General features: G+C 39.0%; 1 non-coding gene and 1 pseudogene across 1 annotated transcript; both read right to left on the bottom strand.

Moving 5' to 3' along the window:
• Positions 1-28,795: 28,795 nt before the first annotated feature.
• Positions 28,796-33,878, bottom strand: LOC141587167 (alpha-L-arabinofuranosidase 1-like; annotated as a pseudogene).
• A 24,035-nt stretch (positions 33,879-57,913) lies between these two features.
• On the bottom strand, positions 57,914-58,020 carry LOC141589282 (small nucleolar RNA R71). The gene has a single exon (XR_012520228.1). It is a non-coding gene; the product is annotated as a small nucleolar RNA R71 (small nucleolar RNA).
• Between the last annotated feature and the right edge of the window lie 14,069 nt (positions 58,021-72,089).

Raw genomic sequence — 72,089 nt, 5'->3', positions numbered from 1 at the left:
GGTAATAATGACTAATTCATTACCTTCACCGATGATTTAAGTAGATATGGGTATATCTACTTAATGAAGTATAAGAGTGAAGCTTTTGAGAAATTTAATGAATTTCAGAATGAAGTAGGAAACCAATTGAACAATAAGATAAAGACACTGCGATCGGATCGTGGTGGAGAGTATCTTAGTAATGAATTTGATTCACACTTGAAAGATTGTGGCATTGTGTCACAACTCACTCCACCCGGTACACCACAACTTAATGGTGTTGCCGAGAGGAGAAATCGAACCCTACTAGATATGGTTCGATCTATGATGAGTCTAACCGAGTTACCCGACTCGTTTTGAGGTTTTGCAATCCAAACCGCAATAAAATCATTGAACAATAGTCCATCAAAAGCAACCGTGAAGACATCATATGAGATGTGGAAAGAAGGGTTCCTAATATATCCTATATGAAGATTTGGGGATGTGATGCTTACGTCAAGGTAAAGACCGACAACAAGCTAGCCCCACGATCCGAAAAATGCATCTTTGTAGGTTACCCTACTACCTCCCGAGGCTATTACTTCTACAAACCTCATGAAAACAAAGTATTTGTGTCTAGTGAGGCTGTCTTCTTAAAAAGTGATTTTATTTCTAAGAGACAGAGTGGGAGAAATTTTGAACTTAATGAAGTTCAAGAGACACACACCGAAATAGAGACACATGAAGAAGTACGTGAAGACATTCCTTCGTCGTCTAATTCGGTAGTTATTACTCAATTGAGGAGGTCGGGTCGAGAAACTCGCCATCCTGATAGATACGTGGGACTTATCTAAGAGGATGGGAGTCTTGATGTGTTACTTCTAGAAAGTGACGAACTCGCCACCTACAAAGCTGTAATCTCTAGTCCTAATTCAGCTTTATGGCTTGAAGCCATGGAATCCGAAATCAGTTCTATGCATCAAAATAAAGTTTGGAACTTGGTGGATTTGCCTGAAGGAGTGAGACCTCTTCAATGCAAATGGATCTTCAAAGTGAAGAATAGCATAGAAGGACATGATGATGTCTACAAAGCTAGGCTAGTAGCAAAGGGTTTTACCCAAGTTCAGGGTCTTCACTATGATAAAACCTTTGCCCCCATAGCCATGCTAAGATCCATTCTGATATTGTTAGCGATTGCCGCATTTCATGACTCTGAAATATGGCAAATGGATGTAAAGACCGCTTTTCTAAATGGGCATTTGGAAGAGGAGGTGTACATGATGCAACCTGAAGGTTTTCTAGATCCTATAAATCCTAACAAAGTGTGCAAGCTTAAGAGATCCATTTATGGTCTTAAGCAAGCATCTAGAAGCTGGAATCATCGATTCAATCATGTTATAAGAGAAAATGGTTTTACTCGAAGTGTTGAGGAACCATGTTTATACATGAATTTCAGTGGGAGCAATGTTGTGTTCCTAATATTGTATGTGGATGACATACTACTTATTGGAAATGACATTCCAATGTTATCCTCCGTCAAGGAGTATTTGGGAAATTATTTCAAAATGAAGGATTTAAGAGAAGCACAACGCATACTAGGTATCCGGATCTATAGAGATAGACCCAAAAGGATATTGGCATTGAGTCAAGAATCTTATATTAATAAGATTCTTCAACGCTTCGGCATGGATAAGTCTAGGAGAGGCTTAATTCCTATGGGTAGTGGAATCATTTTGAGCAAGTCTCAATCTCCCTCCAAACCCGAAGATGTTGAACGCATGAAGTTGATTCCTTATGCTTCCGCTGTTGGATCAATCATGTATGCCATGATATGCACTCGTCCAGATGTCTCATATGATTTAAGCATGACTACTAGATATCAAGAGAATCCAGGTGAGAGTCACTGGATAGCAGTTAAGAATATCCTTAAGTACTTGCGAAGGACTAAGGATTCTATCTTAGTGTTTGGAGGTGACTCCGAGCTATGTGTTAAGGGTTACACAGACTCGAGTTTTCAAACAGATAGAGATGATATGAAATCCCAAGCTGGATTTATATACATGCTCAATGGTGGTGCCGTAAGCTGCAGAAGTTTTAAGGAAGCTGTGATTGCGGATTCTACTACGAAGGCTGAGTACGTTGCAGCATCAGAAGCTGCCAAGGAAGCCGTGTGGATTAGGCAATTCTTGGAGGGGCTAAGGGTAGTTCCCACCGCCAAAGATCCTATCACGATCTTCTGTGACAATAGTGGGGCAATCTTTCAAGCTAAAGAGCCCAAGTCTAGCAACAAGTCTAGACACGTACTTAGAAAATTTCATGTAATTAGGGATTTCATTGAAAGAAAGGAAGTAGCGATTTGTAAGGTTGGAACGGATGACAACATAGCTGATCCTTTGACCAAACCTTTATCGCAGGCAAAGCATGACCATCATGTTGTATCCATGGGTCTAAGGCGTATGCCAAATTTGTATTAGATTATAAGATATGAAAAGAAAAACCTTTGTTTTTGGTTCATATATGATAATCGCATTTGTCGTTTGAGTTTATTCATACAAACCCGTTTATTAATTACCTTGTTGTATCCGAATGGGTTGTAGAGACAAATTGAACCCCATTAAAGTGAACTGGATTGACTTGGTATTCGCCCCTTGTTACTTATATGAGGTGACGTCTCGAAGTGACTAGAGTGTGGTGCGATTGATGGCAAGTTCAAGTGCCATAGAGTCATATGGGATGACTAGTCGATCACATAGGCAGACTGTATGGGACACTCTGTCGGGCAGTGACCGCTTATAGAGTTCTGGTAATTCATAAAGCCTGGTCATGGTAAGAGCTGCTATAGTATTCTTATAAGTCAATTCTTTTGACTAGAGACTATTCGCCCAAGTTGGAACAAATTTCTGATTAGCTTTGATTTATGCTCTACGACTGTCATAAATGAGGTCAAATGGGTATATTTTGGGTTATGATGAACTGTGGCTGAACAAAGGGAATAGTGCGATAGGAATTATCCACCCCTTGTCAGGGTTGTTTGAAATCTCAAGGCCACTCGAGGAGTAGTGAACTGGAAATGCGTGGCCACGGTCGGAATGTATCTATGGTAGATAATTCCGGTCAGACAGTTACACTCCAGATCGAGGAAACCACTCAAGATATGATCAAGTGCAGGTACGACCAGCAAGACACCTTGCATTGAGTGGGAGATTGTAATAGGACAAGAGAATTGGTGACGCACACTTGTCTCGGACAAGTGGGAGATTGTTGGAGTATGTGTCCTCAACAATAGTGCGATCACATGTTTAAATCTCATATTAAGAATACGTAAGGGATGATTCATTATATAGTCAACTGATCGTCATTAATCGGTAATGATTGGTTAACTAGAGTTTGAATTATAATTATATGACCCATTTTATTTATATGATCAAGTATCACTAGTCAATTTGTTGTATGTAATTTAATTAATTTATAAAATGATATTTATGTGATAAATATGCATTAAGTTAATTAATAACATGTAACATACTACATGTGACATATTGTGTGACAATTGACAAAATAAAATGGTAGTCCATTTTATGATAAATGGACCGAAATATTGGTAGTATAGGGTGTTAGGATGATGTTATTTTATTAGTAAAATTAGACATCATCATGACTAGTAAAGACTAGCTTACACACCTATAGTATTGTGAAGAGTAAAAGTGAAAAGCAAGATGCCAATTTTGGCTCCTTCCTCTTGCATCCACCGGTTCCTCTACACTCTTTTAAGAGTGTTTTTTTCTCTTATAATACACTACACTACCATCATTCATTTCATGCATGCAAAAATCTCTACTACTCTCACAACTCTCTAAAAGGTCTTAGAATCCTCATAATTTGTTCATCATAATTCTAAACACAATATTGGATTACTAGTGTAGTAATAAGTATATTATTAGAATTAATTTTAAGGATAATAGTGTATTAATCTAGTTAATTAGTATACTAGTTTAAGGGATAAGTCTTGGGAGCAATCAAAGGAGATTCTCTACTTTGGGATTTTGGAGGATCATCCAACATATTAAGCTCAAGAATAAGTGAAGGAAGGTGACCTTACTTGTGCCCATATTTTCGAACCAACCTACAATGTAAGGGACATTGTTTTTCTTATAAATCTCTTATTTTGTTATGCATGCACTAGATCTAAAGAACAAATAATTAAGAAGTTAATTAGTTCACTATTAGAGGAGTCTAATAAGAGGTAAATAAACCTAACAACTATTTCATTTTGGTAGCCATCGACTACTTTACCAAATGGGTCGAAGCGGCATCCTACACTAGTCTCACCGCCAAGAACGTGGCAAAGTTCATACAAACCAGTATCATCTGTCGATATGGTTGCCCTCATGAGATCATCAGTGACAATGGATCCCATTTCCAGGCTAAGACTGAGCAATTGCTAGCCAAATAAAAAATCAAACACCACCATTCCTCGCCATACAAACCTCAAACTAATGGCGCGGTAGAGGCAGCTAACAAAAATGTCGTCACAATCCTCAAGAAAATGATCGACAATTATCGCGATTGGCCCAGTAAGATACCATTCGCATTGTGGGGTTATCGCACATTAGTTAGGACGCCCACTGAGGCTATAACTTTCTATTTGACATACGGCATGGAAGCCGTACAACCAGTTGAACTAGAAATCCCGTCCTTATGCATTCTGCTTGAAAGTCAAATTCCAGAAGCTGATTGGAAGAGGGATAGATATGAAGAACTCATCCTCTTGGATGAACAAAGGCTGCGCGCATTGCATAATGTGCAAACATATCAGGCACATTTCAAACGAGTCTTCAATAAACGGGTTAAACCCAGAAACATCAAAGAAGGAGACTTGGTGCTCAAATCAGTCAGAGCTCTACTACCTCTCGATCCACGTGGAAAGTTTAAACCCAACTGGGCCGGACCTTTCTTAGACAAGTCCATACTCTCGGGGGGTGCGGTTAGGATTACAGACCTAGATGGGAATGAATTTGCTAACCCAACTAACCTCGACCAACTGAAACGATATTATGCCTAGTGTAGAACAAGAAACGCGCCTCGCATAACACCCACGTGCCGCTCTTGAGACACGAAATAAAATGGCCCTTGGCCCGCTGAAATAAAGCTCATGTCACTTTGCTCTTGCATTCTGACACTTCGACATCCTCATATCATCAAATAAATTGAGTTGTATTTTTGGAGTAAGTAAAGCTCATGCTTATTTTCTAGTTCGCACAAGCTCTTGCTTAGAACAATTATTTATTTAGATTTACTCGAACTACGCGCAAGGGTTTGATTTCATTTTTTTAATGAATACGTAGGAAATCCTTCACAGGATACAACCCATTATTTTAAATCTAAATAGAAGGACATTTGCATTTGCATTTGAAATTCGACAAGAATAATAAGAAAAAAATCACAATAGTTTCTTAACTAATAAACCTTTTATTCATTTGTTCCATAAATAATAATAATATGCTACATAATATAAAATGCTAGGCTAGGATTCTAAAAACCCCGTCGTTTATTACAAATAATAATAATAAATAGTACTACGACTAAGGCTACTCTTCCATCTTCCCTTTGCCTTTGTCATTTCTATCATACTTCTTGTCTCGACCACGAGACGGGCGCTCTTGCGCTATCTCCGACCTAATCACCAAAGGTCTCTCTCGCGGTCTAGCTTTAGCATTTCGATCCACCACCATCTCTGCGGCAGGAGCAATCTTCGGTGTAATACTACGGATTTTCATAAGCTAAGTACTCGACCGAGTAGAGCCTACTCGGCCGAGTAGTGCTAATTGTGTATTCTGTTTTGGTTCTGCCGAGGAATACTCGGCCGAGTATAGTGAATACTCGACCGAGTAGAGGATACTCGGCCGAGTATACTCTTTACTCGACCGAGTATCCGGTCTGGCGAGTAATATTTCAGCGGTTTGATGCGGGAGTGTTTAGGGTTATTTAATATTAAGAATCAGTTTCTAAACGCCATTTTAACCCTAATCATTTTACGATTACTCTACTCACTCTCTAATCACTCCCTAATCATTCCCTAATCCTCCATTGTGTGTGTGCAATCGTCGTAGTTCTTGCATTCAATCCTTCACTCTACTGTTGGTAAGTCCTTGTTCTCCATGTCATTTATGTTCTTGTAGGGTTTACTGTATATATATATGAAATTGGGGGAAAATGGGATTGTGCAATGTGTAATTGTATTATGTGATTATTGTTGTAGGTGACGATGTGGTATTTGTTATGCATTTGTATGGATGATTGCAGCGTAAGCGGATTGCGAAAAGGTAGGGTTTCCCTACTCAGTTCTTGTGTAATTGATTTGAGATATTTGTTGTATTGTGTATGATTGTTGTCTGCTGATCATCGGAGTGTTGGTGTTGTGGTGACGGTGGTGATGTGGTTGTGTTGTGACGGTTGTGGTGTTGTGACAGCTGTGATGCTGTGGTATGTGTGATTGTGGTGGAGTCACTTGCGGGAGTGGCTTCACACCCTAGTTCGCCCTCCGTGGAACCCGTCACGGGAGGGGATGTGCACATTAAGGGACAGGGATTGTTAGTCGCTCGTTGATGAGCTGGACTAGGTGGGGATGGGCTGCGGTCACCCACTGGTGGCGAGGATTACCTGTTGCAATGGGTAATCTGGCAGGGCTACCCACTTCGGTGTGTAGTCGGTTACTGTGTGAGATCAGGAGACTGGAGATGGAGGGTGATCAGCTGGTTACTTGATGCACTTGTTGTCTTACATTGGTTATGCAGTAACTAACTCCGGTTGTTGTTTTGTGAAACCTGCGGTGATCCATTCGGGGATGGTGAGCAGATTGTGACAGGTAATGCAGATGTTTAGCTATGGGACAGTCATGGGGAGTCACCACTCGAGTCTAGCTTCCGCCGTCAAAAGACTTTACTTACATTCTCTATAGTTGTTAGACCTTTCATAGTTAATGTTTGGTTGATTTTGAAAACATGTAATCACTAAGTCTTTATACATTAATAAAGGTTGTTTGGAATTGGTAACTTTGATATACTAACCTCGGGAAACCGAGATGGTAACAGCCTTTCATGCTAGGGTAGTCCTTGGTAAGGTACCTTGGTATGAGGGGGTGTTACATTCGGTTTCTTCGACGGATGAACAACTCAGAACCCGGCCTCTTCCTCCTCCTCAGTCAAGTATTTGTGGTTCTCCTTTGCTACTTCACGAATCTTGAAGTCAACAGGCTCGTGCTTCCTCAATTTCTCACGCTCTTCAGAAGTAGCTGCCTTCCTCCATTGCAAGTATGAATCAGATACCCATAAGGAGCCAATGGGAGAGGGTATGAACCATATGTTCCTCTGAGCCCACTTGAGGGCCCACTCTCGACGAGACTCTGTAGTGTGTGCCAATGCAGCTTGAGGAACGGTGTCAAGCTTCGGGATCTTCCGCTTAAGGCCCACTTGCCGCATCAATCTCTCCGGGAAGATACAAATCATGAATTCCAAGCCCGGGATGCGAACTGACCGAGTCGGGTCTAAAGATGAAACTCCAGTGACTGATCTGAGATGCCACCATGGCACAATCCACCGGATCAAGGGACCTCCTTCACTCTTTAGTTTATTTTCCCAATAGTTGCAAACCCGAGTAAAGTCCACCATGTAGAGCCTAGTTCTCATTGCGATTGACCGAGCATGGTATCCTGACACATTAACTAGGGGCTCGATCAATCGCAGACGCTCCATAAGCCAAACCTGCAACGAAGATGGGAATTAATGCCCACATGGTCAAACAACCCAAAAAAAAAATACAAAAAAAGAAATAAAAAAACGGTTGGCACGTGGAAAGTGGGTTCTTACCTGCAAAATAATAGGACTTCCCAAATAACGAAGCTCACGGTTGGCTTTTCTGTTGTCCAACCCCATAATGATCTCTCCTAAACAAAGGCATGTTGGGCTCTTGCGCAGCTCCATTTGTTCCACTAAGCTCAAGAAACGAGGGTCCCCTCTCATCTCCTTGTCAACATGCCCTTGAAGGACATAACAGTGCAGTAGACAAAACCCGAACGCCCTGCGTCTCGCAATATAAGAAATAGAAGGGTCTTCCCTGTTTATGAATCGGTCGATAAAGTCAAACATACGGACTCCTTTTGAGGTCACAAGACGGTCAACCTCAGCCTTAGTCAGTCCAAGCAAGTCTCTAAATTTACTCTTATACCCTTGAGAGCTAAAAGGTATAGCGGGCGCATTTTCTGGATCCCATCCTCCAATAGCAGCTATTTCCTCCGGGAAAGGGCAAACATCAACCAAGTGGTGTTAGTCCAGTGGTAGCCGGGTTAAACCTTGAAGTTTGCAGAAGTGCAGGAGTTGAGAGGTCCCGGGTTCGACTACCAGCTGGGGCGATGATCACTTGGCCACTGCAGTCCCCGAAGGGGATGGCTTACATGGTCCATGTGGTGGTACGGGAATGCATGGGCCCGAGGGAATTCAACCCCCTCGTCATAAAAAAAGGGCAAATATCGCCTCTAGGAAAGGCGAATACGTGGAAATTAGGATCCCAATATTCAAGACAAGCATTCAAGAAAGGTTTCACAATTTTCACCAATTTGAGACTCAAGATTGATCCCAAATTAAAAGCACCCATGTCATGTTTCTCGACATTTGTGAACTCGTTCGTCCACTCCTTGAGACGGTTTTCAAAGGCTTTAATAATTTTGAAATTTTTTATGAAGATAGGAGAGTTTTTATGAGATAGACGGAAGAAAGACGGAGGAATTATGTGAATAAAAGCTTCCCCGACGTCTTTATTTATACTAAAAGCCATTTCCTAATTTCCGTCAAGGTCTGACCAAATGGGGAAAGGGCGCAGCTCTTGCTGCGCCTCTTCCCCAGGCTGATTTCCGTGATTTTCAGCTTTGGATCTTCCCTAATTTATTTTGGCTATAATTTCCTATTTCTATAGGTTATTATTTTGGTAATTCCGTTAAATTACCAAATTTTATATTTCCCAAATATTTTCGGGTTCGCTTCTCGAGACGAAATCGACATTTTCGCCAAACGAGCACACTTACCCATTTTTTTTTAGGGGAATCATTTCACTCCTCATTTCACACTTATACATTTCTTTTTTAAGTTTTTTTAGGGGGTATCCCTCCCTACCGTCCGGTCATTTTCGCTCATTTCTGGGCAATTTTTCGCATTTTCGGTCATTTTTCTCACTTTGCGCTAATTTAAGTCACGTGTATATTATGTGTTTTATGTGCAAATTCTATGTAAAGTTTTGGCAGCGTGACGGCATAAACCGTCATCTACCAAACCTGTTTTCTAAGCTAACCTGCAGGAACAACAAACAACCAGGAGCGAAGGCACTCAGGCCATCATATATAGAACCAAAATGCAATATGTACATCAAACTGGGGGCTCTCGCCCAAAACAGGTCCGAAAAGTACAAAACAAAGTCCAAAATGTACAAGTATATACAAGACAACAACAAAAAGGAAAAACAGCTACTCCTGCTCGCCACTCAGCTCGGCTACGGTCGCCTCGAGAGTAGCGATCTCAGCGTCCCTGACCTCCAACTCCCTTAGCAGGCGAGCTGTCTCCTTCTGGGACTGCGCCAACTCGCGCTCCAGGTCACGCTCCCTCTCGAAATGCCTCATGTCAATCATTTCATTCAACTATTTCAAACAAAACGCGAGAAATTACAAGAAAAATTCAAAATAAAGAGAATGAGAGGTTCATACCTGTCGTCCTCGGCCACTTGCAAGTGCCTCAATGGTCGTGGCCCGCAGCCGGTTGGCCACCCTCTACAACGCCACGTGCTGAGACGGCGCCACCTACATTTCAATAAACAAAAGGTTTTCAATAAAGAATGAATGCATTCTTATGCAATAAAGACAACAAAAGACAGCCGAAGTTGGGGGCTTACCCTCCTCACTAAGTGATGCCACTCCTCCAGGCCAGCATCTGTCACCTTCTCGCTAAAGTCACAGATCTCGGAGATCGTCGTCATCCCCGCCGCGTCAGTGTACTCAAGGGTCTCTGGGTACGCTGGGGGCTCGGCGCGTGCCACCTCGATCTCCTGCAAAGTTCAAATGAATTCTTTATTCGACGATCATTCGTCAGTTTTTCAACGCTATTCAAAAAGGGAAAGTAAAATACTTACCACAATCGGCCAGTAAGCCAGCCTCTGGCGAAAACAGGGAGTACTCCTCACCAGGAAGGAGAAGAGCATCACCACCAATGTCCGCCAAGTCAGACTCTCTCTCAGCGTCTGAAGGCTCCCTAAACATCGTCCGCGGAGGATCGACGGGAACCGTGAAAGTGTCACGAGAGCACTGACGAAACGCTCACCCAGGTACCACACTGGTCCCATGGACGTCCTCAGCAGCAACAGACTCGAGCTCATGGGTCGAAGGACCTCAGCCACGAAGGCCAGAGCGTCAGGGTAGTCCACCCAAGGTCTGGGCAGCCACTAAAACAAGCAAACGAAAGGTCATTCCTATGATCAGCTCTAAACGGGAAAGGGGGTCATTCCTATGATTGCTCCTAAATGAAGATAACAATGAAAAAAGTAATCAAAGGTACTTACGTCGCTCAACTTCAGGGCATTCACGCCCTGTCTATAAACGTCGTAAGAAGAGAGCTGGCTCTTCCTACGACACACCACCCAGTCCCTCACGACCGGTTAAGCCCTCGGCTCAGGCTCCGTCCTCTTGGGCGCGAAGCCCGGAAAGTAGGAGTACACCCACACCTGCAAAACAAGATAATCGATAATTATCTTTCGCAATTCGATAGAAATGGAAATAAAAGAAGAAATAATGATCTTTCATGATAAGTAATAAAGGTTCATACCTCCAACAACAGTCCAGGACCGACAGTAGCAGGAGAAGTCCCCTTCTCCATCAGCTCAGGACGAACCATGGCCCTCATATAGCGAGTGAGGACCGCAAAGCTAGGAGTAACCCAGTCCCACTCACCTAGGTCACTCAACTCATAAAGGAACGGAAAAAGCTTCGTCGACAGCCTCTCCCCCTTTTCTCCGAGGTAAAGCGAAGACAAGAACCACCAGAGCCACAAACGAGCCCTCTGCTCCGCAGTACAAGCAGGAGGAGCCACCTTCCTCCCATCCATCATCACCGTAGCCGAGGTCCTACCCGCAAAGTAGTCCCTGACGTAAGTACTCGGCACTAACCCAGGAACGGTAGCAGCACCCGCTGCCAGGTTCCAGCCGATCAACCTCCTCGCCTCGGCCGAGTCCACTCTCATGGCCGTCAACGGCCACACCACAGCCTCATCTCCACACGGCAGACCAGAAATCATGTTGTAATCCTCAAAAGTGACCTTGACCTCCCCAAAAGGCATGTGAAAGGTCGAGGTCGTGTCCCAGTACCGATCGAGGAAAGCTCGAATCAGGCAAAGGTTAGCCCAAATCTTCCTCTCCTTGATCGCCCTCCACGCTCCCACCAAAGTTCTGAAGGCTCCCAGCTCGATGATGGCCTTCTCCTCCTCCGTCAGTCTCTCGTAGGCCTCCATCATCGTCGTGTAGCCGGAAAAGGACCTCATGTTCCCGGCCTCCTGTATCGATTCGACGCAAAGCTATCTTTAGCACAAGACTAACGCGAAATGAAACGGCAAGTGAATAAGGAAGGAGATGACAAGTTCAAGACTTACCAAATTCCTCGCCGTCCTGTAAGACAGGTGGCTCTCTTCTGCCCAAATGAGATGTCGACCATCCCATTTCTCAGCCCACTCAGGTGCCCCCGCTAGCTGGCGACCACCTCGTCCAACGTTGGCCCGCCTCGGGACCTTCTCGACAACCTCCTCAAAAACCTCCTCAAGAACGAGAGAAGGGTCGAAGTCTACGTCCATAAGAGCCCTCCCCGACGTAGAAGCAACGTCACCTATAAAATCAAAGCAAATTAGGCTGCACCAAGTGACGACAACCCTCGGTGAGGGTTGTTTCAAGCCTTTTAAGCCCCGAAAACGGCCTTTTCTCGCCATCTTTGGCTATTTATTCAAAACCCGACCACTCATGTGGTAAATTGGGTCAAGTCAAGTCTAAGTCCAAGCCTAGTCACGGGTTTGAGTTGAAATTTCGACAGCATTTCGCTATAATGGCGATTATGCCCTAGAAAAGTGTCCTGAAAAAGCTGTCACAAATCAAAAATCCGACATGGTAGGAAGTTTACCCATTATACAAGGGTTCCAAAAACCAAATTTCATCAAAAATGGGCAATCCTAAGGCCATTTTCGAAGTGATTTTCGAAACAGCTGATAAACTGTCTCAATTTCACTCAAATGCTCAATACTTGACGAAAATTTAAAAAGAATATATGGTTATGTTCCTAACATTGCCAATTATCCATTTCTAATGTTAATTTTACAAGGCAAATCCATTTGGGGGAAAAGCCCCAAATTTTCGACATTTTGGGTTAAAAACCCTAATTTTTTCAATCGAAATCAAGCAAATACAAGAATTAAATCGAGGATGTGACACATACCTCGATTAGTCATAATTAATGGCACGATCTGATCAAATTTTGACGAGTTTTGGTTGGAATTTGAGAGAAATTTAATAAGAATTGTGTTTTATTATGAATAAACACGGTTTTCTGTCGAGTTTTACTCAGACAGCGACGAGCTTGGGAAAGGATGCAGCACTTGCTGCGCCTCTTTCAAGAGTCGCAGCTCTTATTGCGCCTCTTCCCCAGCTTCCCTCCAGCTCAATTTTCAAAAGATCGTTATAAGTTGGTTATTTGTGGGCCCATCTTTGGTGCGCCTTTTCTCCAACACCATATATCATATATTTGGTCTATTGAGCATTTATTTTTGTCCGGACCAGTATTTTATCTTCAAGCAGACTATGAACTGTCGCAGTATTTTATCTTCGAGCAGACTGCGAACCGTTGCAGTATTTTATCTTCAAGTAGACTGTGAGCCGTCGCAGTATTTTATCTCCTAGCAAGGATCTTTCATCAGGACTTCGCTTGCAGCAACGAGCGGATTTCGCCTTTAACAATACCTTATTATTTTCCCAGCGAGAGTTCATGACAGCCGATTGTACTTCTCGAGAGAAAGAGTTCGCTTGAGACCGACGCAAGCAGATTCCCCCAGCAGTTTCTACCGACGCTCTGCTGTCCTCAATTTTATTCATTCCAAGAAAGAAATCCCAGGTATGATTTCTTCTTATGGCTGGCAAGCTTCCTTACGTAGTCTAATGGACTTTAAACGACCCTTCCCGATAGTCGATAGTCTCTAAAATGTTCCCGACGACAGGTCCTTGGCTCAGACCCCTTGAGCTGCCTCGCGTCGCCATATTCGTCAGGTTGTAATCTTCGATTGACTTGATGGCTATACTTTGACTTTCGCCTTGTACAAGCCTTAGTCAAAGTGGGGGCTCTGTAGATACCTCATTTCTGCGCCTCCCGCAAACCACCCGGTGATGATTGGGCCGCATGTTTGGTACGGGGAACGATTTATGATAGTTCGTAAGTTTATCGTCAAGTGATAGCTCAAATACTTGTGTCTACCCGTTGGTCGTCATCTATGCGCCGATACGGTCGTTTTAACAGTAACTAGAGTTCATTTGGAGTTCGGGTCAAAAAACCGCTTCATTTTTCTAATAAACCATTTTAAATGCGGAGTCAGAATGTCCTAGAATATTCCGGATATGTTCATTCCATGAAATAATTTTATATCCTTTTGGTAAAATATATCCCGCAAAATCTTAATTTAAGGAATAAGGAAGTTGAGATCCACCGCAATTCCATAAAAGAAACGCGAAATTCTTTCTTCCGCAGGAGGAAACCTCTGGGGAAACGACGCAGCACCTGCTGCGCCTCTTCCCCAGCTCTTTTCTGCGTATTTTCTTGATTTTTCCGTGATTTGTTTCCAAAGTTTGAGTCATTCCATAATTCTTCGTATTTTCTAATATAAATAGGGACCTTCGTTCCACATATTTTTGACGTGAGTATCCGCCCTTCTCTTCTCCCTTTGTATCTAAGACCGTGCTCTAAGATTTTGATGTCTATGTGGTTGATCAATCGACCACGTAAGCTCAGATCATTCTGAGTACCAGTCACGTTGCATGACCGACCAATTTGACCAACTACACCTTAATTAATCAATCAATTTAATCTAAATCCTCTAACGAGGGCACTTTCGTCATACATTCGAGTCGAGCAATCACTAAAACGTTAACTTAGTTAATCTCATTTCGTCAAACATGTAAGTCTGAGGGTGTAAATCCCATCTTTTATTATTGTATTTGATTTTTGTACCAATTAATGTAAGATTTATGTCAAAAGTATGCTTAAAACCGATTTCTAAAACCCTTTTTTTAAATTGTTTTTACGGATTAATGATGGGCAGACGTCGAAAAGAAACGCAGCAACTGTTGCGCCTCTTCGAAGAGTCGTAGCATCTGCTGCGCCTCTTCGAAGAGTCGTAGCATCTGCTGCTCCTCTTCCAGAGGCTGCCGCAGTTCCTGCTTTTCTTCTTCTTCCTCGCTTCTCTGGGAATCCATTCCCTTTTCCTTTGTTTTCTTATTTTCTTCTCCTTCATTCGTACCCATAATAACCTTAATACATATTCATAATATATACCACGCTTCAAATTCGACTTAAATCCCTTATAATTGATATTTGCGGGTTTTCGTCATTAAATCAAACCCGGATTTTTAGAGACTCGATTTGTTCATATCAAGTTTCTGAGGTTCGCCTTTGTATATATTTTTACCGTTTATTTCCAGTTTGTTTTAACTCGTTTTCGTTTTCGTAAATGACCTAATTAATTAGTTTTAATCCGTCTAATTCGTTCTAATTAGTTTTAATTCGTTTTTATCGCTTTCATGACAATTTCATATGTAAATAATATGCTAAATCACTTTCATCCGAGTCAAATATCCATAATCAAGCATTAAATACACTAACGAGCATTAACGAATAGCGATTCGACTTCACAAATGAACTCTCCTCGAGAATGCAGACGCAGTGACCACTGCGCCTCTTCCAAGAGACGCAGCATTGTTGCGCCTGTTCCGGGTTGATTTCTGTCTCTGAACTTCAGTTCTTGCTTTGACCTAGCTAATTCATTAATTACATATTAATCGACTATTAATCCTAATATCACCCTTAATCTGTCCGTATTTTCTAACCTAATTTATTTTCCCTTGTTTTTCTCAAATTATCCGTCTTAAATATATTTTTGACGTAAATCATTAAGTCATTGTAATTATTGTAATTTTAATTATCGCAATTTATTTATATTATTTTGTATGATTTATTTACTTGTTTTCATATGTAATTAATTCCAAAACCCTACTTCGACATTAATGAGTGCTAAATTATTTGTCAACCGACTTACTTAATTTTCACATGCTAGGATGAAAATGGTGGATATTGTATTGCATGCATATCACTGACAGCATATCGAGTACAAACGATTTCCCTAATCATTAGTAGAGGCCGCTATCGAGGCGGGCAGGATTAGGTGTTCATTAAAAGGACTTCCTAATACCTACCCGCACCCCTTACTCCAAATCTCTGTGAACATCCGTGTTCATTGGCATCCACGAGAGTCATTCTAGACATAGAATGTTAAGGGTAACGAGTTCTTAGTCTTCGTGTCACTACTTTGTGTCTTGACATGACGCGAAATATTCGAACGGTTCCAATTTCGCATAAAAATTGGTGGCGACTCCACAAATGCAAACGCTTGTTTCCCAAGCGCCCCCATGGGCCCCCGTGTCCACACATTTATATTTCTTTAAATTTACACTCGTATTTCTTTAGAGTTACACTCGTATTTCCTTACAGTTACACTCGTCAAATATCTCATTTTTTTTGTATTTTTTTAAGTTCTACTATAGATCTTTTTGTGGGTATGAGTTGGTGGTGGAGGACGACGGTGGTGGTGTTTGTTGGTGGTCGGACTAAAGTTTTACTCGTAAAAGACCAAAGTTACACTTGTAAAGGACCAAAGTTACACTCAAAGGACCAAAGTTACACTTGTAAAGCATTAAAGTTACACTCGTAAACCTTCAAATTTACACTTGCAGACCTTCAAATTTACACTTAAAATACTACATTTACACTCGTAAAGCATCAAATTTACACTCGTGACATTTTAAGACCATATAAAATCAAATTTTTATATAGAAAATTACCTAAAAAAATCAAATTTACACTCTTAAAGTATTACATTTACACTCGTAAAACATCAAAGTTACACTCGTAAAATGTTAAAATTATATAAATTTAAAATTCTCGTCATAAAAAAATCAAAATTACACTCATAAAATATTACATTTACACTCGTAAAACATCAAAGTTACACTCGTAAAATGTTAAAATTATATAAATTCAAAATTTCCGCCACAAAAAAAATCAAAATTACACTCTTAAAATATTACATTTACACTCGTAAAATGTTGAAAATATATAAATTCAATTTTTTGTATACAAAATCGCCATAAAATCTGTCTCCAAAAAAATCAAAATTTCCGTCACAAAAACAATCAAAGTTACACTCATAAAACTCATACAACATTACATTTACACTCATAAAATCTGAAACTCAAAACTTATTAATTAGAGGCTAGAGAGAGAGAAAATTTAATTAGTGTATAGAAAATTGATTAGTGGTAATTTATATATATATATATATATATATATATATATATATATATATATATATATATATATATATATATATATATATATATATATATATATATTCGTTACACCTACATTATTTTTCAATGTGTAACAAATTTATTAACTAAGAAGTACACAATTTTTAATATGTGTAAATTATATGAAATCTCTACTCTAGTGATAACATTTTTTTCCACAAATCTAATTATATTATTTTCATAGTTTTTTTAAATAAACATATTATAATATCAATAATATATAATCGCCTCTATAAATATTTACGTGCTTAATATTTGTATGTTATTGTTGCATTATGACAATACTTGAGAGACTTAAATTTTTTTGTGTCGATACCTAAGTTTCAATTCTGACTCTTATTTTTAATCATGGGATCACTCCACCTTAGGATAATCTTATGATGTGGGACAATTCAACTATTATTCGCAGTATATTCATCACACCTACAATAATTTTCAATGAGAGTCAAATAATACTTATTACACCATATTTTTCGCACCTAATTTGACATCCAACCCGATTTGATAATGAACAAATATTATAAATGATAAGAAGAGCTAGAGTACATCATGGTGGAGGGTCGGGGTTAAGGGGCGTGCAAGCCCCTAAAAAGTCTACCATACAAAGTTCAGTTACAAAATTAGGGGCACGTTTGATGCGTGTCCTAAATATGATGTTTTACACCCCATTTTACACGCATTTCAGAGCTTAATCAAGTAGTTTATGCTACTATTTTCCCTATTTTCGTCTACTTTCGTGTTTTTGTATTATATTGCAGAAATGTGAAGAATCCAGCGGGAATCGAGCCGAATCAGCCCCTAAGTACCTTGCATTGCATTTGACGTGAAATATTTACTCAAGAAACGAACTTGGTGCGCATTTCAAGGCCTCAAAGACAACTTTATGAAGAATTTAGAAGCGGACTACCAGCTACAGTGGTCGATCGACTGATGCCTATGGTCGATCGACCAGAGCGCGATTTCCAGAAGCCACTGTTCAGCGGATCTCAGTCGATCGACCGTTACCAATGGTCAATCGACCAAACCGTGAATCTGACGCAAATTTCGAGAATTCTAAAGCCCAATGTAATTAGGTTTTAGGAATAAAAGTTACGTATAGCTATCTATATAATGTAACCTGATGTTTCAGAATAGGCATCAAGTCTTTTATCATCAGTTTTAGGGAAATAATTAGGGTTGATTATCAAGTTTAGCATTTGTTTTCATAATCATTCAATACAATTAGTTTATTCTTCTTTAATAAATTTCGTGCTTTGGGATTCTTCATATATTAGAATTGCTAGAGTAGTTTCCCTAAAGCCAAATTATTGATTCATGTTAGGTATTTGTTTAGTTATTTCGATTATGAATTCTATTGTTTTATTTGTTAATTTTATTGCTGTAGTTATTTTCATCATGAGTAGCTAAATTCTATGTGCTAGGATGTAGGGGATCTGTAGTGTAGGCGGCGTAGAATTTCGTATGCCTGAGTCGCGCCATGGTCGATCGACCGGCTCACGTGAGAATACCTTCGGCTTAATTAATCTAATTGTTATATTTGACGAATCGAGTGCACGCGACTAGTTGAATGCTTAGGAATTGACCGACCCGATAAGATCGAAAGATAGGGGAGGGAAATAGACTACTTAATTAAGACGACTAAATTAATAAGATCGAGAGATAAGTTAATTTAGGCTTTTAAATCACTTTTCAGGACGAGAGTCAGTACTAGTGATATTAGGGACCCGTAGCTAGATCGAAAGATGCTACCTGTTAAGAATGGACCGAGAGGACTTCTTATTTTCCCGTCTTACGTGATTATCTCAGACTTACCTAGGATACTGCCGCCGAAACTACAGTGAACCGACCATCTTAACATCCTTTTAATATTTGATTTTACCTTTTTTCATCTATTGCTTATTTATTGGTTTTAGTTCCGTTTTTATTATTGCCTTTAGTTATAGAACAATTCAAAACAAACCCCCACACATTTGTTACTTAAGACTAAAATTAGACAACTAATAATTGCTTGCCTCTCTGTGGTTCGACCCTGACTGCCACTAGCTATAGTAGTAGTTTGGATTTATAAATTTATCTTTGGTACTCTACGACGGTATCAAATTTTGGCGCCGTTTCCGGGGAGGCAATTGTTTAATTTTTTAGTTGTTTTTATTTTAGTCTCTCTTAGTTTAAGGGACATCTGTTCCTTAAACTATTCTCATATTCTACTTGTAGTTTCCTCTTATGCGCAGGTCACAGGGCGGTGAATTGCGACCGTTAGATCCTGAGATCGAAAGGACTTTGCGTGAGTTGAGACGATCATCTAGAGTATTGCCGACGGAGGAAGAGCTGAGTACTCTGTCCAGTTACTACAAGAACGAGCTGTTTGAGGAGGATCCACCTTCATCTCCTATTTCTACTTCTTCAGCTGAGACCGTCACATCTCCAGACATGGCTGAAGAAGCAAGTATAGCTAGTCACTCCGAGCCAACAACTGAGAATCTCTATAAGGGATTCGCAATGCTAGCCGGGACGGAAAGGAAATTCGAACCAAAACCGTCTTATATTAACTTGTTGAGAGAAACCAATTTGGGGGAGCTGCAAATGAAGATGCGGCAAAACATATGGAGACATTCATTGACTATCATGTTCCATACCCCCACCAAAAGTGTGACCCAGGACCAGGTGAAGGAGACTATGTTCATATTCTCACTTCGTGATGCTGCAAGGGAATGGTACCGAGATCTGGATCGAGCTTCTAACGGGATTACTGACTGGAATTCGCTGGCCCAAGCATTCTACTAGAAATATTTCTCTGCCTCGAAGACCAATGCGATTAGAGCTCAGATCACGAGCTTTAAACAGGGTCCTGATGAAGATTTTCATGAGGCATGGGTCCGTTTCAAGAGACTGGTGCGAACTATTCCGCACCATGGGTTCGCGCAATGGAGCCTATGCAATCAGTTTTATAATGGGATTTATGACGATCAGAGGGCTATCCTGGATGCTGCAGCTAATGGCAGATTCCAGGAGAATGTTGGAGAAACTAAGGGGTGGAAAATCATTGATGATATGGCCACCCATAAACGAGCATGGAAATTCCGGGGAAATCAAAGGAGAGCTGCCGAATCCCCTTCTGTAGCTGCATTAGAGGCTCTTACGGCGAGATTTGATAAGTATGAGCTTGGAAGAGGATCTCAAAAGGGAGGTATTTACCAAGTTAATGCTGTTTCAGACGGTCCCTTTACATGCATAAGATGTGGAGCTGGGGGACATGTTTCGGAATTTTGTACTAGTTCGAATGAAGTATGTGCTGCCTTTCAACATTATAGGCAGACTGGTACATATCCTGATCCCTCTAATGTCCACCCCAATTTGAGGTGGACCAACCAGAATGTCCTTAATCCGGTTCCACAGCAGCAGGAGCAGCAGAATTATGTGCCCCCTCATAAGCAGCAACAGCCATACCAAAAGCCTCCGTATGTCCCTCAGCAGCAGCAGCAGTTCCATAGTTCCGATTTTACTGAGTTGAAAAATTTGTTTCTAAAGGAGTCTCAAGCTAGAGAGGCCGGGATGAAAATGTTGGAGAGCCAAATTGCCCAATTAGCAAGTAAAAGTGCAACTAGAGCTCCAGGGCAATTACCGTCACAGCCGGATCAAAAAGAGACCCTTAATGCGATTACTTTGAGGAGTGGGTCTACCCTTGATGGGCCCGCTATGGTCGAGGATGCTACTGGAAAAGATGAGGCGGAACCGAGTAGGAAGAAGGCTGGAATGAACTGTTGGAGCTTGTGTCCTCCACAAATGAGTGTGATAACATTTGTAAATCTCTTACAGGTTCACAAGGTTATACTTCGTATTTAATCAGTTGATTAACGATTACCTAATAACGGTTGGCTTGCTAGAAAGTTTGACGTTATTATCATACAGATGGCGGTGATCAACTGGTCCCTAAAGGTCACACCTATAGGATGTGTTTGAGAGATGTGGTTATAGAAATATGATCACATTGATGCCTTATATGACTAAACAGTTAGTCAATGTGTTGATGAGACAGTTATTTAATGAAGATTAAATAATATTAGTTGAGACGAATTAACTGTCAATTCGTAAAATTGAATATAATAAGTTATATTTAATTAAATGTATATAATGTTAGCTTGGACGAATTAATATGTTAATTCGTACTTAAATGTAATCGGTTATATTTAAGCAACAAGTTAAATGTGTCATAGTGGTAATAGTAAGGGTACTCAAACCAAGAGGTTATGGGTTCGAATGTTCGATCCTCACTAGAAACACATTTTATACATTTTTGGAATATCCGAAAATAAGGATTTTAATCCTTATTATTTCGGTTCCCATGGGCCGAAAATTTGGAAGAGAAAATCAACCCATCTACTCCATATACTCGGTTATAAGGAGAGTAGGTGATTTCTCTTTAACCTAATTTTTTTCTGAAGTCATTCTTGCCTCCTCTCATCAAAAGAAAAACACAAAAACCTAAAATTAATCAGTTAATTTTTGGATCGATTCTAGCAAAATCAAAGGGCATTTCTCGGAGCATCTTGGATGCAACTAATAGGCGAATATCATTGCGATATTGTTCTTAGGCCGAATTTTCTAGGACCGAAGGTTGATTCTTCATCTCTTTACCCTTTTGTTTATGTAATTTAATTTTATGACTAGTATTCATCATCTTATAATTCGTTATAATCCTTAAAGTTAAGGGATGCATACAGATAAATCCCACATGAAAAGTAGCAAGAAAAAGACGATCGGCGGTATATCGATCGATCGATCGACATACCGATCGATCGACCCGTCAAAATAGCACAAATTCCTGGTCATGTAGAAGCTCGATCGATCGACCTACATGGTCGATCGATCAAAACGCTGCGATGTTGAATCTTTTCGTCCTCCAATGCCAAATAACTTGAGGGACCACTTATTTCGGGGTACGACGACTCCGAAATTATTGAGGCAAGACCCAAATGCTGATGGGTCAGTTCCGGTTCCAAAGTATGACCCAATGACGATTAATGGTTCATTCTTGAGACGGTCTGAAGAAGGTTCGAGCTACAACAAGGACAAGGTAGTGGATTTTCAGCCTAAATCCACTGACGCCGGTATGAGAGACTTAGAGGAGAGGGCTAAGTTACTTCTTGCAGCCCCTTATCCAGAGAGATTGGTGCCGACAAAGGAACAGGTATCGTTTAACAAATTTGAAAATGTTATTCGTAGTTTAAATGTGCAAGTTCCTTTCTTAGAATTTGTTAACCAAGTTCCTGCTTACATGAAATTTATGAAGCAACTTTTGTCCAAAAAGAAGTCACTTGGTACTGTGCAATCTGTCGCACTAACTGAGGAGTCATGTTCCTATTTGACTCACACTGCGCCCCATAAGCTAGAAGACCCAGGTAGTTTTTCAGTCCCATGTAATATTGGCACCCTCTCAATTGAGAAGGCATTGTGTGACCTAGGAGCCAGTATTAGTGTTATGCCTTTAAGTCTAGCTAGGAAGTTGGGTTTAACCAGGTTTGCAGTTACTAATATGACAGTACAGATGGCTGATCGTTCTGCGGTCCAGCCTATAGGAGTCTTAGAGGACATTCCTGTGCAAATAGGAAAGTTTTTTTTCCCAGTTGACTTCGTTGTGCTAGATATGCCTGAGGATGCTCACATTCCTATCATTTTGGGTAGACCATTTCTGCACACTGCTGGTGCAGTTATAGATGTTGGCTCAGGGACATTGACCTTTAAGGTAGGGAAACATTCCATCGTCTTTGCCCAGACAGCTAAGAAGAAAGATCCTATGTGGCCAGTCACTTGTAATACGATTTCTGAGAAGAAATCTTATTTTGTGCTTTCTGATATGCCTACCTCTATGCCTATTTCTGCTGTAACACCTCCGCCCCAGATTGGGAGCAAATTGGAGGAAGATCCTTCTGTTTTGACTGTTGCAGGAGCTGGTTTGGGGAAGGAAGAGTCGCATGTTGCTCCAGCTGAGAAGGAGCCAATCGTTCAAAGAGGCGGATGAGGAGCCAGTCAAAGTGACGGAGTCCGATTTGGATTTTGACGAGCCATATGAGGTCATTGATTGGGAAGATGATGGAGCTGCTGATCCGTTGAGTTCTGCGGATATTGGGATTGCTAGGAGCCCCGCTGAGAAGATGAGCACTGTAGAGGTTACCTCTTGTAGCCAGAAGCCGAGCAAGTGGGCTATTCCGTGGCCGTTCTTGATCAACTATTAGTTGATTAAGACTTTTCTAAAAAGACATTTTATTGCTTTTGTTAGACTTTTTATCGCTTTTGTGTGCGCGAGACTTCGCTTCTATAAGTTTTCTTAGGATTTATTTAGGCCTTTAGACTGTTACTTTGGGTTTTGCGCAATTTTGGGCGCGTTATTATGTGTATTTGCAGGTTAAAAGACCATATGAGCTCGATTTATTGAGCTAATTCGAAGAAATCAGAACTTACAACAGGTTTTTCAGTCGATCGACTGGCCTTCATGGTCGATCGACTGACTGCTACAGTTACAGGAGTTTCTGTTCATGTCAACTTGGTCGATCGACTGGGTGCTATGGTCGATCGACCATGTTCGCTGCTTTACCTGTTTTCGATCATTCCTCTGCTGTGTTTGGTCGATTTGCGGAGTTGAGAGAGTATTTTCTCCACTTTATTCTCCGACTCATTTATGTTTTCTTCTGTTCTCTTATTTTGCACATAATTTTGCGCTTCATAAATTGCTTTCTCGGATTACGCGCGGTACTTTTGTTTCTTTTCAGGTACCTATGGTAGCACTACTGGCTACTGAAACCTCCTAGCTCACGCTGGTTTGGGGAGGTTTCCTTTTGCTGCGCTTAAAGTCTTTTGAGTTTCCGAGTTCCTTTTCATGTTTTATGTAGTATTTTATCGCAAATTCCTATTTCCTTTGCTATTTTCATTCTATGATTTTGCACAATGGGGACATTGTGTGATTTGGTTTGGGGAAGGGTTTTGCATTGCATTCGCATGTTTTATTGCATTTCTGTTTCACGGTTATTGCATTTCAGTTTGCATTTGTTATTTCATTTCCCTTATATATATAAAAAATTTGAAAATTTGAAAAAATTTCAAAAAATATCACGTTTATTTTAGCATATAGGTCGAGTCGGAACGGTAGTATTTCAATGATGACATTGCATTTTCATCTGTTTATGCCTAAGCCTTGCTAATTGACATGTTATTAGTAGAATCATTTGCATAGTCTACGAGTTTTCATTAAATATCATGCTGAATCTTTAAACTTGTCTTAGATTTATGGCAAACTACATCATTTTCTGAGTTTTAGAGCCTATAACTGGTGTCATTTATGACCAGTTCATTTAGGATGTGAGTAGTTACTCCTTATGAGACATGTTACATAAATTTGCATTAATATGAACTTAATCTGCTTAATACCCGTATGCATTCGGTCCGTGGTTTGTTGACACATGTGGTAGAGGTCCCCTTTTCTCATTTTACCCATAAACCTCACATGGCCAAATTGCCCTTTTTGTCCCATAAGCTACAAACCATTATTTAGCCTACCCTTGTCGAGCTAGTAATATTAGTTTTTGGGAATGTGTTTATTGCGGTTTGGTTATATTACTCTTTATTGAGATGTTGGTGAAATGTTGAAGGGAAAGAAAAAGAAAAAAAAAAGAAAAAAAAAGAAAAAGAGAAAAAAACAGAATACGAAAAAAAGAGAGTCGAAGAAATTGAAGTTGGTCGATCGACTAGTTCCATTGGTCGATCGACCGTTGACTGCAGCAGAAAAAGAAAATTCGAAAAAAAAAATCACATGTTGCAATTGTTATGAGTTGGTGATTTTGTACTCCCATGTATTATTTCTAATTGCTGGGGAATTTACTTGTTGTTGGGTTGTGAGTTTAGTGTTAGTTATAACACCGTTTCATCGATTTAATTTTGAGTATGAAGTTGGGATATTCCTATAATTTGGTATTAGTAGTTGCTAGTTTGGCTTATTAACTCCTTTATCAAAATTCTTCTTAGCCCCTTCTTACCCATTACCTCACATATCCATATTTACCTCGGCATGTGTCATGGTCATTTGTTTGGTTGGAATGCATATGTACGGTTGTGGAGATTATTTTCATATTAGATTGCAGGCATGTTCTTATAGGTCGTAGTTAGGTGAGAATCATTACAAATTACTTCTTTCTATCTTTACAAATATTCACCTGTGCTTATGTGTGATATGAACGACCCGTGAGAGTACATAATGATAAGTCTCTATAGTTGATGGTTCAGCAATTTTTAACGACTACATAGCTTGTTTGCATGATTCATATTGCTAATTGATTGTTGATTAGTTGCATTAAATTGGTTTAGGCTTTACATGTTGCATTTCGCTCTGAGATTGAACTCGTTCCATTAGGTTTTAGGATCGAGTCTAGTTCTTGCGTGGGGACAAGCAAGGGTTTGGTTTGGGGAAGTTTGATACGTGTCCTAAATATGATGTTTTACACTCCATTTTACACGCATTTCAGAGCTTAATCAAGTAGTTTATGCTACTATTTTCCCTATTTCCGTCTACTTTCGTGTTTTTGTATTATATTGCAGAAATGTGAAGAATCCAGCGGGAATCGAGCCGAATCCGTCCTTAAGTACCTTGCATTGCATTTGACGTGAAGTATTTACTCAAGAAAAGAACTAGGTGCGCATTTCGAGGCCTGAAAGACAACTTTATGAAGAATTTAGAAGCGGACTACCAGCTACAGTGGTCGATCGACTGATACCTATGGTCGATCGACCAGTGCGCGATTTCCAGAAGCCACTGTTCAGCGGATCTCAGTCGATCGACCGTTACCAGTGGTCGATCGACCAAACCGTGAATCTGACGCAAATTTCGAGAATTCCAAAGCCCAATGTAATTAGGTTTTAGGAATAAAAGTTACGTATAGCTATCTATATAACGTAACCTGATGTTTCAGAATAGGCATCAAGTCTTTTATCATCAGTTTTAGGGAAATAATTAGGGTTGATTATCAAGTTTAGCATTTGTTTTCATAATCATTCAATACAATTAGTTTATTCTTCTTTAATGAAGTTCGTGCTTTGGGATTCTTCCTCCTGTTTTCATTCGGTAACTTCGACTCCTTAATTTCAGTTTATATTTGTTCATAGATTAGAATTGCTAGAGTAGTTTCCCTAAAGCCAAATTATTGATTCATGTTAGTTATTTGTTTAGTTATTTCGATTATGAATTATATTGTTTTATTTGTTAATTTTATTGCTGTAGTTATTTTCATCATGAGTAGCTAAATTCTATGTGCTAGAATGTAAGGGATCTGTAGTGTAGGCGGCGTAGAATTTCGTATGCCTGAATCGCGCCATGGTCGATCGACCGCCCACCCTGGTCGATCGACCGGCTCACGTGAGAATACCTTCGGCTTAATTAATCTAATTGTTATATTTGACGAATCGAGTGCACGCGACTAGTTGAATGCTTAGGAATTGACCGACCCGATAAGATCAAAAGATAGGGGAGGGAAATAGACTACTTAATTAAGACGACTAAATTAATAAGATCGAGAGATAAGTTAATTTAGGCTTTTAAATCACTTTTCAGGACGAGAGTCAGTACTAGTGATATTAGGGATCCGTAGCTAGATCGAAAGATGCTACCTGCTAAGAATGGACTGAGAGGACTTCTTATTTTCCCGTCTTACATGATTATCTCAGACTTACCTAGGATACTGCCGCCGAAACTACAGTGAACCGACCATCTTAGCATCCTTTTAATATTTCATTTTACCTTTTTTCATCTATTGCTTATTTATTGGTTTTAGTTCCGTTTTTATTATTGCCTTTAGTTATAGAACAATTCAAAACAAACCCCCACACATTTGTTACTTAAGACTAAAATTAGACAACTAATAATTGCTTGCCTCTCTGTGGTTCGACCCTGACTGCCACTAGCTATAGTAGTAGTTTGGATTTATAAATTTATCTTTGGTACTCTACGACGGTATCAATGTTCCCATAAAAAACAGCCATTACAAGAACTGATCTTGTCATTGATGGAGAACTTGGCAATTGCGTCTGCTACTTTGTTGGCCGATCACCTCTCAAACACGAGCTCCAAATGAGGCGAGGCTCGTACTAGTTCCTTGCACTCAACAATGATATTAGTAAAGGGACCACAAGGAGGGTCATTTCGCAAAATGGCAGTAACGACATTGATACAATCCGAGGCGATCACAAATTTGTTTGTGGAGTGAGTAGCAAAACATATCCCTTGTCCAATTGCAAGGACCTCACTAATAAATGGGTTAGCGGCAACCAAACGGTTGGACGAACCCCGTACCCAAGAGCCAACACAATCCCTAACAATACATCCATTGCTAGTAACCAAAGAGGAGAGGGAGAAGGCCGCGGCTACATTGATTTTTGACCAAAGCTGCGGGGGAGGGCCCAGCTACAAGGGAAGCGAAAGGCAGAAGTGTGAGAAACAAGTTGAGTAGGCAATTGGGGGTGAAGGTGCGCAGGTGGCTGTGTCCACATGTTATTGTTATTGAATGACAATGGGAAATTATAATGGATATGGTAGATCAAATTATCCATTGGAAGCAATTCTAACATAGAGAGGTGTTTGGTAAACAGTGGATTGGTAAATATTCATCATATTCAAGGCCTTTAGCATGTTTGACTCACCAATCTACTAATTTGAGTGTTTGGTAATAGCATATTAAAATAGTAGATTGGAGCTCAATCTACCGTTTTTCAATATACTGCTCCTCCCAGCCATAGGCGGACGGAGGGGGTGGGTTGTATGGGCTATAGCCCAACATCATTTATGACAAATAATTTTTACTATCTAGTAAAAGCATTGTAATACAGTGGCATAGTTGGTTGTTTCTAAGCATATAAATGTGAATGCATCAAAGGCTGTGAGTTCAATCCTCTTTCCTTTCTTTTTGGTACATTTCTAAAAGATCTCTTAAACCTACATATATAAGGAAATATATTTTCGATTGTTCATTAAACTTAATATCTAGTACTCCCTTCCTTTTTTAAAAAATGTTCTACATTGTTTTGAGGGGTCAAGTAAATAATTATAAAAATACACTATGATGTAATCTTAAGATATTTGACTTTGTTGTAAATTTGTTATAAAAAAAATTTTCATAAAAAAATTTTTTAAGCGAATTTTATGTATAAATGCCGACAATCAAGGCCAAATTATCGCACATTAGAGGCTGCATAAAAGCAATGTGAAGATCATTGTGAATGAGAGGGAATATCATCTTTGCCCCATAAAATACAAATATTCGCTACATCATTATTTGAGCTTTAACTTTTTTTACTATGTAATCAGCTTTCGTAAATTTTATGATATAGCCCTACATGTATTTATATCCTGATGGCTCTGCCCCTACTCCCAGCATATTCACATTAGTAGATTGTGAAAAATGAATATGGAAACCATTTACACATAAATACAATAATCTATTAACCTAAATCCGCTAATTACCAAACACTTCTATTAAATCTGCTAATTGAAATATGCTAGTCAAATCTGTCAATCCAATATGTCATTTATAATTACTTTACCATTCTGATTCTGCTAATATTAATTTGCTGAGTACCACACAGAGCCAGAAAAGTAAACAAATGAATAATAGACCAAATATGTAATAGATAAACAAATCACCGAGACAGGGGGAGTACCATATTTGTCGTTTGCGCTTTTATGTATGAATGCAAATTCGTAAAAGGATCATATTAAGGTCATTTGTTGTTATATTCCATTTTGGGGTGTCTCAGTTAATTATTGTCCTAACTATTTTAGGATTGCATTTGATGAGCAATTTGATCTTTCATACTAAATTTGGTCTAATTGTCATCTTGTAATTGACCCTCTTTTCTTTTCTTGATCTTTGTGCCAAAATCAAATGATAATAATTAAGTGGATCGTAGAGAGTAATTGGTAAACAAATGACCGGAACAGAGGGAGGACTACATTGGTCGTGTGCGCTTATATGTCTGAATGCAAATTCGTAAAAGGATGACGATATTGAGAGTGAAGTCGTGATTAGTGAAGTCGTGGTTAATCGTGGTAATTGACAATCAAATGGTCGCATATTACTTGTACTTAACTATGTGCGAATTGAAACAAATCGATCGTTTAATGATTTATACAAGTCAAATTTAAATTATTGTCATGTGACTTTGATGGTCAAAATAAATTCCATTTTTGACCATTAATTTGTGGAATACAGCATGTAGTTTATTAATTTAGCCAGGCCAATGAATCCGTTAGGGATATTATCCATCTACTTATAGACGGCTAATTAATAGAGCAAATCAAAAGCTGTAAAAGAGTATGGCTCCACCTTCAGCTCATCAATGGCCTTCTCTCCAGCTTTGAATCTACTTGTTTGTGGTACCACCTAACACATAAACATACATAAACTAAGTGTAAAGGGTGGTATTAATATTGACGGATTTAAGGTTTATAACTAAGTACCTTGGTAGGATTATCAAATGAATTATCTCCTTGTAAATCATCAGAATGAAGTACTGTTTGCCTCACTACTCGTATCAAGTTTCGATCAATTCCATCCAAGGAAACGTTAACTTTTGCTGAAACCTTATTGAAGTTGACAACCTGTAAATTAAGTTGAGATTTCAAATTAGTGGCTCGCTTCAATACTGCTAAACTGTATGTAAATCAATCAAGCTTACGTATGAGAAACATATATGGATTTTACGACCCTGAACAACCTTAATAAAATTAATTAATAAAGCATGGTTAGAATTTTATAAACCTTGATGGTTATGTAATTTTTCTTCTCCTTGTTGTCCGTCCATTTAATTGCAGTGGCATATATGTTTTCAGCATTTGAATGAGTATCTGTATGAAGATGACTATCCAAAAGCAAAGCTCCACTTGATTCTTTGAACAACGTTTGAACCCAATAACTAGCAATTCCGTACACTTTGTTTGTATTAAAGAAAATAGCATCCGGGTTCCACCTTTTCATATTAACATCATCCTTAATTAACATCAATTATTTAGTCTTTATTAAATAACAATGCAAACAGATGAGGGTTAAGAGTTTAATTACAATCTGTCGTTCTGGTTTGCAAAAAGTGGTGCATAACTCACCATCTCCACGACATCACTGCGTTATTTTGCACATCAATTTCATTTAATTATATGTTCCGAAACTATATAATTGACAGATCAAATGTGGTACAAACAGTTCAAAACCTGCCTGTTTTTTTCAAGTGAAAGTAAAAATGCAGCCTCAGCTAACGCCCCCTTAAACGTCCCATTGATGACTTTGTCTTTAGGATCAGTCACAGCATATTCGCTCACAAAAGCCTGTATTATGTAATAAGATTGTTGTTCGTTGAAATATGATCTTAGAATAACTTGGTTGAGTATTAAGGGATGGATACCTTTGGTGAATGAGGGTTGTTCCTCGATATCTTGTCAAAAAGATGAGTGTTTTGAAGCATGCCCTCTGCACTTGTGTAGTTCTGAAAGTAAAAAAGTTTCAATTTAATTTAATATATAAATGTTTAATTAGTCTAAATGCTCAAGCATTCGGGAAACGAAATAATGTAGAAAGTTATGGTTAATTACGTGATAATCGTATAAATCAGCAGGATGATCCAATTCCTTTTTAGACCCGTCACAATTTGTGATGGCTTTGATGTCGGGGTAGGTTTGTTTTAATGCTTTATAGAACTTCATGTAACTTTCTGTCCAAATTGTGACACAATAACAATTAATAGTGATTACCTGATAAATCATAGACGTATGAGGTCCACGATATGGTAAGCAAATAATGTGTACCTCTATAGGTGGCCTTATAACACTCCTCGTTACCAATGGCGATATATTTGAGGTTAAAAGGAGTCGGATGTCCTAATCTTGCACGAAGTGATCCCCATGTAGAATTAGGACTACCCCTTGCAAACTCGATGCTATCTAGCATTTCCTGCATTTCACATAAATGTACTTCTGGCTTAATATACTAGCTAGAGTGTATGCTGCCTGCATTTGTCTTGTAAGAGGATTCAAGGATTCTTACTTGTACAAAAGGCTTTAGTAGCCGGGGATCGACTGCATCTTGGAGACTGAATCCTGTGACATAACAACAAAGGACGAATTCATGAGAAACAGATTAAGAATGCCTAATCACATTTAACTTTACTAATTACCAGAAGAGATGATTTCATCAAACTAACCATTGTTTATGACCCAAACTGGCTCTGCCCCAAGGTCCTCTGCCAGCTACAATTCAACAAACTAGAATTAAGGTATGCGACATGGGTGCGTATACAAATATCCTACTCGACTATGTTACGAAAAGTCCAAGTTCTTTTGTGTTGGATCGGAATGACGTGTCTACTTGTTGTTGTAGTCGGGCAAAGGGTACGCAAGGTAGTATGAAAAGGTGGAGCAGAATTATTACATACTTGAAGATATTCAAGGTAACCAAGTCCATCATCACTCCAGTAATTCCAAACGTCACCACGGTGTCCCGGCCTCTCTTGCCATGGGCCCACTGTCTCCTTCCATCGAAACGCATTGGCTAATGTGTTTCCTTCCACATAACATCCACCTACATTTAGACATTTAGTTATGCATTTTATTTATTATATAACTATATTATTCTTTGATATTAATGTTGGATGAATAAAAGTACGGTTTTTCCATAGGATAAGAAATCAAAAAAGGAAAGAATTAAATGTGTTTCTTGTAAATAGAAGTAAAAATGATGACATATTGCAATTTCCCATAAAAATAGCATTTAATTATTTCCTATTTTAGTTTCTTATCCTATGCCTAGTGGGCATAGGTTAGAAAAACCCATAAAAGTATGGGGAGTGCTAGGGCGACACCGGGTGTTACCGAGTTTCAGTAACACCCTGATAAAAAAATAAAAAAAAATAAAAATTAAAAAGTAATTTTTCGTTTTTGCGCCAATATCAAAGGGATAAAACCGTAATTCACAATCTATTTTATTAATAAAATCAAAACATTAAAGATAATTATTAAAACTAAACTATATCTAATATTATTATTATACAGCAATACAAATTATAACAATTGTTTATTTTCATCAAATCATATCATATACTGTACTCATCAATTTAACAAAAACAAAAGAGAATTTATTTGTCCAACGACAATTACCGTACGAAAATTTTCTCCAAATATATTATGCAGCTATATTCATAGTTATTGAGGTATATATGTTTAATTGTATGATTAAAAGATGAAATATAATTTGTTCATTAAATTTGTTGAAGTTTGATTCACATAGAAGTAATAAAAGTACTCTTTAATTTTCATTGGTTGTTCAACATGAGTGTTCAAGTTATGTTGTTATCATTATAGGCGATGAGCTTGATCGAACGTGATACCATAGTGATTATGTGCTGCTTTGGAATCACTAATTAATAATTTAATACATAAGTAATTGCCCCTTGGTCAAACACTACGCATAAGATGATTAATGTACCAGAAATGTTGAACAAAAATTGCACAAATCTTTCAAAATCTTTTTTTTATTTGTTATTGTCATTTTTGTTAAATTCATTAATTAATGTTATGTACCTAAACTACCCTTTAACACTAATTAGTTTAAAATTTGAATTTCAATGGAGGGAAAGCAAAATAGCTAAGGAATTTACAATAATACCCCGGGTGTCGCTCACTTGAGTAACACCCGGTGTCGCCATCTCATTTTCCTAAAAGTATTATGCTAATCATTTTCTTGAAATTTAATGGGTAACAAGAGCATACCAGGGAATCTGAGGAAGCGAGGTTTTAAATTAACTAGCATTTCAGCGAGATCCATGGCCCTGTCCAAAATTAGGGTCGCATTGTCAAAGACTGATCATTAATTAAATTAGCTGCCAAGTTAGTAGACAAGTACAGGTAGACCATAAAGTGATTTAATTAAATGATTAACCTTGAAAGTGTCGGTAGGCATAACGGAGACTTGATCAAGCCAAAGGGTGCCATTTTGAGTTGTGGTGAGCTGAAACCTTGCTTGAGGGTCTGACCCGGTAGCTGTCAAACTGGTTCGAATCCTTGTCCATTTCCTCACTTTCTCTGCATCAGCCCTGCAATTCACAATTTCTACATAAATATAAACATGAATTTACTAGCAATAGCAAGAAATTAGTCTTGGATATAACATTAATTATAGCTTACATTTTGTGAGTGAAAGCCAGCACTTGAGTTCCATCTGAATTTACTAGCGACAGAACAACTTGAAGAGGTCCGGACGATTTAACAAAGAATATTATTTCATACGTCTTTCCTTCTTCAATATTCTGCCAATTCAATGTTTTAAGGATATGAAATGTATGTATGTAACTAATAAACACGTGTATCATGATAATGTATTAATTAGTTTGTCATTGTTTTATTAATTTGTTATACATGTAAATAGTAAATATGATTAGTTTGTTAATTACGTACCATGCCCCAATAGCCCGGGTTATAGATTCCAACTCCTCCGGGAGGGCAAGTTGTTACATCACAATGTATGTCCATTCGAAGTGCCATCGGATTGTTTTGAAAGCAAGACGACATCTCCGTTATTATAGATACCACTTTTTCGTCCCCAATCATACCCCAAGGACTAATCATCGAGGGTACATGCCGTCCTCCAGCTTCAAATCCTGAATATTTCAAGTTGCTTAATAATAATAATATACTTGAATATTCATTCCTACAACTCACTCTTGGTCTAAGCAAGAAATTATAAGCTAACTATGCGAATTTGATTCATATAAGTTAGTTAAAAGACCTCTGTTGCTTACGAGCTCGCCCCATAAACCACCCGCTCCTGCATGATTAATCTCCTACAAAGACGATATTAAAAGGTAATTAGAAACTAAAATGAAGTGTATTGTCAATAAATAAAGTGAACAAGACAAAAACAAGAAAAAGAATAAAACACCTCAAAAAAGATACCGAAAAAATGTTGAGGTATGGAACGTTCAGATAATACATCGACCTTGAAGGACACACTATGAGTATGATGGTGTTGATGGGCAAAGCAAGGTTGGAATATGAACATTGTCCCCAATAACATCAACCAAACACTTATAAACTCATTCTTGCTTATTGCCATCTTCATTTGATTTCCTTAATTCCTGCAATTACATAACATAATTTGTTTGATTTATACAAGTAGTTGTTCACGAAACGAAAAATAAATAAATAAACATAATAGATATACGAAAAAAACACTAATTTGGTCACTATCATTTTGAGCAAATGTTTAACCCACAAGATGAGACATAAAAGTGGGACAGATCGTAGATGGAAACTCAAACATAAGACATGATAACGTGCATGTTAACAAAAACGACTTTTCGTGCCAAACGTATATCCTGTAAAATATAAATGTGTTTATTGTATTGATGATTATGAGCAGCATACAACAGTGATATATATACTACTATACATGGCCGTTAAGCAAGCTAGAAGGCAAGAATATAGTAGTAAAATAGGTAACAAATAAACTATATTATACACATGTTAAATATAAACAAATCATATTCATGATACTCCTTGATTTGTGGGATTGGTTAACTGATTGGTTATGACGATATCTTTGACATTCCCGCTTAAGATGGACAGTCTTCGACGAAGTCCATATTGGAGTATGTGTCCTCGACAATAATGCGATCACATGTTTAAATCTCATGATAAGAATACATGAGGGAAAGTTATACTTTATTGTCAACTGATCCACATTTATCGGTAATGGTTGGCTGACTAGAGTTTGACATTACTGTCGTGTGACGGTGGTGATCAGTTGATCCCTTAAGGTCATACCTATAGGGTAACACTCTTAATTGATAAATTAATTAATTGTATGATGATACAAGTTAATGAATCCTTTAAATTAGATGATGTTTTTGTTATTGTTTATGAAAAAAATATAATTAGAATAAATAATGTATTATAATCACAAGGTGTTGTGAATTATAATAATATGGTCCATTTTAAGTATAAGTAATCATGTATTGCTATTTGTATTATTTATTTTATGTAAAGAATTTTAATAAGTTAAAATTGCATTACATTGTCACATATTACAATTGACAAATATTACAAACTTAAAATGGATCCATTTTATTTATATGGAAACCGGTTTTCCATAATAAGAGGGAACAATTATGAGACAATGTGTGTGCATGCTTATTTGTGATAGGCTCTTTGTTTTTTCTTGTGAAGAGAAATTGAGGGAAAATATGAGCACCCATAGGTAGGGCAGAGCAAAAAATCCGATTATCCAAACTGATCCGATATCCGATCCGAATCTGATCCGAATGTTTGGATATCTGATCCGAAAGTTAAGTTTGGTTTGGATATCTGATCCGAAATCTTTGGTTTTGGTTTGGATATGGATATTAGAATTAAAACATTTGGATATCCGATCCGATCCGAAACTATAGTTTTCTAGTATAATTTCGAGAAAATAAAATTTTATTTGATACAATAACTTAATTAATGTTTAAAATATTAGAGAAATATCTAGGTGGTACTTAAATTTTATGTCGAGAACATTGGAATAAGAATACTAAAGAAAATCATCATGTAAGACTATGAATAAAATCGTGTTTCAAACTTAATTTTAAAGTAAATTCTAAAGTATGGATATCCGATGGATATCCGCATCCGATCCGATTATTTTGGATACCCGAACATTGGATATCCGAAACATTTGGTTTGGATATTGGATATCTAACTTCAGGATTTTTAATATGGATATCCGATCCGAACTAGCACTTTGGATCAAATACCTGATCCGTACTCTGCCCTACCCATAGGGCACTCTTCCCCTCAACCATGACACCCCTTTCTCTCCTCTAAACAAAATGAGAATTGTTTTCTCATTGATCATTCATTCTAATGCTCTAATTATTTTTAGTTCTCAAATATTATTTTGAGAGAGAAAGAAAAATATAAAAATATCATTCTAAAATACTAATATTAAGATCTAATTACTAGTAGTAGTAATAATAATTCATATTAGTAAAATTTAAAGGAACATTTACTAATTTCTAGTAATAAAATTGGTAAATGTATTGAGAGCGATTACCTTGGTACAATCCTTAAGGAGTAGATCTTGCAATTGGATCTAAGGGTTTTTGGGGCATTCGGTTTTTCTTAAAGAAGACTAATTTGGTAGGAGGCCAATTAGTATAAACCCAATCGGCCACCATTGTAAGAATGATTAATTCTTCTCTTTTATTAAATTTGTTTTGCATGCATAAGATCTTATATTAGTTTTATGACTAAACTATATCACTTAGCTACTATAGATATCTAATAAGAGCTAAATGTATCCTTCAATTGGTATCAGAGCAAGAGTTGTTGCATGCATAATTGGTTTTGTTTTTCCGAGTTAATATGTTAACATATAAAACTTAAAATTTGTGATTTATGAAGATAAATGCCACAAAAATTTTGCATGTTAAACCTTCTGGTCCTAAATTGATTTTAGGTCATTTTGATGATTTATGGTAATTTATTTCTCTTTAAAATGATTATTAGTATTTTTATTACATTTTATTGAGTAAAATGACAATTAAAATGCTAAAAATAGTTAGACAATGATTCTGACCTTGAAATTTTTACACGACCTCACATGCATATTTTACAAGTTGTATGTAAAATTTCATATAAAATGGTTTTATATAGCATGATTTATGATTTTTATATGTTAAAAGTCGATTAAATAGAGGTATTTATGTTAAAAATGGTTAGACTTTGTTCCTGCCCATGAAAATTTAGTATGTTGTCACATGCAATATATATACACTGTATGTAAATTTTTAGATCAAATGATTTAATGTTGCATGATTTATGATTTTTAGATGTAAAAATCGAATAAATAGTGACTATTTTGACAAAAATCGCTAAATTAAATTTTATGGCATGAAATTTTTTCCCAATGTTGTATATATGATATGAACTTCAGATCTAAAGTTGCATGTTAATTTTCATATGATTTTAATGGTTATTAATTTTTATGGGATATAAATTGATAAATAGCAACTTTAATAGTCATTAAAATAAAAATTCGACTTTTGGGCTTAAAATTGGTCATTTCCAGGTTCTATAAACTTGTTAAAAAATATTCAAAATTTTAATTTTGATTTATTGCATAATTTTATGTTTAATTTGGAATTAAAGGGTTAAAATTATGTTGTATACGATTTATTTGTGAAATAAATTAAAATAATTTAAAGGGCAAATTTTATTAAAATTTTGGGATGTTGGGAATTTTCCAGAATATACATAATTATGATTTTGATTTTTACGAATTTTTATGACTTTTTGGGAATTATTTCCTTATTATTATGAATAATAGTGATTAAAGAGCAATTGTATAATATCAAGTTGAATTATTGTCAAATGTTTAGTGAAGACTAAATTTTGAGTCCTAAGAGGTTAAGGTAGTTAACTTGGACATAGATGTGATTTATGTAATATTTTGTGATTTTAATAAGTTAATTGTCACAATAATCCATAAAACCGGACTATATATACAATATTAGCTTAAATAGGGCGATTTGGCACATAACATGGCATATTTTATACATATATTAATGCTGCATTTTTTTAGTATGATTGTCATATTTTATTTTATGTAATTTTGAATTATGTAATTTGTACTTAGTATGGCCTTAGTTTTCAATTAGTATTTCCCGAAATGAGTGGGGATATCGATTCGGTTGTAATTAATGTGATCTCGTATCACTTTTATTTTATTTAGTTTTATTTTATTTTATATTGTATAAAGTAAAATAGCTATGTAATTTATTTATTCCGGAGTTCCTTGAAGACGGTGCTATTCGAGAAGGTGGTCCGACAAAGACGGTGTTACCTTGAAGTGCATGCCATATGAAGTTCAAGGGACCAAAGGAGTTGGTTTCCGAATTTGTAAATAGTTTATTTGATTTACTTTCTTAGGAAGGCCATACTAGGATTTTATCATTATGCTTTGCATTTGTGATACTGTCGTTATGTACCAAAAATAAATACCTAGCTACTACTAACAGAAGTCAGCGGTAAGTAGGGTCGATCTCCACAGGGAGGCGGTTTACTATCTACTTGTCTATTCTATCTGTCTAATGTCACAAGTTGGGGGTTTGAAAGGTTTTGACTTGACTAATGAGGCTAAGGCAAGAGAGAAAGAAATAAGGGAAATTAACAGAAGAAAAGGGAAACTAGGATTTTGGGTCATCAATGTCAGTTAATTGCAAGTAAGGTCACAGATTAGTCGATGTGTTGGTCTAAGGGGCAACGAATATCTCCTTTCGGTCTCAATTCGCCCTCACTAAAGCATCCTATTGTTCACTGCGGGTCTCACCCCTTCCAACCTTTCAGTCTAGGTCAAGGCTTACCTAAATTAAAAGGCTAATTGCTTCGAATCAACTAGCAGGATACAGTTAAGGCAGCGATTAACAATATAGACTAAAGCACAACGACAGATCTATAAACCTAATCAGCAATTAACATTAATCCGCTGACTACCCTAATCCTAGCAGAGAGATTAGCTAGACATACTAAATAAAACAAAGGAAAAAGGAGAGGAAATAAATAACATTAAATTAAAGAGGAAGAGAAGGGAAAATTTACTGAAATAAATCCGGAAAGAAAGTAACAGGAGGAAAGTAGTAAAGTAACAGTGTATGTCGTCCGAAGAGAAAAAGAGAGAAAGAGACCCTACAAATGACGTCCTAACTTCCTATTTATTAGAAAATAGGATTTATTTGACCTAATGACGAATTAAAACTAAAAAGTCCAAGCCCATAAGCAAATCCACTCGATCGAGTGGTTTAAAACTACTCGATCGAGCAAATCAGAGCTCAAACCGTTCGATCGAGTGAAATAACCACTCGATCGAGTAAACACTAAATAGCAACTATTCGATCGACTATATATTCTATTCGATCGACTTATTATTTGACCGAAAACCACTTGATCGACTAGTAAAGTGCTCGATCGAGTGAATCTTGACTTCAGCAGCTACTAAATCTCGTTAATTCAGCTTTGACTTGTCCCTTTTAGCTCCCGAAACAGCTTCACGGATCCCAAGACAGCTATATTTCCGCTCCAAATTCACTCTTCCTCCAAATGCATGCAAAACGGACGGTAAATGGCTTGATTTCACTACTTTTAGTTCCATTCCTGCAAATAAGACAAAATAAACCAAAGTAGCATATTCGGGGCATTTCGTAGCATAAAACTACGATATTAGCATAGAAATACGTGCATAAAAAGGCCTAAAAAGACTATATAAAATGCACGTATCAATTTGTTTTATATGTTTGCATGCATAGCCAAATCGCCATAACTACACATGCATATCTTTTTATCGAGTCATCGACCGTGTGAATTAAAATTATCGTAGTTCATCGCTTTAGTTCACTTAAAACGTGATAGATAATAAATTGACAAGACCTCTCACTAAATAATAATTGAGAATTAGCCTTACCAAATAGTAGAAACCATGAATCCTAGTTTAATAAGGAAGTAGGCTCGGCTCACCGGGGTGCTAAACTTGTTACGTTGGGTAAGTGGGTAGTAAAATGTTATTACATCGAAATTTGGATTGAGCTCAACGGAAGTATTCGTGACCGTAGTCGCATGTGTTCCGGGCTAAAGATAAATATTAGAGTAATTTTATCGACCGAGAGTTCTAGAAGTAGAATCGATTAAAGAGTTAATCCACCGAGTTATATTGATAACGGATGAATCGGCTCACCGTGCCCGAGTTAATATGAATTTGGATCTCGGGATCATTTATAATAGTTGGGTGAAGGTCACTATATAAATGTTTAAAACTTGTTTAAAAATGTTTGCAAGTATGATTAAATGACAAATGTTAATATTTCCTTTACCTCCATGTTTGTAGTTTATATATCGCAATGGATCCTACTAATGCAACAACACCCATTACCATTGAGTCTTGTCATAACTTATTTGACGATATTTGCTCCAACAACAATCTCAATACTACTAGAGAGCTTCATTTTGGGATCGGTTCCGATGGAAACCTTAATTTTATTACTTCCTCCATACCTCCTACTATGACTAGATCTTTTGTGAATGTGTCTCGGGAAGACCATTTCGCTAAATCTATGAGATCCTTATCTTTGGAAGAAAGGGATGCCGAAACTAGTGGGAGTCCTATCAAGCAAGCTCTTGCAACTAAAGGAAAGTGGTTCAAAAGGAAGGGAAAGAAAGGTAGAAAATTCAACAATGGAAACAAGATGGCTAGTGGGACTACCAAAGGAGCCAAAGTTGATGATGAATGCCATTATTGTCATGGCATGGGACATTGGATGGGGAATTTCCCCATATATTTGGGAAATATTAGGGATGGACTTGTTATTCCACTCGGTAAAATTCCTTCTGAAATTTATGTTATTGATGTAAATTTTACTTCCACCACAACGTGGGTATTAGATACCGATTGCGGTTCTCACCTTTGTAATCATTTACAGGGGCTAAGAAACGTGGAAAAGCTTAGCAAGGGCGATGTTAATCTCCGTCTTGGGAATGGAGCTAGGGTAGCGGCCACATCCAAGGGAACTTATGTGCTTGTTTTAGCAAATGGATTTGAGTTGTATTTGCATAATTGTTTTTATGTACCTTCACTTTCTAAGAACATTATTTCAATTGCTATGTTAGATATAGAGGGTTTTAATTTTGCCATTAAAAACAATTGTTGTATTATTTCAAGAAATGACTTGGTCATAGGCCGAGGCTCTTCTATTAATGGCATTTATGTTCTAGAAACTTCTAATCCAAGTAAAGACATCTATAATATACAATCGAAGAAACTCAAATCAAGTGATCCAAATGAATCGTACATTTGGCATTGTCGATTGGGTCATATCAACGAGAATCGCATCAAAAGATTAGTTTCCACTAATGTCATTAAACCATTTGATTTTCAATCATATGGTATATGCGAATCTTGCCTCCTAGGCAAAATGACTCGTAATCCTTTTAGTGGTAAAGGGACTCGAGCTATTGAACTATTGGGACTTATACATACCGATGTATGTGGACCGATGACCATCACCGCTAGGGGAAATTATGACTACTTCATAACATTCACCGATGATTTAAGTAGATATGGGTATATCTACTTAATGAAGTATAAGAGTGAAGCTTTTGAGAAATTTAAAGAATTTCAAAATGAAGTAGAAAACCAATTGAACAAGAAGATAAAGGCACTACGATCCGATCGTGGTGGAGAGTATCTTAGTAATGAATTTTATTCACACTTGAAAGGTTGTGGCATCGTGTCACAACTCACTCCACCCGGTACACCACAACTTAATGGTGTTGCCGAAAGGAGAAATCGAACCCTACTAGATATGGTTCAATCCATGATGAGTCAAACCGAGTTACCCGAGTCGTTTTGGGGATTTCCAATCCAAACCGAAATCAAATCATTGAATAATAGTCCGACAAAGGCAACCGAAAAGACTCCATATGAGATGTGGAAAGGAAGGGTTCCTAATATATCCTATATGAAGATTTGGGGATGTAATGCTTACGTCAAGGCAAAGACCGACAACAAGCTAGCCCCACGATTCGAAAAATGCATCTTTGTAGGTTACCCCATTACCTCCCGAGGATATTACTTCTACAAACCTCATGAAAACAAAGTGTTTGTGTCTAGTGAGGCTGTCTTCTTAGAAAGTGAGTTTATCTCTAAGAGACAGAGTGGGAGAAATTTTGAACTTGACGAAGTTCAAGAGCCACAAACCGAAGTAGAGACGCAAGAAGACGTTCCTTCGTCGTCTAATTCTGTTGTTATTCCTCAACCAAGGAGGTCGGGTCGAGTTTCTCACCATCCTGATAGATATGTTGGACTTATCCAAGAGGATGGGAGTCTTGATGTGTTGCTTCTAGAAAGTGACGAACCTGCCACCTACAAAGCTGCAATCTCTAGTCCCAATTCAGCTTTATGGCTTGAAGCCATGAAATACGAAATGAGTTCTATGCATGAAAATCAAGTCTGGAACATGGTGGATTTGCCTGAAGGGGCAAGACCTCTTCAGTGCAAATGGATATTCAAAGTAAAGAATGGCATAGAAGGACATGATGATGTCTACAAGGCTAGGCTAGTAGCAAAAGGTTTTACTCAAGTTCATGGTCTTCACTATGACGAAACCTTTGCCCCCGTGGCTATGCTAAGATCAATTCAGATACTGTTATCGATCGCCGCATTTCATGACTATGAAATATGTCAAATGTATGTCAAGACCGCTTTTCTAAATGGGCATTTAGAAGAGGAGGTGTACATGATACAACCCGAAGGTTTTGTGGATCCTAAAAATCCTAACAAAGTATGCAAGCTTAAGAGATCCATTTATGGTCTTAAGCAAGCATCAAGAAGTTGGAACCATCGATTTAATCATGTCATAAAAGAAAATGGTTTTACTCGAAGTGTTGAGGAACCATGTTTATACATGAAGTTCACTGGGAGCAATGTTGTGTTCCTAATTTTGTATGTGGATGACATACTACTTATTGGAAATGACATTCCTATGTTGTTTTCCGTCAAGGAGTGGCTAGGAAATAATTTCCAAATGAAGGATAGGAGAAGCACAATGCATATTAGGTATCCGGATCTATAGAGATAGACCCAAAAGGATATTGACATTAAGTCAAGAATCTTATATTGATAAGATTCTTCGACGCTTCAACATGGACCAGTCTAAGAGAGGCTTAATTCCTATGGGTAGTGGGATATTTTTGAGCAATTCTCAATCACCCTCCGAACCCGAAGATGTTGAACGCATGAAGTTGATTCCCTATGCTTCCGCTGTTGGATCAATCATGTATGCCATGATATGCAGTCGTCCAGATGTCTCATATGCCTTAAGCATGACAAGTAGATATCAAGAGAATTCAGGTGAGAGTCACTGGATAGCTGTTAAAAACATCCTCAAGTACTTGCGAAGGACTAAGGATTCTATCTTAGTGTTTGGAGGAGATTTCGAGCTATGTGTTAAGGGTTACACAGACTCGAGCTTTCAAACAGATAGAGATGACATGAAATCACAAGGTGGATTTGTGTACATGCTTAATGGTGGTGCCGTCAGTTGGAGAAGCTTCAAGGAAGCTGTAATTGCGGATTCTACTACGGAGGCTGAGTACGTTGCAGCATCAGAAGCTGCCAAGGAAGCTGTGTGGATTAGGCAATTCGTGGAAGGACTAAAAGTAGTTCCTACCGCAAAAGATCCCATTACTCTCTATTGTGACAACAATGGAACCATCTTCCAAGATAGAGAGCCAAAGTCCAGTAATAGATCTAGACATGTACTCAAAAAATTTCATATTATTAGAGATTTTATTAAAAGAAAGGAAATTGCGATTTGTAAGGTTGGGACGGATGATAACTTAGCCGATCCGCTCACCAAGCCTTTATCGCAGGCTAAAAACGATGGACATGTTATATCCATCGGGCTTAAACGTATGCCCAGTTTGTACTAGACTATTTGATATGAAATAAAATGTTGTTTTATTTGTTCATAGAGAATAATCGCATTTGTCTTTTAAATTTTATTTTTTATTACTTTGTCATATCCAAATGGGTTGTTGAGACTATTTTGAACCCCATTAAAGTGAAGTAGATTGACATAGTAATCGCCCATAGTTATTTATATGAGGTGACATCTCGAAGTAACTAGAGTGTGATGCGATTGATGGCAAGTTCAAGTGCCATAGATCATAAGAGATGACTAGTCGATCACATAGGCAGACTGTATAGGACACTCTGTCGGGCTTATGACCGCTTATAGAGTTCTGGCAATTTTTATAGCCTGGTCGTGGCGAGAGCTACTATGGTATTCTTATGAGTCGATTCTTTGACTAATGATTGTTCGCCTAAGATGGCACCGTATCAGAGTGACTTTGATTTACGTCCGGCGTCCTTCGTAATTGGGGTCTAATGGGCATGTTTTGGGTCATGATGAGTTGTGGCTAATCGAAGGGAAGAGTGCAACAAGAATTGTCCATCCCCGTCAGGGTTATCTTATATCTCAAGGCCACTCGAGGAGTAATGAACTGAAAATGCTTGGCCACGCCCGGAAGGTATCTACGGTAGATGATTCCGGTCAGACAGTTATTCTCCAGATCGAGGAAACCACTCATGATATGATCAAATGTAAGTACGACCTGCAAGACACCTTGCATTGAGTGGGAGATAGTAATAGGACAAGAGAATTGGTGACGCACACTTGTCTCGGACAAGTGGGAGATTGTTGGAGTATGTGTCCTTGACAATAATGCGATCACATGTTTAAATCTCATGATAAGAATATATGAGGGAAAGTTATAATTTATTGTCAACTGATCCACATTTATCGGTAATGGTTGGCTGACTAGAGTTTGACATTACTATCGTGTGACGGTGGTGATCAGTTGATCCCTTAAGGTCATACCTATAGGGTAATACTCTTAATTGATAAATTAATTAATTGTATGATGATACAAGTTAATTAATCCTTTAAATTAGATGATGTTTTTGTTATTGTTTATGAAACAATTATAATTAGAATGAATAATGTATTATAATCACAAGGTGTTGTGAATTATAATAATATGGTCCATTTTAAGTATAAGTAATCATGTATTGCTATTTGTATTATTTATTTTATGTAAAGAATTTTAATAAGTTAAAATTGCATTACATTGTCACATGTCTAGTAACATGTCACATATTACAATTGACAAATATTACAAACTTAAAATGGATCCATTTTATCTATATGGAAACCGGTTTTCCATAATAAGAGGGAACAATTGTGAGACAATGTGTGTGCATGCTTATTTATGATAGGCTCTTTGTTTTTTCTTGTTAAGAGAAATTGAGGGAAAATATGAGCACCTATAGGGCACTCTTCCCCTCAACCCACGGTACCCCTCTCTCTCCTCTAAACAAAATGAGAATTGTTTTCTCATTGATCATTCATTCTAATGCTCTAATAATTTTTAGTTCTCTAATATTATTTGAGAGAGAAAGAAAAATATAAAAACATCATTCTAAAATACTAATATTAAGATCTAATTACTAGTAGTAGTAATAATTCATATTAGTAAAATTTAAAGGAACATTTACTAATTTCTAGTAATAAAATTGGTAAATGTATTGAGAGGGATTACCTTGGTACAATCCTTAAGGAGTAGATCTTGCAATTGGATCTAAGGGTTTTTGGGGCATTCGGTTTTTCTTAAAGAAGACTAATTTGGTAGGAGGCCAATTAGTATAAACCCAATTGGCCACCATTGTAAGAATGATTAATTCTTCTCTTTTATTGAATTTGTTTTGTATGCATAAGATTTTATATTAGTTTTATGACTAAACTATATCACTTAGCTACTAGAGATGTCAAATAAGAGCTAAATGTATCCTTCAGTCCAATCTTGGAACTTAATTCAAGAAATCTCGGTTTGTGGACTGGCTTTGTAAGGGTGTCGGCCAATTGATCATTGTCGTTGATGTGTTGAATTCGTATACTGCCTTGTCGAACATGTTCCTTTACAAAATAGAAGGCAAGAGCAAGATGTTTCATACGGGAGTGAAAGACGGGATTGGCCGAGTAGTGTGTTGCACTTAGATTATCACAATAGATGGTGGGGGCTCGAGAGTTTTGTATGCCAAGCTCATGAAGAAGAGATTGAAGCCAAATGAGTTCGGATGTTGTGTCAGCTATTGCGCGAAACTCGGCTTCGGTCGAGGAACGAGAAAGAGCTTTCTGCTTCTTTGAGGACCATGAGATAGGATTGCTACCTAAGTAAACTAGATAGCCAGAGGTGGATACATAGTCATTGGGATCACCCTCTCCCCCCCCCCCCCAAAATCAGCGTCGCAGAAGGCGTGGAGGCATAGTGGGGACGTTTGAGTGAGGTGAATTCCAAGGTGGAGGGTACCTTGAAGGTATCGTAGTAAGCGTTTGAGGGCAGACCAGTGGGAAGAGGTTGTGTGTGTGAGGAAATGGGCAAGTTTGTTGACGGTAAAGGCAATGTCGGGTCGTGTTAGGGAGAGGTATTGAAGACTACCAACAATTGCGCGATAGTCCGTTTGGTTTTCAATTGGTTGAGACGGTTACTGAATTAGTGGGGGATGAGAGAGCATAGGTGTAGTGGCTGGTTTACACTCATGCATTTGAAATTTGTGTAGTAGATCAGAAAGGTATTTTGTTTGGTTCAGATGGAGGCCTGTCTTTGTTGGGGTGACCTCGATAACGAGGAAGAACGATAGAGGGTTAAGGTCTTTCAGAGAAAATTTCTTGGAGATTTGAGAGATGAATTCCATGATATGGGAAGAGTCGGGTTCAGTGACAATGATATCGTCAACGTAAACAAGGACGAATAGATGGGTTTTTGGTGTATTATAGATAAAAAGAGAAGGGTCTGAAAGTGAGTTTAGAAAACCCGAGGCAAGTTTATAGGATTTAAGTTCATTGTACCATGCTCTCGGTGCTTGTTTGAGGCCGTAAATAGCTTTATTGAGTTTACAAACATGGTCTAGATTAGTAGTATCGAGAAAACCGGGGGGTTGAGTCATGAAAACTGTGTTGGTATGGTGACCTTGAAAAAAGGCATTGTTGACATCAATTTGGTGAACATGCCATCGATTGGTCACAGCGAGAGTAAGAATGAGACGAATTGTAGTGGGTTTAATGACGGGACTAAAGGTTCCAGATTAGTCTATCCCGGGGCGTTGATGGTAGCCCTTGGCAACAAGTCGTGCTTTGTGTTGCTTGTATTTAACTCGATAGACCAATTTTCATCCAACAAAATTGGTGGCGAGATGGCGAGGTACTAGTGTCCAGGTTTGGCTTCGAAGAAGGGCGTTATGTTCGTCAATCATGGCGGCTCTCCAACGTGGGTCAACTAAAGCTTGTTTGGTCGTAGTGGGAGTGACGTGTGGACTAGGTAGGAGAGCTGTTTTGGCGTATTTTAGGTTGGGCTTGATGATGTTATTTAAGAGACGGGTTACGACACGAGGGGGTGGTGGTGGTGGGGGTGGTCGTGGCGTAGGTATGGGGCTCGAGGTTGGAGAGGAGAGATGGGAGCTATTAGAGGTGGTCGTGGAAGGAGAATTGGCGGAGAGGGATAAGGAAGGGGAGGCAGTGGGAGAGCGTGGCGAGGTAGGGGTGGCAGGAGTGGGCTGGGTGGAGGGCGAGGCAGTGCTGGTGGTAGTAGTAGGGATAAGGGCGAGGATGGGTATAGTGAGGTCACACCATTGAGTGGGTGAAGGTAGGGTAGTAGGCGAGACTATGGCGAGTTCATGGGGAATGGGTATTCGGTCTCGACAAATCGTACATGCCTGGAGGTACGAGCTTGTGGGTGTTGTACGGGTGAAGCCAAGGGTAGCAAAGTCATCCAAACGAGTGCAATTTTTGATAGTTCGGGTTTTGATTAAAAAGGAGTTTGTATGGTGAGTCATTACGTATGGTGACGGATGGAAGACGATTAATTAGATAAGTGGCTGTAGAGAAGGCATACGGCTAGAACGTAGTGGGCATTTGGCCTTGGGTTAATAGAGCAAGTCCTGTTTCAACAATATATCGATGGCATCGTTACGCAAACCCGTTGTGCTCGGGTGTATTGGCCGGAGAGGTAAGGTGGGTGACTCCATCATCTAAAAGAGTCGGGTTTAAATTTTTGTATTCTCCCCCGTTAACGGAATAAAATTGGCGAATGGGTTTATTAAAGAAATTTTCAATTATTGCTTTGAAACGATTGAATGTAGATAAAGTGTCGGATTTTTTCTTTAATGGATAAAGCCAAAAATAATGGGTATAGTGCAACAAATATAATGTAGTATTTGTACGAGTCATGGGATAAGACGGGGGCAGTCCAAACATCTTAGAAAATAAGGTCGAGGGGAGCATGAGACACTAAAGATGAAACGGAAAATGGAAGCTTGTGGCTTTTGCGGAAATTGAGAAATACGAAAATTAAAACTGGAGTTTAATAATTTTAAAGTAGCGGTTGACGGATGTCCTAGGCGATGGTTCCACAAGAGACTGAGGGAGGTGACGACAGTGTTGGCATGAAACCGAGGTGAGGAAGGTTGCCATTGATATGAACCTTCATTAAACTGCCCTTGGAGTATGATTTCCCCCGTCGAAATCGCCTTAAAACAAAAAGAATTGTGTAAGAATAAAGCAATTGCATTGTTATCTTTGCAGAATTGTGAAACAGAAATTAATCGACGCGAAATAGTTAGAACGACTAAGACATTATTAAAAATTAAAGAATGATAGGAATAGAGAATGAACCGTGATGGGTGATGGGAAGTGACGAGCCATCGCCAATAACTAGATCATCAAGGTCGTCATATATAGAGTGGAGGGAGAGGGTGTTAAGGTCATTGGTGATATGGTGGGAGGCTCCATTATCGATAAGATAGGAGGCCGATGGGGTGGCGGAAGTGGTGGCAGTATGCGCATAGGGACGGGGTTGCTTCTGTAGGGGTGGTGGGAATACTACATCAGGATAGTCACATTTGAAATTGGGGCAACCGCCAGTGACATGACCGACGACCCGACAGTAGTGACACTTCCCTTTAAAGGGTTTAGGTTGGGAACTGTTGGTTTGAGGGCCACGATTTTGGTTGTGTGGTGTCTAATGTGGTCGGGTTTGTTGATGGTTGGTTGAGGAGTTGGGTTGGTGATAGTGTCGGGTTTGGTTGGGGGTGTAGGGACGGGTGGTTGCAGCGTGGGCTGATGGAGAGAAGGTGGTGGCAGGGGATTGGTTCTTCACAGTGAGTTCGTGTTGAATGAATTTCTCATGAAAGGCTTCAAAAGAAATTGGAACATCACAAGCTTGAACTGCGTCGATGACGGGTTTATAGTGCACTGGGTCAAGGTCGGTGATGATTTGGGAGGTGATGTCCTCGACATCCATTGGTTTGCCGAGTTGTGCTAGTTGGGTGGTGTATGCTTTGATAGATAGCATGTACTCGGAAATGGATTTGTCGCCTAAGGTGATATTGGAAAGACCATCCTTACTTGAAGGACGTGTCCTCGTGACGGGTTGGCATATGTAGTGGCTAGGGTTTCCCATGCCTCATGGGAGGTGTTTGCATCAAGAAGGATGGAGGAAACAGATTCATCGAGAGTGCCAGCGATCGAACCAAGAATCAATTGATCTTGGCGAAACCACGTGTTGTAGGCAGAGTTGGGGATGGGTTCAGGTTTAAGTTTAGCCTCGGTGGGGTCTGGTGTGATGGTAGGTGAAGGTGGTTGCATGGTTCCATCAAGGTACGAAAACAGGCCGTATCCTTGAAGGAGGCGCGTGATTTGGTAACGCCAGGAGCAGTAGGTGTTGGGTGTTAATTTCGTGCAAGTAGAGAAAGATATGGACAAGAGGGGTTTGGTGGGTTCATCTTGGTTGGGGATGAGGTTGTTGTTGGACGCCATGGGTGTTGCGAGATGGGTTATGGCAGCGAAGAAAAGGAACGGTATTAGGATCGATGTAGTACCTGATACCATGTAAAATATAAATGTGTTTATTGTATTGATGATTATGAGCAGCATACAACACAGTGATATATAGGGCCTATTTGGCCTTACTTTTAAAACTGCTTTTGTATTAGAAAAACAAAAGTTGGGCCAAACACTAGGTTTTAGAAAAGTAAAACAGCTTTTTTTAAGACCAAAAGCCAAAATAACACCTAGAAACAGAAGCAGTAAATAATTGTTTATGCTTATATTTCTCAAAATTTCTATCTTCTAGTTTCACTATATCCCATATCTTCAACACCATTTTCTTTTACATCTAATAAAAACGTAGAATTACCTTTCATAAGCATCTAATTTGTCAATCGTTCCTAATCCGTACATACTAGCATTATGATTTACTCCATCAAAAATTTTTGTGACCTCCAAGAGGATTGTCCTCCTTATACCTAAGTTTTTATAATATTCTATTTAGTGAATTGCCTTTAGGTGGGACGGTCCTCTCGGAGGACACAAGAATTTTTCTTTGCTCCATATATTTTTTTTTCAATGAATATTGTTTTAATTATCATTTTTCGTAAGGCGATAGATTGTCTTACAATGAGTTTATTTTGTTAGCTACCCCTACTATGCTAACAATAATTTACTATTTTAAGCTTTTTTAAAGAACAAATTATTGGATTTTCTTTAGGTTTGAAGGATGTAAGAATTTATCAATTCATTTTAAGATTTACTAATTCGGTGAAAAGTAACATTAATTAAATTTTAAAAAAATTGATAGCTATCATAATTGATTTGAAATTAATTGCATCCAATGTTGTTTGTGTTTGATGAAAACTAGTTACATAGCATAATTGTATGATTCTTGTTGTTTTATGTTATTTAAAATGACATATTTTAGCATCACATGACAATTTAAAGAAGAAAAAAAAACTTTAAATTTGTTACACCAAACATCAACAAATTAATAAAAACAATTTTTTATAACTTTTTGCCAAACACTAACAGTTTTTTCAAGAAATAGTTTATGCAAAACTATTTTTCAAAAGTAAAAATTAATTTTTATATGTTAGGTCAAACAGGCCCATATACTACTATACATGGTTGTTAAGCAAGCTAGAAGGCAAGAATATAGGAGTAAAATAGGTAACAAATAAACTACTCTCTCCTAGTCTGAGTGTTGGTTCCTCTTTCCATTTTCATACTAGTCGGGTGTTGGTTCCTCTTTCCTTTTATGGTAAGTTTTGTGTGGTCCAAATCCAATTTCATGTGGGGTAGGGTGTTTTGTGTGGTCCAAATTCATTTCTTTAATTTTGGTGCCCAAAAGAAAGGGAACCAACACTCAGACTAGGAGGGAGTATATTATACACATGCTAAATATAAACAAATCATATTCATGATACTCCTTGATTTGTGGGATTGGTTGACTGATTGGTTGTGAGGATATCTTTGACATATCCAACTTGAAAGCAAATTTTCGTAAAATAAAATTATCTAATTAACATTCATGATAAATTCATACCTTCAAATGAAACGAGCTTACCAAATCTCAAAAAAAAAAGAGAGGGAGAAGTATGTATGTAAGTAACGTAACAAAGCATCTTGCTTGTGACAGACACTATCCGTCACAAGCATGTGACGGATAGTGTCTTTCTCACAATAAGGCAAGTGGGAGGGCAAGTGGGGGAGAAATGGAGCACCTCATGAATAGCGCCACTTACATATTGTGAGAGGGGCACTATCCGTCTTTCACTTGTGACGAATAGTGTCTGTCTCCAATGAGAATTTGTGGTAACGTAATATATAGAGTTGTTTTAATTGGATTTGATTAATACATATAGCGTGCATTGATGTGATTGCATGAGAAACTTAAGATGGATGTTGCCCTCACTCCAATTCGTTTGGAATGTCCTTATTATTAATATTATATATCCACCTACCTCTACATTTTCTTAATTATCGACCACCATAAATCGTGAATTATAAATGTAAAATTTACTATAAAAGTGTTTGTTCTATTCAGTACTCTCACATCTTTTTCATATTGTCCTACTTTTTATTTTGAGTGACTTTTTTAAAAAAAAGAAAAAGTTAATAAAATGGAAAGGATTAGTTTTTTTTTTTGGTACAAATAAGGGGCTTAGCCCCGAAATTAACTATTCGCTATTACACGGGGAATAGCTACCCCAAAGATATCCTCTCGGAGTATAGGACTAAATTCATTAGTAGGGACCTCTAGATGCATAGGCGTAGTACTCGAAAGAACTCCACAATTAGCTAATAAGTCCACAGCTTTATTCGCTTATCTGTAGGTATGATCCAGCTTAACGATCCAATGCTCCTCGCGTATCAAGTCTTGACATTTTTTTACAATGAATTTCAGACTATTGCTTATACGTTGATCCTCATTAATAATCTTGACGCAAGTAGAGTTATCCATGCATGTGAACTAATACTCTTGTCATCCGGAGGGACTTCGCCCTTTCCAAATTAAACCAGTGAGTAGCGCTAGAAACTCGGCTTTCATCGACGTGCAAAAACCACACGAAAAGTAATAAGCAGTAACAAAATTACCCGTTTCATCTCGGAAAATACCTCCACCTCCGGCGGGTCCTGGGTTCCCCTTGGACGCTCCATTAGTATTCAGCAGAATCCATCTATGAGGTGGCGGCAGCCATCTAATGAAAACTTCAACGGTTGAGTCTTTAGGTTGCGGGATGAAAATATTATACCGATCAAAAGCCTTTTTTGATGATTTGAACTGCTGGTAGAGGAAGGTTCGTGGGTTGATAGGATTTTCATTGTCTCGCCCAAACACGACATTATTTCTCCATTTCCATATCCACCAACAAGTTAAGGCAAAGAGTATAGGCCAATCCGGTTCGGAAGTAAGGACATCGTTACATGCTCCCCCTTTTCTGAATGGTTGTCCTAAAATGGAAAGGATTAGTGATTATGCAAGTAAGTGAGTTAATTAGAGTTATTTTAAGTTTATACGGTTGATGTGATGACGAAGAGAATGGATGTACGTACTTCAATTTGTTATGCGACTTCGTTATAACGCAAATTCTTATTTAAGCCCAGGTATATTTGTTTTATGATTAGAAATATAAATGAGATTGATGTCTCAATTCTTGGAAAACTTGGACCTAGTTTTGTCCTGTTAAGACCGGTATAAATATGTCCATATGAAATGAATAAGATGGGATAAAATTAAAATGTATAGAGAAATGTAAAAGATTTGTGTTATATATATATGTAGGATGATATTTAAATTGTTTTAATATTAAGACGGTGAATACTTCCTTCTAAACGAATATTAATTGTCGTTATAATATATCCACCCATGTAGGCATGTCCCAACTCTACACAATCATAATTAGTGACCATTGTAGGATAAGGTACATTTAGTCCTTATTCATAGGCGGCTCAAGTAAACAATATAACGGTCCACAAATGTGACGGATCGTAGTAGTGTTCATAGTACAACCAAGTGTGTATATATGATGGTTTTCTCAAAACTATCTTGTTAGGGTGTAAACCCATGTTTTACATCGTTAGAATAAAGATGGAAGATCATCTTTATAAGTGTCTACAAAATATAATAGTACGAGGTCTTTTGGGAAGGAGTTTAAGAGTAAATCCGTGAGGGCTTGACCCAAAGCGAACAATATCGCACTATTATGGGTTGTGGATACTGTAACACCCCCTTCTTACCCGGCCAAGGTAATTGGGAGATGTTACCTTCCCGGTTTCCCGAGGCGGTGATATCAGAGTTGCAATTAAGAAACAATTAATATAAATGAAATATTTAGTGGATTAAATAAACATAAATGAATAAATGAAATGAATAATAGAACTCATGACTACTAAACTAATATAATCAACTATGCTCGACTCGAATGTCATCACGGCTCGTCCCTTCTCCCGCATGCTACCAAGGCTAACCTGTAAACAACTGCTCCCCATATGATTGGAAATATCATATGGATCGACACAGGCCACCCCGGGAATAGGCGACATTTACACGGACACAACAAACGTCAGTTTCAATACACAAACATACGACATGACTCGATAAGTGTAGACACGACATAATTATGTGAATGAGACTCGATTATGAAATGACCATACCGGTACCGGGACACGCCCAGACGTACCCACAACCACCGGTGCCAGGGACACGCCCACGACACCACACCTCACACAAAGGTACCGGGACACGCCCAGACGTACCGGGTCCGGAAGCCAACCGGATCTCCTGCCAGACGTCGTGCCTCAGCCACACGAGTCCCTCCATAACTGAAGCCATTATTGTGCACATCCCCCTTGGAGTGGGAAACTCCAAGGGGCGACTCGAGCGCAAGACGGTTTCCCAACCGTCCTACGTCTCCTCAGCAACCAAGTACCACCACCAAAGACCTCCAACACAACACAATCACAACCATACATGACAAATGGAAGAACAAAATTTAACATATGACTAATTCATGAATTCAATCCCACATGTTATGAATAACAACCCTTCGAATACCCACATGACATACGGATCGACTCATGTATGTACTAGCAAGGAAAGACACACAAATATGCATATATAATATTGAAACCGAGTAGGATAACTTACCTTTTAGCATAATCCATAAGCTAGTCGAAATTACCAAGTACCCATCTCATAAAACCGTCTCATCCTACATAAATCACATAATAACTATCACAAATTGCCCTATACTATAATACAACATAAAACCCCTTATTATTAGTCACTAATTACTCATTTTATATAAGCTAGTTACTAATTAATCTTTCTTAGTAAACCCTAACTCGAGATTAACATAAGACAAAGAGGAAGAGGTGAGATTTCGACTTACAAAGATAGACCGCGAATTAGGAGGGGTGTTCCATCATCAATCCAAGCTTAAAGGCCAAGGGGGAAGGTTTAGGGAGCATCTAGAGAGAGGGGAGAGTGTTTTAGAGTAAGAAGGAAGAAGAAGAAGAATGAAAGGGATAGGGTTTGGATAACATGAAATCCCGAAATATCACTTCTCGGGCACAACACATTATCACTCGACGGAGTGACCGGTTCACTCGACCGAGTGACACTCACTCGGTCAAGTATAGTCCTTACTCGACCAAGTGCCAACTCACTTGGTCCACTAGATGTTGTACTCGGTCCACTGGAAGTCTACTAGGTCTAGTTTAAGTCTTACTTGGTCTCGTAGGACGGGCCATCCTTTACTTCCGAGTATAAGTGGGTTCCCTCACGTGTCCCTAGGTCCTTTGTGGGTCCCAAATTATCCGAGTATTACAATCTTCCCTCCTTAAAAATGAACTTCGTCCCCGAAGTTCGCCACTCACTCTCTTTCCCAATTATTCCTCGGTCTTCTCTTAGCCTCGTTCTCGATTCTTGTGTGTTCGCTTGCCATCATCACTCTTATTGCTACACAAATATATCATATTTACCCTAAGTTTCTTATTCACTCTCGTTAATTTCTCACGTGTCGTGCTCCTTCTTTTCTAAATTTTCCGAGTTATTACATTCACTCCCCCTAAAACAGAACTTCGTCCCGAAGTTCAGTATAAGTCTTACATGACACTCTCCCGGTAATCTACTATTATTGTCAAATGTTGTGGTTCCCAAAGGATCTCGACTTGTTTCACTATATCTATATGTCATGGGTGGCTAAGGTGGATATTGATTTGATGGGGTTTTGATGTTTATGATTACTATAAGTATATAGATGAATATGAATATTCTTCATGATTAGGCCCAACCACTCTTTATATTCATGATATCATTCACATATCGTATTGAACCGCTACTACTCATACTTGCAGCAGGATCTGGATCAGGGGCTCCCAACCCTGACCAGTCCACAGACCAAGTCCAAGCAACATCCAATGATCCACTCCCAACTCAACCTGTCAAGAGGTTCACCAGCTCTAGCATTCAGCTGCCTATATGGCCAGCTGGAGTAGGCCTCAACTAAGTCTATCAAGAGTCTCATACATCCAAGATCAGCCAAGGAAAAGCAAAGGAAAAACAGCACAGAAAAACAAGCAGGAATCAGTCACATGCTGCTGAGAAGAGTTGATGAAGCATAAAGCAGACATTCCATTTTTGGTAAGGCAATTGTGGGGCTGTCTTGGAAGGACCACTGCTCCTTTTCTCCTTAAAAGCCTGCCGTGAAAAGGATACAAAAAGCCTTGACTTTGCTAGCAGCTAAAGCAACAGTAACCTGTTGATGTGACCATAATTTAAGCACATTTAGTCCCCGAATTAGCCTTGTTCCCATGCTTTTTAGTGCATATTTGGGTCATTTATGGTCTTTAGTCCTTTGTTTTGCATATTCTTTGAGGTTTTGTGTCCTTGGTAGGAAAGGAGTGCAAACCTTGCATTTTCATGGCAAAATTAAGCTAAATTGATTGAATTCAATGACCAAGCATCATGGAGAGACAAGATTAGAAGGCCTTTGTACATACTATAGTAGATGGGCAATGATGAGAAAAGATCCTTGCATCCCCGAGGAAATCCTCAAGGATTCTATGAAGAAAAAGGAAGAAAAGAAGAAGGAACAAAGCTGTAAGACAATCCGGGCGGATTGTCCACAAGACGCCCGTCCAGCACCCACAATCCGAGCGTCTTCCTCCTGTGTCCGCCCGTCCAAAACGCCGCCAATCCGCCCGTCTTCCCCTTCTGGACGCCCGTCCAGAAACACCCAAATCCGCTCGTCCTGTGCCTAAGACGCCCGGATTCCCTAACAGCCTTTTCGTCTTCTACAAGCTTCAAGGAAGGATGCGCATATTTTTCTAAGACCGGCGAAAAGGAGACCGGAGTCTCCCTAGAGACCGGCGATTCCTCAAGGACTTAATCGTCATTTAAGCCCTTAGTTAACCCTAATTTATGTACCTAATCCCCACTATAAATACCCCATTAGTCTAATTAGAAGAGGATGTTCTTCTTAGCAATCTTTAGAGTAGTTAATATCAATCAAATCTCTCTTTAATCTTGTAATCAACATTTAATCAAGTTTTAATACAAGTTTTATTTCCTTAATCTCTCTCTTGTTCATCCTTTATTTTGGGTAATCGAAGATTATTTGGGTTATTATTAGGAGATTGTCAACCTTCCAATCAAGCATCAAGTACTTCTATTATTCTTTGCTTTATTATTGGAATCATTAGTAGGTATAATTCTCTTAATCCCTTTTTAATTATTGTTAAGCACTTTCATTTATTCATCATGTTTCACTTTGTTGGTATGATTGACAACTTTGCTAGCATGTTCAACATGATAATGAGTGAGTAGTTTCCATAGCTAGGGTTAATGGGTAATTAGGGGAAACCAACATGGGGAATGATTCATGCTTAATTTAATATGTTTTCATAGTTTATTTGCTTGCTTGTTGTGATCTCAACTTATGCACATGTTATGTTTGATGAAATGTGAGCCTATGAATCCTTGCATTTTTTACCCATCACCCATCTTTTCAATGAGACTTGTAAGATATAAACCAACTCGAGTCTCATTAGACCATGCATATTGTTGAGTAGGGAAGATTAAGTCGACTTGTAGGTGTTGTACAATCTAATCGATTCGGCTCCGGGACCCAAACTTTCCTAGGATTGTAAGATATAAACCAACTCGATCCATCACAACAATAATTGCTTGCTTATAATTTGAGAATATGTTTGTATGATCAATTCCCATGAATCCCCTATGACCCCATGACACCCTAGTGCCTTTTATCAATTGTTTACATCCCTTTTCAATCATCTTGCTTGTGTACTTTTATTGCTATTTAGTTTAGTGATCTTCTACTCCAAACCCCAAATTGTGACACCCTTAGACACCACTAGTTGCAATAGAAAATCTCATCTCAATTCCCGTCCCTTGGGATCCGACCTTTACTTGCCTCTTTACTAATTGTAGAGTTTTTGGTAGAGTTATAAATTGTGTTTTGGTCTAGGTGCTCCTAACGACAAGTACCGAAAACTAAACCCTCCAAAGGGAACACGACCAAAAATGGCGCCGTTGCCGGGGACGATGTTAACTTGATATAGATTTTCTTAAATTGTTATTAGTTGTGTCTTTCTTTGCCTTGGGGAAGTAAAACTCCTCAAGGTTTGTTCTAATTATTTTCGAGTTGTTTGATATTTTGCATGTCTAGAAGATCACAAGGTAACTTGTTACCCTTTGATCACGAAATTGAAAGGACTTTGACAAACAATAGAAGACTTGCTAGGAGAACTTTGAGAGATATTGGTGAGGTTGTAGATATTCAACCAAACAATATTGAGTTCATCAACCCTTTTGCAAGAGAAGGTGAGGAGAACCCAACACAAAATCAACCCACAATGCCTAAATTTTCATCACATTCCGTACCCACCGAGGAAAACCTACCCAATGGTACTCCCACACCACAACATTTAACCGGAAATTTTATTGCCAAATCCGCATGTATCCAATTAGTCGAAAGAAGCCAATTTGGGGGGGATGCCTAGTGAAGACCCTCATTCTCATATGGAGACTTTTTGTGACTATTGTGATGCGATTTCACAAACCGGTGTAACTCAAGACCAAATTCGATGGGTCTTATTTCCTTTTTCTCTAATTGGCACCGCGAAACAATGGTTGAAAGGCGTTGACAAGGCTACTCTCGGAATTGATTCTTGGAAGAAGTTGGCTCTAGCTTTCTACAAAACGTTCTATCCACCGGAAAAGACTAACATGCTAAGAGCTCAAATTACGGGCTTTAATCAAAGAGATGAAGAATCCTTGTATGAAGCTTGGGAGCGATTCAAGGGAATTTGTTGCTCATGTCCTCATCATGGACTTAGCGAGTGGTTCTTGGTACAACAATTTTGGAACGGTCTTTATGAAGACTCAAGAAACATTCTCAACATGGGATCAAATGGAATGTTCACCGAAGTTGACGACAATCAAACTTGGAACAAGATTGAGGAAATGGCGGTCCATAACTCACAATATAGTAGACCTCGCAAGGCTACTAGAGGAGGAAAGCATGAAGTGGACTCTATTACTCAATTGGGTGCTCAACTTAGTGCTCACATTGATACCATCAATTTGAAGTTTGAAAAAGCTATTGCTAGACTTGAAGAAGTCTCAAAATCACCAAAGCATCATGTTAATGCCATGACGGCATCTCCATCAATCCCAAGTGGGATATGTGAGAATTGTGGAACTTTGGGACATGACCAAAGTGAATGTAGGGGAACAAATGAACAAGTGAATGCTTTCCAAGCATACAAGAGTGGTACCCCTTATTCCAATTATTACAATGAAAACACCAAATTCCAACCAAATCTCTCATACAAAAGCCAAAATGTTCAAAACCCTCAACCAACATACACCCCACCTCCCATGAGAAACCAAAATCAAAGACCCTTTTACAACCAAAGCCAAGGTTACCAAAATCAAACTCCATACAATCAACAAAATGACCAAGGATTTGATGTTCAAAAAGCGGTCCTCCAAATGCAAAAGAATCAACAAGAGTTTTTCACTCAAATGCAAAAAGATAGTCAAGCAAAGGAAATCACCATCAACAACATCCTAGCTCACACCAAAATGTTGGAAACCCAATTGACTCAACTAGCATCTTCAAGCTCACAAAGACAAAAGGGGCAATTACCACCTCAAAGTAATCCCCCAAGACATGAAACGGTTAGTGCCATTCATTTGAGGAGTGGTACAAGGTATGAAGCACCGAAGAAGCAAGTTGAGGATGAAGTTGTGGAAGCTAGTGACAAAGAAGAAATTGTGCAAAACTCCAAGGATGGAGAACTATCAAATGAAGAATTTTCAAAGAAAAATGAAGATAAGGTCAAGGAGAAGGAGCCCATTGTGATTAGACTTCCTTTTCCAATTCGTCAAGCCAAGCCCAAATTTGATGACCAACTTGGAAAATTTATGGAGATTGTGAAGAATTTGGAAGTCTCGATTCCTTTCACGGAATTAATCAATCACGTGCCGGCCTATGCAAAATACATGAAAGACATCCTTACAAACAAGAAGTCGATCCGGAAGCTTGAAACTATCGCCTTCACTAAGGTGAGTAGTGCAATCCTTCAAGGGAGTTCACCTCCAAAACTTAAAGATCCGGGAAGCTTCTCAATACCGTGTACCATTGGCGACACCACGATCAACAAAGCCTTATGTGATCTAGGGGCTAGTGTGAGTGTTATGCCGTACTCGGTAAGTAAAAGGTTAGGGATGGGAGAGATTAAATGCACCAATATCACACTCCAAATGGCCGATAGATCAACGAAAATACCACTAGGGATATGGGAAGATGTTCCCGTAAGAGTTGGGAAATTTTTCATCCCTTTGGACTTTGTCATTGTTGACATGGAAGAAGACTCCAATATTCCAATCATTCTAGGAAGACCTTTCTTGCACACCGCGGGTGCGGTGATTGATGTGAAGCATGGAGAGCTCACTCTAGAAGTGGGAGATGAGAGCATAACTTTCAATCTTGACAAGACCATGAGAGCTCTCCGTTTGCATGAACCATGTATTATGGTTGATCATTATAGCCGAAAGGATGATAGGAAGAAGATGGAATTCCAATGGAAGAAGAAAATTGATGATGCTCCATTCAAAGAGCAAGTGAATTGTAACAAAGAGAGCTTGAAAAGCTCACCAAAGTCAAGCAATGAAGAGGATGACCTTGTTGGCCAAGACAAGAAAGTGGGAGAGTTGTCTCTATCAACTCAAGAGATCTTTAGTGATCAAGTAGATAAAGTTTGTGGTCTTTGGGACAATGAGTTTGAAGGGATTTTCAATCCCTATATTGGTAATGCTATCGATCAAGACCAACATGAAGGACAACAAGTGCAAAGATCTATTGAGGATCTTTATCATGATAATGAACAAGCTTTTGACTACTTCTTCAAGGTGTTGAGCAACATCAACAACACCTTGGACATGCCCCCATGACATCTCACTAAGGATGAGAGTTTGGTGGAGTCCTCCCTAAACCACCATTTGTAAATATTTCTAACTCCCTAACTTGCATTTTAATTCTTACATTGCATTTTTGTCATTTTTTGGATTTTTATGTTTTGATCAAGATAATTATCATTTTTGAGAGAAGTGAGGGAGGGACTAATGAATTTAATTGATGTGTAGTGCTTTAGCTTAGTGTGGGGGTAGCAATTGCCTAGGCTATTCATGCCTTTGTAGTGCCCCTACAATGAAGAACACGGGATTTGAAGAATGAAAAATGACACGGGATATGCAAGTGCACGGATGGAACTGAATCCGGGTAGACCAAGGAGAATCCGAGCGTCCTTAAGGGGAATCCGCTCGTCTTTAGGGAATCCGAGCGTCTTTGGCAGAATCCGTCCGTCCAAATGAACTAAAAAATTGAAAATCTGGGACTGTTGAAGAATCCGAGCGTCCTAGCAGAGAAGACGCTCGTCTTAAGGAATTCGCTCGTCTTTGCAAGAAGACGCCCGTCTTTTTGCCAGTGCAAGATAAGAAAGCTTGCTGCATCAGAATCCGCCCGTCTTCAACAGAATCCGCTCGTCCTGCAACTTAAAAATCCGAGCGTCCCAGCTGAAAGACGCTCGTCTTTAGGCGAGAATCCTGAACCCAGATTGAGCAGAATCCGAGCGTCCCGAAGGAAAGACGCCCGTCTTCCCCTGCAGTTTCGAAATTCTCGGGTGTTTTTAAATACCCCTCCCACATTCATTCCTTCATTCAAAACACTACCAAAAACCCCAAAACCTCAAAACCCTCATCCTTTCCATCACCAAAAACAAGATTTCCTCAACCAAATTCAACAAAATCAAATCCAAACTTCCTTACAACAATAATTAATCACTCCTTCAACAACAATAATCAATCCAAGCACCAAAATCTTCAACCTTTGAGTCGATTTTTGAATTAAAAAGGCAAAGCCTTTCATCTTAAAATCGATTTGGGTATAATTGGAAATTAAATATTTTCACTCTTTTCTTGGTATAATCATCAATGGCAAGAACAAAAGGATCAACAAAGGCACTTAAGGCAAAGGCACTCTCAAAAAGGCAACAATGCCTTCAAGCAAAGAAAGCCTTATTGGCTATGGTGGTTGCTAGTGCAAACTTGGAAGTTCAACAACAACAAAATCCTCCCTTGGAAGCAACAACTTCAACAACTCCGAAAATTGCTCAATTATCAAACTATCCAGAGGTAATTTTCATTTCTAACTCCCATAGGGATAAATTTGCCAAGTATGCTAGAAAATCCATTCCACCCACCAAATTCATATGTGAAGATGCCTTGAACAAATTAGGCGTCCTTGAACAAACAAAAGCCTTATTTGAAGCCATGGGGTTGGGAAAATTCTTTACTACAAGAGAATTGACATACCCCTCCCTTACCTTAGAATTCTTGAGTTCATTGAAAGTGACTAAGGTAGAGACTATAGAAAACATCGAGTTCCGCCTTGCCAATGTGAATAGGCGCATCACCTTTGATGATTTGAGTAAAGCATTAGGTCTTAGTGATACACCTCGTTATTACAAGAAGCCCGAAAAATATGACCCCGCTCCTCTTTGGGAGGCGATCTCCGGGAAGAAATTTGAGAACTTTCATGCTTGTCGCGCTCTATTAGTCCACCATCCGGGCATTAGAGTGTGGCACAAGGTCATCGGGAATACTATCATTGCAAGAAAAGACACTAACCACTTTACCAAGCTCGATTGTGTTCTACTTGAGTCGGCCTTAAATATTGGAAGGGAATTCACCAAGCCTTACAATGCTCTAAGGCTTTTGGTGGAAAGATGGCTCAATGTTGATTGTGGAAAGGAAGGCACCGCTTTTATCGTAAATGGAGGTCTAGTTACTCTCTTGGCCAAGTACTCTGATCCGAATTTCAACAAGGATAGGAAGTATGTGGCGAAAAAAGGGGGTCATCTCTTTGACATGGATGCTATGATTAACAAGTACAAGTGGGTCAAGCATAATCCTCTTGACACCGAATATGGGTGGCTCACCAATGATGCTAGATCTTTTACTTTGCCTTCCAAGATATGCCGTTTGAGTGTCCATAGAACGAACTACCTTCTTCCCCTCTCAAAGAAAGCCGAATACATCATCCGTCAACAAAGGGGTGAAATTGAAATGCCCTCCTCCTCCATTGTCACACCACCCTATTCATTCAAATATCAAGAGTTCAAACCCGAAGGTGTTGAAGCGGGCAATGACTACATGACTCTACTTATGCAAGAGATGCACAAACAAGCTTATAAGGATCGGAAAGATGCATACTTGGCCCAATATCCACCCCTCCTTCATTTAGCTAGGCAAAGACTACTTGATCCTTCATGTCCTTTGCCTAGTTGGGCGGATAGGGAAGTCTTCTTTCCAAGTGCATCTAGGGGTGGGAGACCGGGTGACGATGAGGTTGTCGGTGATGAGGTTGTTGATGATGAGGGAATTGTTGAAGAGGTAAATGAAGAAGAAGAGGATGATGAAGGAAGTGAACAAGGAAGTGAAGAGGGGAGTGGAGATGAGTCCACTTCTATTGAGGAAGATGATGACAATGATGATATGGTGGAAGACTAGCAAGCTTTGGAGGCTCCTACCCTCTTGAGGTTTGTCTACTTCTTTCTTTGTTTTATTTATTTTTATCTTGATCATGGTTGGAGAGTCCTAGCAACATAGAGGACTAACACCTCGGCCCCATTGAGGTGTTCTTATTTTATTGTTCCCACTTTTGAAAATCCAAAATGACAATTTAGTTTCATGCATTGCATCTTGTGTGCATGAACTACCCCCAACTTTAGGACATTAGAAATAATGTCTATCTCGGTTTGGGGAAGTACATGCATACGCAACGGGAGGTAATCTAAATTACGCTCTCCGTCATAAACAAAAACCCATGAATCATGTAGTGTAGTATAGTATAACTTGCATTTAGCATAGAATTCATGCATCATGCTTGCATAATTTCCCATCATTTTGGCCATTGAGGACAATGCCCATATTAGTGTGGGGATGGGGAATTCTAACTTAACTTTTATTCAAAAATCTAAAAAAATCAAAAAATTTCGAAAAACCATAAAAATTGAAAAAATTGAAAAAATTGAAAAACCAAAAACAAGTTCATTTCCTTTGTAGTGTAGTCATGTATATATTGTGTTTATTCTATCCTTGTTCACATTGATCGACTACGCCACATCCGAGACATGAGGATATTGAAGACCGCATGGTATGATCTTTCCAATCTCCTTTTTCCTCTTTATGTTAATGACTATGTGGCTTTATTTTGATTGATGCGGTATAACAATGTGAATTTAGGACTTTCATTTAGATTATTTGTCATATTAGTTGGTAGAATCATAATGCATTAGGATGTATATATGTTAGTTGCATCATGGCATGTAGTTTGCATGTTAGAAAAATTTTGTGAAACCGTCTACTTGGGAAGCTTAACAAGTGTATATAGGCCCTAGTATATGCTTTTTGTTCTTAAGACTTTGCTTGTTAGAATGCTTGTAAAACACCCTAGGATGTGTCATGCTAGTATCCTTTGACCCATGGATTAAGGCCTAGTCAAGAGTACCTTGTGGTGTGATAACTCCTTGGCTACCGTTTATTCCAAGGTGACCCTTGAAACCATGCAAATATCATTCATCCATGTTCTGCCACATTTTTGTCATCAAAGGGAATGGGCACAAAAAAAAATTGATTTGAGTTCAAAGAAATGAAATGAAAAGTGAAAGAAAGTTTGAAAAATGCATCAAATGAAAAGAGGAGCAAAAATAGACTCCTAAAGCTTCAAATATAAGGCACCCTCACTACATATGGGGTGACTTTGAAAATGTTCAAAAAGAAATGCAAAGAAAAGTTGAAAAGTTGTCAAGTGTTGAAAAGCCAAAAATCAAAAGAAATGGCAAAAAGAAAGTGTTCTCAAATGCTATATGCCACAAGAAATTGGGGGGAAAAACAACAACAAAAGCAAACTCCCAAAATGAAACTCAAATATCTATTGATCCCTTTATCCATCGTATCCATTTTTGTGCATGGTAGAGAGGGGACGACCCTTCTTCTTGTCTAGGCAAGAGGGGGAATTCCGCGATCCTCCAGTGTTTCTAACGCCATAGGGAGTCTACTCTTGACAAAAGCATTTAACGATTGAGGACAAAGGTACCCTAGCTTGACACAACTTGGAGGTGATTTATTGGTATCCTTCTAGGCTTAGTAGTTTGAAGAAATTGCATCTATGAAGGAGTGTGTACCCTTGAATTGCTTCCCTTTAGATAATTTCCGCCACTTAGATGAGGAAAGTGGCTATTCTTTTGTAGATGCATCCATTACTTGATTTTGTGTGCTTAATGTTTGGATGTGTCGCCATTTTGGCAAGACCCACCTTGCCTTTCAAAAAGGCATCCTACCTTATGGTTGTCTTGTTGTGAGTTGAAGGGCGGAGTGAGACCCGCTAATTGTCTCATATCGGCTATGCTATTAGGTTAGTTTAAATAACGGTCCTAGTCTTTGTCACCTCTTTACTCGGGACGAGCAAAGGTTCGGTTTGGGGATATTTGATGTGACCATAATTTAAGCACATTTAGTCCCCGAATTAGCCTTGTTCCCATGCTTTTTAGTGCATATTTGGGTCATTTATTGTCTTTAGTCCTTTGTTTTGCATATTCTTTAAGGTTTTGTGTTCTTGGTAGGAAAGGAGTGCAAACCTTGCATTTTCATGGCAAAATGAAGCTAAATTGATTGAATTCAATGACCAAGCATCAAGGAGAGACAAGATTAGAAGGCCTTTGTACATACTATAGTAGATGGGCAATGATGAGAAAAGATCATTGCATCCTCGAGGAAATCCTCAAGGATTCTATGAAGAAAAATGAAGAAAAGAAGAAGGAACAAAGCTGTAAGACAATCCGGGCGGATTGTCCACAAGACGCCCGTCCAGCTACCACAATCCGAGCGTCTTCCTCCTGTGGACGCCCGTCCAAAACGCCGCCAATCCGCCCGTCTTCCCCTTCTGGACGCCCGTCCAGAAACACCCAAATCCGCCCGTCCCGTGCCTAAGACGCCCGGATTCCCTAACAGCCTTTTCGTCTTCTACAAGCTTCAAGGAAGGATGCACATATTTTTCTAAGACCGGCGAAAAGGAGACCGGAGTCTCCCTAGAGACCGGCGATTCCTCAAGGACTTAATCGTCATTTAAGCCCTTAGTTAACCTTAATTTATGTACCTAATCCCCACTATAAATACCCCATTAGTCTAATTAGAAGAGGATGTTCTTCTTAGCAATCTTTAGAGTAGTTAATATCAATCAAATCTCTCTTTAATCTTGTAATTAACATTTAATCAAGTTTTACTACAAGTTTTATTTCCTTAATCTCTCTCTTGTTCATCCTTTATTTTGGGTAATCGAAGATTATTTGGGTTATTATTGGGAGATTGACAACCTTCCAATCAAGCATCAAGTACTTATATTATTCTTTGCTTTATTATTGGAATCATTAGTAGGTATAATTCTCTTAATCCCTTTTTAATTATTGTTAATCACATTCATTTATTCATCATGTTTCACTTTGTTGGTATGATTGACAACCTTGCTAGCATGTTCAACATGATAATGAGTGAGTAGTTTCCTTAGCTAGGGTTAATGGGTAATTAGGGGAAACCAACATGGGGAATGATTCATGCTTAATTTAATATGTTTTCATAGTTTATTTGCTTGCTTGTTGTGATCTCAACTTATGCACATGTTATGTTTGATGAAATGTGAGCCTATGAATCCTTGCATTTTTTACCCATCACCCATCTTTTCAATGAGACTTGTAAGATATAAACCAACTCGAGTCTCATTAGACCATGCATATTGTTGAGTAGGGAAGATTAAGTCGACTTGTAGGTGTTGTACAATCTAATCGATTCGGCTCCGGGACCCAAACTTTCCTAGTATTGTAAGATATAAACCAACTCGATCCATCACAACAATAATTGCTTGTTTATAATTTGAGAATATGTTTGTATGATCAATTCCCATGAATCCCCTATGACCCCATGACACCCTAGTGCCTTTTATAAAATGTTTACATCCCTTTTCAATCATCTTGCTTGTGTACTTTTATTGCTATTTAGTTTAGTGATCTTCTACTCCAAACCCCAAATTGTGACACCCTTAGACACCACACCACTAGTTGCAATAGAAAATCTCATCTCAATTCCCGTCCCTTGGGATCCGACCTTTACTTGCCTCTTTACTAATTGTAGAGTTGTTGGTAGAGTTATAAATTGTGTTTTGGTCTAGGTGCTCCTAACGACAAGTACCGAAAACTAAACCCTCCAAAGGGAACATGACCACCTCTGCACAAGGAGACAACTGACAAGGACAGCATTCCAAGCTTTATTCAGTCTGTTTTTACCCATTGCTGTTTAAATTTTCACCTAGTAATTTTATTTCCAGCTTGTAATATATTTAAGACAGTTGATGCGTGTCTTTTATATGATGTTTTGCATCCTATTTTCCACGCATTTCAGAGCTCATTCATGTAGTTTATGCTACATTTCTCCCTGTTTTCGTCTACTTCCGTGTTTTGTACATTATTGCAGAAATGTGAAGAATTCATCGGAAATCAAGCTAAATCCGTCCCCGAGTATCCCGCATTGCATTTGACGTGAAGTATTTGCTTAAGGAACGAGCTTGGTGCGCATTCCAAGGCCCAAAAGACAAGTCCACGAGATTTTAGAAGTCAATAGCAGCTCAAGCAGTCGATCGACCACCACCCTTAGTCGATCGACCAACTTGCGGGTACCAGAAGCTACTGTTCATTGCCATCCCAGTCGATCGACCGGTCATTTCAGTCGATCGACCAAACTGCTATTCCAGACGAGAATTAAAAGACTGAGGAAGCATAAGCCCATTAAGCTTTAGGTTTTGATAATAATTGTTACGTATGTTTGCTATATAACGTAACATAAACATTCAGTTTAGGATCTCGATTTTTACTCAAGTTTTCATACAATAATATTTAGTATTGGAATTAGGGTTTGGATTATTGTTAAGCATTGGATCTTTGGTTCTTATTCCTAATCTTTCCTCTGCAAATCCGGTATTCATTTGCCCTAATTTCAGTTTATTGTTTTATTTCATCATTAGTATAGAATTGCTAGCTAGATTCCCGCAACCAATTCATTGTTTATGTTAATTGTTTACTTTATCGTTTCAAGCATGAATTCAGTAGTTAGTTTCATCATTAGTATTATTGTTTTTACCCTTAGCATGAGTAGCTAAATCATTTGTGCTAGGATGTAGGCGAATTATAGCATAGGCGGCATTAGATTGAACATGGCCTGATTCGCGTGTCAGTCGATCGACTGACATTCTTGGTCGATCGACTGACCTCGTGGGGTTTTATATTCGTTTTAATTGTTTTAATGTGGTATTTAACGAATCGAATGCATGCGACCAGTTAGATACTTAATTTATGACAGACCCATTAGATCGAAAGATAGGGTAAGTTGTTAGACCACCAATTAAATCGACTAGACTATGCTGAGATCGAAAGATAGGTATAGTTTAGACTGTAAGTCACTTTTCAGGGCGAAAGTTAGTATTAGTGACATTAGGGACCTATAGCGAGATCGAAAGATGCTATCTGTTAAGAGTGGACCGAGAGGACCTCTTTATTTCCCGCCTCACATGTGTTTGATTCAGACCGACTTAGTTTGCTGCCGCCGAAGCTATAACAAACCGATCATCCTAGTACCCCTTCTTTATCTGTTTAATCCCTCTTTTTAGTTTATTGTTTTTGTTTACTCTTAGTCATAGACCAAATCAATTCAACCCCCACAATTGTTACCTTAGACTTTTATTAGACAGCTAGAAATTACGTCTGCCTCCTTGTGGTTCGACCCTGTTACCACTAGCCTAGGTTAGTCTTAATAGGAAATTATAAATCTTATTTTTGGTACTCACAACGACGGGTACAAATTTTGGCGCCGTTGCCGGGGAGGCAATAGTTCTAATTTTTAGTTGTTTTAATTTAGTCTTTCTTAGTTTGCGGAACATCCGTTCCTTAAACTTTTCTTATATTGTTTTTGTAGTTTCCTCTTATGCGCAGGTCACAGGGTGGTGAACTAGTACCATTCAATCCTGAGATTGAGAAATCCTTGCGCGAGTTGAGACGATCACAAAGGATATTACCGACAGAGGAAGAGCTGAGTACTCTGTCAAGCTATTACGAGAACGAGCCAGTCAAGGAGACCTCTTCAGCCGAGACAGTCACTTCTCCAGAAATTCCAGTCATGGCTGAGGAAGCGAGTATAGCTAGTCATTCTGAGCCGACAGCTGCAAATTTATATAAGGGGTTCGAATTACAAGGAGATGTCAGGAAGTTCGAACCAAAGCCTTCATACATTAGTATGGTTGAGAGAAACCAGTTTGGGGGAGCTGCAAATGAAGATGCAGCTAAGCATATGGAGACATTTATTGACTACTGCTGTTCCATACCCGCACCAGCCGGCGTGACCCAAGATCAGATCAAGGAGACCATGTTCATCTTCTCCCTTCGTGATGCTGCAAGGGAGTGGTATAGAGATTTGGATCGAACCGTTCATGGGATAACCGACTGGAATTCCTTGGCATTGGCATTCTACAAGAAGTACTTTTCTGCTTCAAAGACGATTGCTATTAGAGCTCAAATCACGAGTTTTAAACAAGGGCCGGACGAGAATTTCCACGAAGCATGGGTCCGTTTTAAGAAGTTGGTGCGAACCATACCGCACCATGGTTTCGAAAAATGGAGCTTGTGCAATCATTTCTATAATGGGCTGTATGACGATCAGAGGGCTATTTTGGATCTGCGGCCAGCCACGATTCTTGAGAATTTGGGAGCAACCAAGGGGTGGAAGATCATTGACGATCTAGCCACCCACAAGGCTGAGTATGGGAATTCCAGAGGGAACCAGAGGAGAGCTGTTGAATCTTCCTCTGTTGCTGCGCTTGAAGCTCTCACTGCGAGATTTGACAAGTATGAACTAGGAGGAGTTTCAAAGGGGGGTATTTACCAAGTAAATGATGTGTCAGACGGTCCTTTCGTCTGTGAAAGGTGCGGAACTGAGGGACACGTTTCGAAGAATTGTCCTAGTCCCTTTGAGTCTTGTGCTGCCTTTCAACATTATAGGCAGACAAACACCTACTATGAGCCTAATGTCCATCCAAACTTGAGTTGGAGGAGCCAAAATGTCCTGAATCCAACTCAACCTCCGCCGCAGCAGCAACCTTATGTACCTCCTCATCAAAAGCAACAACAATATCATAAACCTCCCTATGTGCCGCAGCAACAACAATCGCAGAATCAATTTTCTGAGCTTAAGAACTTGTTGCTGAAGGGGTCCCAAGCTAGAGAGGCCGGGATGAAGTTGCTAGAAAGCCAAATTGCTCAATTGGCTAGCAAAAGTAACACTCGAGCTCCGGGACACTTACCGACTCAAACTGACCAAAAGGAGACCTTAAATGCCATCACTTTGAGGAGTGGGTCCACCCTTGAGGAACCTGCCATGGTCGAAGACGCGGCTGAAAAAGATGAGCCGGAAACAAGTCAAAAGGAAGCTGTAACGAATAATTCAAAGAAAAAGGCGTCTACCAGGTATATCAGTCGATCGACTGATACACCCGGTCAATCGACTGATACGCGGGTTACAGCAGCTTCTGGAACTGTACACATTGGTCGATCGACTGAGGATAATGGTCGATCGACCAAGATCACTGCTGATAGCGAGATTTTTCGTCCTCCGATGCCCGATAATTTGAGAGACCATTTGTTTCGAGGAACGACCGTCCCGAAAATATTGGGGACAGACCCGAATGTTGATGGGTCAGTCCCGGCTCCGAAATACGACCCCATGTCGGTTAATGGCTCTCATTTGAGACGGTCTGAAGAGGGGTCCAGCATCAATAAGGAAAAGGTTGCGAACTTTCAGCCTAAGTCCACGGATGCCGGCACACGAGAATTAGAGGAGAGGGCCAAGTTATTTCTTACAGCCCCATATCCGGAGAGACTCGTGCCGACGAAGGAACAGGTATCTTTCAGTAAATTTGAAAAAGTTATTCGTAGTCTGAATGTACAAGTTCCCTTCCTTGAGTTAGTCAATCAAGTGCCTGCATATACTAAATTCATGAAACAATTATTGTCAAAGAAAAAGTCACTTGAAACAGTGCACACTGTAGCACTCACTGAGGAGTCATGCTCCTATTTATCTCACACTGCACCCCTTAAGCTAGAAGACCCTGGAAGTTTTTCTGTTCCGTGTAATATTGGCACCTTTCCTATTGAGAAAGCCTTATGTGACCTAGGAGCCAGTATAAGTGTCATGCCCTTGAGTCTAGCTAGGAAGCTTAAGTTGACCAGGTTTGCTATTACCGATATGACAGTACAGATGGCTGACCGATCTGCGGTCCAGCCAATAGGAGTCTTAGAGGACATTCCTGTCCAAATAGGGAAGTTTTTCTTCCCCATTGACTTCGTTGTACTTGACATGCCTGAGGATGCCCATATACCTATCATTCTGGGTAGGCCATTCCTGCACACTGCTGGTGCAGTCATAGATCTCGGTCTAGGTACCTTGACTTTCAAAGTGGGAAAGCATTCTATTGTCTTTGCCCAGCCGGCTAAGAAAAAGGACCCTATGTGGCCTGTGACTTGTAATACGGTTTCTGAAAAGAAATTGTACTTTGTGCTTCCCGATATGCCTATTTCTATTCATACTCCTGTTGTAACACCTCCGCCCCGGACTGGGAGCAAATTGGAGGAAGATTTGTCTATTTCTGGTATTGCAGGAGCTGGTTTGGGGAAGAAAGAATTGCAAGTTGCTCCAGCTGCAAAGAAGCCAATCATTTCAAGGGGTGGTCTTGGTTGCCTCAGCTATGGTACTGATGAAGAAGTGGAGGATGAGCCGACCAAAGTAAGGGAGTCTGATTTGGATTCTGACGAGTCCGAGGAAGTCCTTGATTGGGGAGATGACGAAGTTAATCCGTTGAGCTCTCCGACTGTTGAAGCTAAGAAGGGTGCAGCTGATAATATGAGCACCGTTGAGGCTACCTCTAGTAGCCAGAAGCCGACGAAGTGGGCCATACCGTGGCCTTTCTTGATCAACTACTAGTTGATCGAAATGCTTTATCAAACATTTACTTTATTGCTTTTAAGACTATTTACCGTGTTTTGTGTGCGCGAGACTTCGCATTTTATTTAGCTTGCTTAGGATTTTTAAGCGCTCTAGACATTATTCTGGGTTTTGCGCAATTTTGGGCGCGTATTACTGTGCACTTGCTGGTTTTTAGAGCTCATTAGCTCAAATTGTTGAGCAAATACGAAGAAATAAGGAGTACAACAGTATTTTCAGTCGATCGACTGGCTACATTGGTCGATCGACTGAGTTGCACTTTCCAGGAGCTACTGTTCCTGACACATTGGTCGATCGACTGCCACTCTTGGTCGATCGACCGAGGACGCTGCTGTACCTGTTCACGACCTCTCCCCTGCTGTGTTTGGTCGATATGCGGACTTAAGGGAGCTTTCTACTCCACTTTACTTTCCGTCAAAATCATTTATTTCTTCTATTTTCTCAATTGTGCACATATTTGCCGCTTCAAACTTGCTTTCTCGCAGTCTTATGCGTGGTATTTTCTGTCTTTATTGGTAGCACTGCTGGCTACTGAAACCTCCTAGCTCACGCTGGTTTGGGGAGGTTTCCTTTGCTGCGCTTAAAGTCTTGTGAGTTCCCAAGTCTTTACTTCATGTCATTATATTTTATTCATTTCTCGCAAATTCCCATTTCTCTTTCCTTCATTACATGATTTTGCACAATGGGGACATTGTGCGATTTGGTTTGGGGAAGGGTTTTGCGTCGCATATCATTTGCTTGC

Source organism: Silene latifolia, chromosome 6 (genome assembly GCF_048544455.1).
Source record: "Silene latifolia isolate original U9 population chromosome 6, ASM4854445v1, whole genome shotgun sequence".
Classification (NCBI taxonomy): Eukaryota; Viridiplantae; Streptophyta; class Magnoliopsida; order Caryophyllales; family Caryophyllaceae; genus Silene; species Silene latifolia.
This window is presented reverse-complemented; position numbering and strand designations above follow the sequence as displayed.